The sequence below is a fragment of the Phalacrocorax carbo genome, chromosome 1 (genome assembly GCF_963921805.1).
Source record: "Phalacrocorax carbo chromosome 1, bPhaCar2.1, whole genome shotgun sequence".
Lineage (NCBI taxonomy): Eukaryota > Metazoa > Chordata > Aves > Suliformes > Phalacrocoracidae > Phalacrocorax > Phalacrocorax carbo.
This window is the reverse complement of record NC_087513.1, coordinates 211,562,420-211,633,675: the sequence shown is the minus strand read 5'-3', so window position 1 is coordinate 211,633,675 and position 71,256 is coordinate 211,562,420. Positions and strand designations below refer to the sequence as shown.

The 71,256-nt window shown below is 43.4% G+C and overlaps 2 protein-coding genes across 4 annotated transcripts; one reads left to right on the top strand and one right to left on the bottom strand.

Moving 5' to 3' along the window:
* Nucleotides 1-28,086: 28,086 nt before the first annotated feature.
* Nucleotides 28,087-39,883, top strand: HIKESHI (heat shock protein nuclear import factor hikeshi). Its single transcript, XM_064441473.1, has 5 exons — nt 28,087-28,244; nt 29,036-29,273; nt 35,377-35,528; nt 38,031-38,149; nt 39,446-39,883. Exons 1-5 carry the CDS (start codon nt 28,215-28,217, stop codon nt 39,498-39,500), a joined length of 594 nt encoding a protein of 197 aa, XP_064297543.1. The 5' UTR covers nt 28,087-28,214; the 3' UTR covers nt 39,501-39,883.
* Nucleotides 39,884-52,895: 13,012 nt separating this feature from the next.
* On the bottom strand, nt 52,896-70,209 carry EED (embryonic ectoderm development). Of its 3 annotated transcripts, XM_064441469.1 has the most exons (13): nt 70,074-70,209; nt 67,139-67,291; nt 61,710-61,802; nt 60,738-60,803; nt 59,844-59,969; nt 59,647-59,728; nt 57,984-58,075; nt 56,922-57,055; nt 55,691-55,796; nt 54,759-54,917; nt 54,264-54,337; nt 53,305-53,454; nt 52,896-53,225 (listed from the first exon to the last, which is right to left on the bottom strand). In XM_064441469.1, exons 1-13 carry the CDS (start codon nt 70,200-70,202, stop codon nt 53,099-53,101), a joined length of 1,491 nt encoding a protein of 496 aa, XP_064297539.1. In that variant the 5' UTR covers nt 70,203-70,209; the 3' UTR covers nt 52,896-53,098. The 3 variants fall into 3 exon arrangements, with proteins under 3 accessions (XP_064297539.1, XP_064297540.1, XP_064297541.1); XM_064441470.1 differs by lacking the exon at nt 53,305-53,454; XM_064441471.1 differs by lacking the exon at nt 54,759-54,917.
* Between the last annotated feature and the right edge of the window lie 1,047 nt (nt 70,210-71,256).

Sequence of the window (71,256 nt, the reverse complement as noted above, 5' to 3'; positions counted from 1 at the left end):
AAGAGGCCAAAGTTAGCTCTCCTGAAGTCCATGGTTGTAATCTTACTTGTCTCCCTGCTTCTACCATGCAGTATCCTGAACTTGACCATCTCATGGTCACTGTAGCCAAGGCTACACCCAACCCTCATATCCTCAACCAGCCCTTCCTTGCTCATTAGTATAAGGTCCAGAACCACATCTCACCTTGTTGGCTCCTCCACCATCTGTGTCAAAAAGTTATCCTTGATGCTCTGCAGGAACCTCCTGGATTGTGTGCACCTCACTGCGTTGCTTTTCCAGCAAATATCAGGGTGGTTGAAGTCCCCCATGAGGACCAGGGCTTGCGATTGTGAAGCTACTTGCAGCTGCTTGTAGAAGGCCTCGTTGACTTCCTTTTCCTGATAAGGTGACCTGTAGCAAACATCCACAACAGTGTCACCCATATTTGTCTGCCCCTTTATTTTTACACATAAGCTCTTGACTTGTTCTTCCTCCACCCCTCAGCAGAGCTCAATGCATTCCAGTTTCTCCCTCACATAAAAGGCAACTCCCCCACCTCACCTTGTTAGCCTGTCCTTCCTAAAAAGTATGTAGGAATCTATGACAGCATTCCAGTCATGTGAGCTATCCCACCACGTCTCTGTGATTGCAATCAGATCATGGCCCTGTGACTGCATACAGATCTCTAGTTCCTTCTGTTTATTCCCCATGCTGAGTGTGTTGGTGTGCAGGCATTTCAGAGAGGTAATTGAGCATGTAGATTTCCCTGGAGGGGTCCACGAGGACCATACACACCCTTGAGGTATTGGTCTCCTTATTGTCATCTCCTGAGGCAGCTAAGGCACCTTTGTCGCTGCTCTGGTTGGCCTGGCTTATTCCCTGTTGGTGCAGTGGCATTAGCTTTGCCACCTTGGACCCATCACCCAATTCCTTCAGTTTAAAGCCCACCTCACCAAGTTGGCCATCTTGCTGCCAAAGGTTCCCTTACCCCTTCCAGACACGGATTCCATCCCTCCCCAACAGGCTACAGTTCCTGGGGAATGTCCCATTTTCATAAAAGCCAAAACCCTCACAACAGCATCAGCCCTGTAGCCAAGAGCTGATTTGCATTATCCGTCCATTATTGGCTGCTCATTTTTCTCGAACTGGTAAAACAGAGGACAAGATAACTGGGGCACCAATATTTTTCACTTGCTCCCCCAGGGCTTTATAGTCTTCCTTGGTTCTGCCCAGGCTCTGGCTTATAATGTCATTTGTGCCCACATGGAAGAATAACAGATAGTTCACAGATCTGGGGGTCAGATAATAGCAGATATAACAGAATAACAGGTACTTGCTTTCACACTTTTCTCCAAACAGAGTATTTTACCCACGAGCTGGCAAAACACTTAATTGAATACTACCATCTTGTTTTTATTCTGAAGCTTGAAGGTGAGGAAACGTCTTCTTTGTAGTCAAAATTAATTCCCTTCCAGATAGCTACATTTTCAGAAGATCATGAATATTGACAGAATGTGAATAAATCCCAGTGTAACACAAAAATTAATCACTTCGTGCAGATTGCCATGTCCTAAGGACCCGGTCTGTCATGAGCTTACATCTGTGCACCAGGAATTGGGGTCAATAGGACTGCACACACCAGATGAGATATAAAGTGGAGACAAGCCAGGCCTCAGGGCAGTGATTTACTATGTGTCTAGGCAACATGTAAAACCAACCCTTCTGTTTAGGAAACATGAATTGTGAGATCCATTGAGTTTTCTGTCTATTGAAAAGCTGCACAAGTGGACAAGAAGGAACACTCTTTCCCACTGTTCCCATTCCCTTTCTCATGACAACACACACGCCCTCCTCTAGTATATCTGTGAAAACCAAAGAAAGCTCTATATGCCTTGAAGAACACACACGCAAACACACACAAAAGGTCAGTACAAAACATTTTGCTTTCAAGCTTCGCTGAGAAATAGCAAATCAACCATTTGGGGCAAGGGCAGATGCACCTTCACCCAATATTGCAAAAGCCCTTTCCAGGCTCTTCCATTATGGACAATGCCTTCTACCAAAGCTGACTCACTGCCTAACACTGATATTTCCATAAGACTCCATTTTCACAATAATTGAGAAACCTACCATGCATTTATTCTCACAGCTCCTTGCTGAGGTACAGAAATAGCATTACTCCCAACTTCACAGAGAGAGAAAGGTAGAATGAGGCTAAATAATCTGATCTAAGTCCTAAAGGAAATTAATGAAATGGGATTGTGACAGAACTGGGTTTGTTCAGTCTTGGGAAGGAGATGTTATTGCTGTCCACATCTACCTAATGGAAAAGTGTAGCGATGTTAGAGCCAGACGTTGCTTGCAGGTGCATAGTGATAAGACAAGAGCCAATGGACCCAAGTAGAAACATGAAAAATTCAGATTAGATACAAAGAAAAACATTTCACCAGGCAGTGGTCAAGCACTGGAATAGGGGTTAGAGAAGTTGCTGAATCTCCATCCTCCATTTTGAGATTCAAGTCTCAAAATGGATAAAGCCCTGAGCAATCTGACATGACTGAGAAGGACTTTGGACCAGGTCACCACCAGAGGTTCCCTCCAACCTATTTGATTCTGTGAGCATCAGGGCAAGGATGGGGACCCAGCAATCCTGTGTTATGGTGTCTGCAACCCATCAGGCATCACTTCCCTGTGCAGAGGGACCAGGAGGCTTCCTGAAAGAGCACTAGTTGTTATTATTTCTAAGGGTCTTACACTAACTCAGTTCTTAATGGATCAGTGCAATGTTTGAGATCTTCCTAGAGTTAAATCCAACTGTAAATGTACCACCAAACCCCCCAAAATCATGCAGGTCTAGAACAGCATAATGTAAGAAAGAAGAGATACACCGAACTAATAGGAAATCACTATTTAGCACTTTAAAGAAATGAGTACAGAAATACTACCTCACATGGTTTTAGGAAATTCTTGCAATTCATCATAATTTGGATGTCAAAATTCTTAGGATAAATGGTTGTCTTATGTGAGAGGTGTATTTACCTACACAGTCAACTTGTGGAATCTACCGTACTCTTCACCTTGTATTGCTGAACTTTCACACACAGATCTGTAGTTCCCTTACCTACAATCATGGTTTATAAGCTCAGGTTTAGACCAGCTTTTCAAGACCTACAAGGAACTTCACCTTAGAAGCAATTCTGCTATGCTCGGTAGAAACATTCTCAGTTGTCTCCTCTGTGGTTTTGGGGCTCAATTTAGATAGGCTTGTATGTAATCCCTACAAGTCTCTGAAACCTCATACAGTATAAATATGAGAAATGATATTTTTCCTGGTAATTTTCATTGGAAAATAGACAATTTTTAAAAAACAGCACTTTATGCAAGTTGCTAGTCCCCAGGCAAATTGCAATCGTTGCCCACATCTATAAAAAAGCAAACATTAGAAGCACCCGGCATCAGAGAAGTCTTGCATGACTGAAACCATGTAACTCTCTTGACTCCAACTGACCCATGCCACTTCATATCAGGATGGATCTACCTCCAAATATCTCTGTGTGTTGTTGGTCAGGCCACTCTCTAACATTCTTACAAATGATTGATTGAACTTCAGAGTGAGAAATAGAAGAAAAACTATAGGCTGAAATCAAATGTGGGCTCAGAAACTTCCAAAGAGGATTTCCAGTAATGTAGCTGAAGCATCTGTAAGGTTATTTGACTAATGGTTAGCTACATTAAGAAAAGACCCAAGGAGGACCATAGGAACAGCTAGAGATAGAGGAGCCCCAGCTCTGAAGCTGAAGGCCTGAATCACCTGCTCCTAAGCCTTCCAGAGAAGAAGGATTAGACCTGGTGTGAAGCCCTCCGAGATGAGTCAACCAAAGAAAACTCTCTCCCTGGAAAGCTGAGCAAACTGAAAGGGATTGTTGCCTAAAGTAGGGTAGGACTTATTACGGGAGTCATAGGGACAGAGCACAGAAAACCTGAGGACTGTGTGTGCTCCCTGTTCCCTGCTTGTGCATGAATGTGCATGATCCACCAGCAAAAGTTCGCTGGTCCTAGCTGATGTCTGCCAGCCACAAGCTTGGGGGGTTTTTAGCTCTGGGTGCCAGGAATTGGAGGAGGCAAGGGTCTGAGGGACAGCTACCAGACAGTCTGCATGTCTGTATTGTGAGTGTGTGTTTGTGTGTGTGTGCATGCACCAACTGGGCACTCAGACTCACTGCTAGCTGGACCTGAGGACCCAGCCTGTCTCTAGCAGACCAGGAAGGCAACTCCCATCTATCCCAACATCTACAGGATCTCTGACAGCATCATTTCTATACTAGCTCCTCCTTCAACTTACATCACCCTTACATCCTTTTTTGCACTCTTCACATACCCTGCAGAAGAGTCCCTAGATGTAAAAGACCCTTTGCAGCTGCAGTGGATTGGCATCCAAGGGCTTCAGAAATGCACTGGCTGTGCAGCCTGCAGCCATTGGGAGCCCAGAGAGTGGGGAGACTCCCTGGTGCACATGCCTGCGCTCTATGGAACTGAGCTGCTATCCTGTTTGTGGGTGTTACTACAGCTAGGGATACAAGCAATAGTGCACCAGCTGAAGAGAATTCATGTCTCGATATTTTAGCCCTGATGAGCCTTACAGAGCTCTGTATTGGTCCAGTCTAAAATGTCAGTGGACACTGGTGATCTAACTGTAGTGTGCACTGATGACCTAAACCAGAAAGCAAGGGCTACACAAGGTTGAGTGCAGTCTGCCATCCTAATTCATCCTCATGACCTGTGTTACCTTCTGTACACTCAAGGAGATATAGATGTTCTGGATTCTTTCCCCAGTTGTGCCAGAAACTTTGTGACATCTTGACTGAAACCTTGCAGCCTGGTACAAAGCTCACTGCAGCCAATGGAAAGCCTTTTGTGTCTCACGTTTCCCTTTGTAAAATTAAGATAATAGCTCAGATTTATCTCATCAATAGTCTTACCTGTGTAAGCTTGTCAAAGATCATGAGGAGATAAGAACCATGGAGCTACCAATTCACAAATAAAATTAGTTATAGAGACCTGCATATTCATACTATCCTATAGAACTAATAAATCCAAAGCTGGGTAGAAGGGGAAGAGCTTTCTAAGAAAAAAGGTAAAAATAAAAAACATTTCTGCTCAGGAAACAAATCAGAGTAACCTTTCACACAAAAAAAGTCACAGGACATCTTTCCACCAAAGCCCTTCTCAAAATAATGGGGAACTATCTACCCAAGTTTTCTATTGCAAAAAAAAGCACCTAGCACAGCAGATCCACAAGGACACTGGAGCTAAGCACTGAAGTTAAAATGAATAACTTAATTACCTGCCATAATTTATTGGACATAGACAACTGATTCCATGGATCTCCAAAATTAATTCATGATGACCTTGAAATGAAGAAACAGTGTGAAAGACTGTCAGACTTTTTTTTTTTTTTCCCATAGATAAATTTCCAAAAGTTTCAGGATTTGTTAAACATCTTTTTCATGATAGAAGAGGAGATAATCCTTCCCAGAGCCTCCAGATGTCCTGATCTGAAGCCCACCTGTTTAGGAGAGCGCATGATCCATGTTCACACCCTTTTATCCCCCCTTGAGGATCACAATTAGAAGTTCACTATATAAAAGGTATTAAAAGACACTAGGGTTTCAGCCTAGTTCACTTAACTGTAGATGTCTGTTGTTTAGATCTCTATACCTGAGATAGTCATCCTGGGTTAGCTTTGTAATAGGTGGAAAGAAAGGGGCACTTTATCTTTATGGGGTGTCACATCCTATAGCAAATATCTAGAATAGCTCAGATGAAAGCACAGATTTCCTTCCATTAGCTGTAAAGGCAGTCCAGCCTGCTGAGTCCAGTGACTCAGTAGATGTCTACATTTGGCAGTCGTGATGGATCCTATGCAGTTGCCCAGGATTCACAGATGTCTCTGACTGACCTGGTAACAAACTGTCACCTCCCAGGAGCCACTTGTGTAATGTTATCTCATTCCTAACTTCAGAAAAGAAAACAGCACTGACTCCTGTGACATTTCAAGATACCATGCTTCCCTGCCGAAGCGAAGTCACTTCCCTTTTGAGATAGCAGGGGAATGTGACAGGCACAAAAATCCACAGAAGAAACACCATGACAGAGAGAAATCTTTTGGGAAGACATTAAAGATATATCCATCTGCAAAATGGGTTCTAGAGGAGACCTAGTCCTTCAAAAACTTTTTTCTTTTTCCTCCAGTTTGTTGTCTGAGGGGAATTTTAACTAGGGTCTCCCCATTTCAAAGCTTGGCAGCATGAGAAAATTGTCCAGGAAAGCTATGCTGGAGCACAGGGCCAGGGCAGCCACATCATTAAGGAGGCGGAAAGAAGCAGTGCCACTACTGCATTTTGTTGCAGAGTTTTCTGGCCCTCTGTAAATACCAGCCAGTCAAAATACACAGGTGGATAATTGCTCTTCTACAGTATCTTCCCTTGTGGACTCTTTACTCCAAAATAAAAGTTTCTATTCCTGAAAATTGATTCTGTTCTGGGAGCAAGCTAAGCATCTGCAATGAAATAACTTTCACTCTGAAACAGGAGTATCCCCACAGTGACCTACTCCAGGATTACTCCAGTGGATGAACTGTTCTGCCCATGTTCCCCATTCAGCCATTTTCCACTGCATCTGTGCTGAAAAACTTCCCCCCCCCTTCAAATGAAAGCTGAGCCTGGGATTCTCTGATTGCTGCCTAAATCTTGCTCTTTCCGCAGTGATTCTGCCAGCAAGGAAAACAGATAAATGGTCTGTGATTACATTAGTCACAGATTTTCATAATTTTTTGTACCTGTCCTCTTTATTTTTGGAGAAAAATGGTTCATATGCAGCCTTATCAGAGTTGCAGCATCCTTCTCATCTGCTAATTTTCCCTTGATGTCAATGTAGCATTAGTGATTTGCATCACTTCTGCATCTGCCTATTTGTATTTTGCATGGGTTAAAATAGTGAGAGAATAAGCCTGAAATGAGTCAATATTTTCCCTATGCTCAAGCGAGATAGTCTGAAAACTCCCCTGGCTGTGGGTTCAGTGAGACCTAAGCAGTTCTTCTTGCAATGGATAAACACTCTTTCAAGGGAATCGTCTCTCTGAGGGGATCCTTCCTTAAATTATTTCTGCCCATTCTTAATAGCTCAGCCACATCACAGCATTTGCATAATAAGCCTTCTCTGTTTTGTGTGTCACGCCCATGCAGGGATCAGCATGCTTGTCCAGCGTGGGCTCCTGCATAATGATCATCTGCTGAAGAAGTTTCTTTAGTAAGTCCAGTATTCATGGCTGAGCTGCAGCACTGCCTGCAGAGAAGTATAAAATCTTGCTGTAAAGATTTCCATACAAATGATCTAACACAGCCCTTAGTAAGGCATTCCAGTAGCTAAGCATTAAAAACACGTGCCCTATTTCTCCAAAGTGCTTCTTATGTAATGTTTGACTGCATTGGGTAGACACCATGACCAAGGCACAAACAAATGAGTTTTACACCACTACCTGGTGTTCTGACTTCCCCTACAGAAGTTTCCTCTTACAAATATCAATTTTTCACTGAATCTCCTGTATCAGCATTCTTAGAATTGGCTTAGCTTTACATTTCTCTCCCAACCCCTTGCTATAAATAGCTGAGTCTCATATATCATTTAAGGAGAATAAAACATTACTCCTTGCATTCATTTATTTGATTTTACAGCCTTGCTTGTATGTTAATCAAACGCATAAAGTGCTGAGGTGCATAGGTGCCAAGTAAAAGTCAATATTTTACCGTGAACCTCATTTATCTACATTAGCCTGAAACAAGGCAGATCTGTAAATTTGGACATTATTGAATTTAATGACAAAGATCAATTACAACATCTTTGACATGGCAGGGATTTGTCAGATGAGGGGGAAAAAGCATTACTTCTTCCTGAGGGAGTTTATAAATGCTGGCTGCTTGGGACTGTCCATCTCTTCCAGTGGATTGATTCATGCAAATGCTTAAATAATATTAGTTGCATTTGAAATACAGACCCACCGTTTAAAAGGAGTTTAAAACGGAGCTAAGTTATAGTGAGCTCTCTGAGGAATTACTCAGCAGGATTGGCTGAAGTATAAGAAAAAAGAACTAGAAAGTGTCTTCATGGGCTGCAAAGCTGAAAGCAATTCTGAACTCAGACTGTCTCTTTCTGTGTCCAGTACACAAATACCAACCAAACTGTTTTATGAGCACTGTGGTAGTTCAGACTTAACTACAAAGCTCCCTAGAAGCACAAGCACTGCTTTCTGAAGGAAGCTTGGGAAAATATGGACAATAAACTCCCCTGATGGAAACTGCCACATTTCACTGAAGTCAACATCTAGAGACATGTAACGCTTCCTACCCATCCTTCAGCTCTGTGCACTTTCTCCAGCACTGGCTAGGATCGATTAGTCTGCCCAAGCTGATAAACCATCCACCTGGTAAGATGGTGTTTGGCAGTAGCCACTTACAGCTTGGCCTGACTGGAATCAAAGGAAAAAGGATTTTTTTTCCTCACTGATTTTCCAGACTTCCATCCAAAGGTTGCTGGGTACCATCACAGCCTTTGAACTTACCAGGAATTAAAGAAGTTCAACATCTCTCAGGTTTGGCCATGTATCTCAATATGTTTTTCCAAACCCTGGAAGTCAAGGCAAACTGAACTCTTAATGCATATTTTTAGTTAGCAGATAGGCAGAGACTAGTTATTATGGATCAAGTTTTAAACATGCAAATCCTGCAACCCTGGTGGAACTTCATTAGACTACTTACCCAACGAAGGGCTACAAGGTTGTATTCTGTGTTCTCACTGGAAAGTCCTAAGTAACTACACTCTAAAAAAGCAAGGTCTCGTGTTAATAAAAGCTCTTTCAGGTTGAATAAAACACCTTTTTAGATGTTTGAAAGGTTTTCAAATGAACCCCCACAACGCCAATCACTTTGCCTTCCTTTACATTTATCTTACTAAATAGCCCAAACCACGCAACATCCAACCCAGCTTGAGATGGCCTGGAATATGCAGCTCTGATGCTGATTCTCCTACATAGAGGAACCCCACTCAAAGTTTTTAAATTTACTGCTGTTTCTTACCAACTGCTCATACACAAAGGCCTTAGATTCAGCCCGTCATCCAAAATTTCTGCTTGCAAAGATAGCTGTACATGTATCATGTAACGTTGATTTATTAGCATGATGATGAGAGTAAGTGCTTCTTTTAGCTGCACCTGCTCTTCACAGAGCTATTCCAGCACACAGGAACAGCAAGTTCAGATCCTAAATGCGGGCGCATCTTGGCTCAAGCTGACACTGATCTCACTTCTATTGTATCCAGTGAGGAAAACTGAACAAAAAGCAGTTGGTCAGCTTTGAAATGCCACATGAGCTTCGGGACATCCAGGTTAGCCCCATCAAGACAGTAGTTATTTGCAGTCATGAGTGAAGACAGAAGAACCAGTAAGCATGAGGGATGGCAGCAAAGCTGAGGATTCAAACCACGATCAAAAGACCATGTAGAGAGATTCTTCATTCTGCCAGGGGAAGCAAAACATAGTCACAGAATCACAGAATTGCAGAAAGGCAGGGGTTGGAAGGGACCTCTGGAGATCATCCTGTCCCACCCCCTGCTTGAGCAGGCACACCCAGAGCAGGGGGCGCAGGACCACGTCCAGGCAGGGTTTGAATGTCTCCAGGGAAGGGACTCCACAGCCTCCCTGGGCAGCCTGTGCCACTGCTCTGGCACCCGCACAGTGAAGGAGTTTTTTCTCATATTGAGGTGGAACTTCCTGTTGCCCCTTGTCCTGTTGTTGGGCACTATTGAAAAGAGTCCAGTCCCATCTTCTTGACACCCACCCTGCAGATATTTATAAGCATTGACAAGGTCCTCCCTCAGTCTTCTCCAGGCTGAATAAACCCAGGTCTCTCAGGTTTTCCTCAGAAGAGAGACGCTCCAGCCCCCTGATCATCTTGGTAGGTCTCCACTGGACTTGCTCAAGCAGTTCCCTGTCTTTCTTAAACAGGGGAGCCCAGAACTGGATGCAGCACTCCAAATGTGGCCTCACTAGGGTGGAGTGAGGGGGAGGATAACCTCTCTCGACCTGCTGGCCACACTCCTTTTAATGCAGCCCAGGACACCATTGGCCGCCTTGGCCACACGGGCCCAGTGCTGGCTCATGGTCACCTTGTTGTCCACCAGCACTCCCAGGTCCTTCTTAGCACAGCTGCTTTCCAGCATGTCAGCCCCCTGCACTGGTGCGGGGGGTTGTTCCTCCCCACGGGCAGGACCTTGCACTTGCTTTGTTGAATTTAATGAGGTTCCCCTCAGCCCAGATCTCCAGCCTGTCCAGGTCTCATTGGATGGCAGCACAGCCTTCTGGTGTATTCAGGTATGATGAAGAGTTACTACAGTTTCTAACAGCAGGAATTAACAAACCATGCAGTTTACTAACTACACATTGACAAGGCTTAGTCCATTCCACATGCAGTGAGCCAGCAAGCTGGCATGTGTCAGCTGAGACCTGTAGCTGTCATAGTCTACCTGACTGCATGCTGTAAAGTGAAACTCAGGGAGGTTACCTCCTCATTTGGGACAGAATGAGTTCAGAAATTATGTCTCAATGTCAAGGACAGGCAAAGTCAACCACCTGCAAGCCTGCAAACAAACCCTCAAGATCAGTTCACACCTCACTTTCAAGTAGTTGCACATTCCTCCCACCTTCTCCCAAAACAGTCACCCTGGTGTAGAATTTCTTCTTTTTTTTTTTTTTGGGGGGGGTCAGATCAGTGGGCAAAACAAGGCAATTCTGCCCACAGAATAGCAACACCCACAGCACACAAGGTAGAAGAATCATCCTGCTCCTAGAGAAGAAGGTTTTTTCACTGAGAAAGAGCCATCCTGTGCCCATATTTTATGTGTCTGAGGTTCTCAGGTATCTAAGATCTGCTGGCTCTTGTGAATACTCCTGTTGGGGGAGCATCACGGCCTTGTCTTGATCAAGAGTAACAGCATATAATGAGCTGTAGATGACAGGACAGTGCAAACAAGAATTAAGGGTGAGAAGCCCTGGTATGCATTGTGGATTAACAAGTGACAGAATAACAACACCTGAAACTGCAGTGTCACATTGTCCATGTTCGTTTTACCTACCGACATGTTTCAGTCACAATGTGCCCAGTTAGCAGAGATCTAATATTTGATCTGTTTAAACTAATCCAGTTTATTTTGACCAAAACATCTTCAGGAATGCTTAACAGTCAACCTGAAGAAAAACTTCACTGGGTAAAAAACTGGCCCAAAGAGTTGTGGTGAATGGAGTTAAATCTAGTTGGCCGGTCACAAGTGTTCTCCCCCAGGGCTCAGTACTGCAGCCAGTTCTGTTCGATATCTATCAGTGATCAGAATGAGGGGATCGAGTGCAGCCTCAGTAAGTTTGCAGATGATGCCAAATTAGATGGGAGTGTTGATCTGCTCGAGGGTAGGAAGGCTCTGCAGAGGTATCTGGACAGGCTGGATCAATGGGCTGAGGCCAATTGTATGAGGTTTAACAAGGCCAAGTACTGGGTCCTGCACTTGGGTCACAACAACTCCATGCAACGCTACAGACTTGGGGCAGAGTGTCTGGAAAGCTGTGCGGTGGAGAAGGACCTGGAGGTGTTGGTCAACAGCCGGCTGAGCATGAGCCAGCAGTGTGCCCAGGTGGCCAAAAAGGCCAACAGCTCCCAGGCTTGTGTCAGCAATGGTGTGGCCAGCAGGAGCAGGGCAGGGATGGTGCCCCTGTGCTCGGCACTGGTGAGGCCACACCTCGAGTACTGTGTTTAGTTTTGGGTCCCTCAGTATAAAGACATTGAGGTTCTGGAGCATGTCCAGAGAAGGGCAATGGAGCTGGGGAAGGGTCTGGAGAACAAGTGTGCTGGGGAGCGGCTGAGGGAACTGGGGTTGTTCAGTCTGTAGAAGAGGAGGCTGAGGGGAGACCTTATCGCTCTCTACAACTGCCTGAAAGGAGGTTGTAGCAAGGTGGGGATTGGTCTCTTCTCCCAAGTAACAAGAGATAGGACGAGAGGAAATAGCCTCAAGTTGTTTCAGGGGAGGCTTAGTTTGGATATTAGGCAAAATTTCTTCACCGAAAGCATTATCAAGCATTGGAAGAGGAAGTGGTTGAGTCACCATCCCTGGAGGCATTTAACAGACATTTGGGCGTGGTGCTTAGGGACATGTTTTAATGGTGGACTTGGCAGTGCTAGGTTAATGGTCGGACTAGATGATTTTAAAGGTCTTTTCCAACCTAAACAATTATATGAGTCTATGGTTCTATGAAAAAGCTTTAACAGGAGGAGTGATGAACATCTACGGTTGGGCAGAGGACACAGACCTGTGGAGCCAGCACAGCTGGACCTAGAAAACTATGGACAATACATTTGGTTGTCACCTGTCAAAACAGACAATGGGTGTCCTCCTGCCCTGGTTTCAGCTAGGACAGAGTTAATTTTCTTCCTAATAGCCTGTATAGTGCTGTGTTTTGGATTTAGTATGAGAATACTGTTGATAACACACTGATGTTTTAGTCGCTGCTAAGTAGTGCTTATACTAAGTCAAGAGCCAGATGCCAGGTGCACAAGAAGCTGGGAGGGGGCACAGCTGGGAGAGCTGACCCCAACTGGCCAAAGGGATATCCCATACCATATGATGTCACGCTCAGTATATAAACTGGGGGGAGTTGGCCGGGGGAGGCAGCAATCACTGCTTGGGGCGAGCTCGGCATTGGTTGGCAGGTGGTGACAATTGCACTGTGCATCACTTATTTTGTATATTCTTTTATCATTATTATTATTATTATTATCTATTTCTTTGCTGTCCTATAAAACTGTCTTTATCTCAGCTCATGGGTCTTAGGCTTTTTTTCCGATTCTCTCCCCGATCCCACCAGGGAAGGGGAGTGTGAGTGAGCAGCTGTGTGGTACTTAGTTGCCAACCGAGGTTAAACCACAACGCTCACTTATGCTATAAATCAATCAATCTTTTTCCCTAAGCAGTTATATGCTAGTTTTTATTTCTGTATACAGGAAGGAGACAGAGCAACTTCAGATGAAATAGAATTAAACTGATGTTAATAACTTTGAGGAAGCCAGACTTGGTTGTTTGAAGTGTTTAAGAAAAGCCATGCTTGGAGAGACACTCAGACAGTGTAGGTCTCAAATGGGGCTGTGTAACTTAGAGGATTTTGCATAATCAAATGGAGATGTCTTTTTAAAAAAAAAATCCTCATGCAGTGTTCTACAAAGAAGAATTTTGCTGCGAAGTTGATTTTAAATTCTAAATGCAGGTGGAAAGTTAAGCATTGACAGTACATCAAGAAAAGGTTGGTTTGCTTGTAACCCAGACCTTGGAGGGGAGGGGGTACGTGTATCTCTGTGTGTGGCAAGAGGGGGACTCAAACTCCTTGGGATAAGTTGTAGAAAGGTGTCTGGAGGTTTAGTAACATCCTGTAAAGGTTCGAGAACTATGGTTTATCTGTTGTATCACCAGTTTTGACCCTGAATGTATACTTCACTGGATGCCAGTTAACTACATGTCATTAATATATTTATAAACCATTTCATCTCGATTATGGTTTAAACTGAATTGAGCAGGTCTTTCCCCTGAGAAACAACCAGAGCCAGTCTCAACCTTTGACATGAACAGTTGGTTTTTAATAGGCCAAACCCTGGTATTTTATCACCATCTGCTGGAGATAAAGTGTCATTCACTTTAAAAATTTAAATTCAGCCTCAGCCCTAAAACATTTGACTTCACAGACAAAATAATCCTCTCCATAAAGATTCAAAAATCTTAAAGGCAGCAAGGACTAGTAAGAGCTCCATGGAACTTGGGTCCCAAAAATTCATCTGAGGAACACACAGAAATTACATGATCTCTTATACTCTCCTATAATTAATCAGTTCTGTCACTGCTAAATGTTTCACTGAACCATAGTCAGGTCCTGTCAGGTACCCCTGTCCTGACAAAGGCTTCAAGGTTGTTGGTAAGGGAAATAAGATTCACATCACACTACAGACACCAATTTCCTCTCTACCACTGGAAAATAAATGATCATGCAAGGTCAGTAAGCCAGGCACTTTCTTGCCACCAGACCAGTGATCATCTCTTTCAGTTTCCCAGAGGGTCTTAAAACTGCTTCTCAAACCTCAGAAGAGCAGTGCTACTAAAAAGTAAACTACATTCTCACTCCTTCCTGCCCCTTGCTGCAACTTAACGTCCTTATGTCTTCCCCCAGTCTCACTATCCCTTCTCTCCCCTCTTGTACCTCCCATCACACCTAAACACCAGCACTGAGAGCTGGAGAAATGACTGGCTTCATCCCACTTAAATTCTAATGTAACTGGGGCTTCTCAGTTAGAAGGCTGTACGGCCAAGATGTCTTCTGTAGTTACTGGCAAAGATGCTCTTCCAGAGGACAATTTCTGTCTTAGAGAAGCCACTATCTAGAAAGAACAGAAGGAAATAATGATTTTAATTTAGGTAGTTCCTTCAGGTTGTTAAGCTAGGTGAGAAGGCTTCAGTACTCTTGGCTTGGTGCTCAATGTAGAGGCAGCTACAGAGGAATTTCTGCAGCCCCAGTGAGACCTGTTCGGCATGGGTAGAATCTGTGGTGCTATCTAAATTTCTCCTGAGCATGCACAAACTGTGATTCTTCAAATATTTCATATCTAGATACAGGTGAGCTTATTTTCATGGCATCATTTCTGACTCAAGACTACCTGCCAGCAAATTGCAAATCCCTCCTTTACAGCATGAAGAAATTTGGGTTTCTGAAATAACAGATCGTCCAATCTTTTTTTTTTAGCTTGAGCAAAACAATGCATTTTTTCGACCCGTGTTTTGGAAACAACTGAAATATTCTGGCTGAAACTTTCACATATATTAAAAAAAAATAACCTAAGGCAGGCACTTCATGAAATTAACTTTAGTCATAACAGTTAAAGTTTGGAAAAGTTGAGAAGCTGCCAAGGAAAGGTTATGATAATGGAAAATTATAATGCAAATTAAAATCTTTTAATATAAAACAGTGCCACCAATTGCACCTGTGTTCACTGCCTCTGTATTTTGATTGCTTTACACAGTTATTTGAACAGATCCAAAAGAACATAGCCAGTATGCAGCTAAGTAAGATACTTTGGCTCTTTTTCCCAGTCTCCAAGTAAATATTCAACCTCTGCAGATTTATCTGGTAGTTTTTCCTGATCACTATTTCTTTAAACAAAATGTTCACTGGCTCCTAAAGGGTCAAGATTAATACCACTTGGTTTACAGCATCGAGGAATGCAGCAACACAACAAATGCGGGCCACTGCCCAGCAGAAAGGTGCTTAAAATCTCTTTCTGAAATGACCTTAGAGTCACTGACCCTGAACCACTCAACATTGTGTTCCTGCCTGCTCCATTTAGCCTTGTTCCTCCTCTATCCCATGAGGCAGGTCCTCCTTCACCATTACATAACTGTATCCTTCCTACCATGTATTTCCATTACCCCAAATGCCCTCAGCCCTATTACTTTCTGGCACCCAAGTGTTTCTATGCAGCCTCATCCAAGCTCTCAAGAAGTACAGCTCTGAGATACCTCAGCTAAACAGAGGAATCAATTTTGAAATATCCCAGGCCTGTTAAGTCAGGGGAACAGGTCAAGAGTCCATTCTTCAATATCATCTGATCTCATGTGGCCAACAAAGAGAGCTCTACCACCTTCCTGAAATGGGAGAGACACCCACCTGTGGGCAGATCTGGCTAGTGCCTATCTGACTGCTGACAGCTAGAACTGGCTGATTCCCCTGCAGTGACTCTGGGGGAAATGGACCACAGGCAGCTTGCTCAGCCTAGATCTTGCACATACATAGTCAGGCAGTTGCAGCTGCCTGAAACGCTCTAAACATCAAGAAGAAATTCTCTCCAGTTCCTTCCTCTCTTGTACAGCAGCAGAGGGGAAAAAAAGTCTCTGTCCCTGGAAAAGCAGGTGCAAATCCCCAAATTCCTTGTGACTAAGAAATTACAAGAACAATCAAAAATATGGAAAAACTTCTGCACAATAAATGACTACATGGGCTAGGCCTCCTCCGGCTGGAAAAGATGCAAGCAAATTGGGATGTGACATAGGCTCATGAACTCATTAATGGCCTGGAGACTAGACAGAAGACATTAAAACACACCATCAAACCAAGAGAAAAAGGCATTCAGAGAAGGAGGAAAAGAGAACAACAAAAAAACCTACACCACCAGTCTTTTACAAGCTATTGCTGCTTTTGTTAACTCTGACTAATTTGAACACCAAGCTCATAGTACAAGAAAATTACTCTTTATTCAGGAAAAAAGTTACTGGTCACAGTTTTGCTCATCCAGCATCCACACCTCACTGCACGCACGTTCAGATACCTGTACATGCTGCTGGTCTGTGTGTTCAGGTTGGATCCCCGTACATACTCTGGCACACCACCCACCATTGTATGAGGGAAGTTTTGTGTCAGTCTGGACTCTACTTGCCTGGGGTTTCTTCCTCTTATTCATGCCTTTGCCTCACCCAGCAATAGCTGCCTTCTCAGAGGTTCTCTACATGTTTCCTGTGTTGTGCCACTATCTGTTAATATTGAATGGGAAATATTTTCACATTTTGTACACAGGGAACATGGCTGCTCCGTATGACCTTCTTTTACCTAAATGGCACTAAGCCACAGATCTCACTAGGGTTTTGAGTGCAGATCAAAGTGTCACAAGTATGTTCCAGGGCAACACCACAGCCAGGCTGAGATTAGCTTTTAGCAGGGGGAACAGCAGTACCTCTGCTGCTGTCCTTGGATGGAAAGCTCAACAAGTTTTAGGCAAATACTAAATAATTCAGTTTAAATTAAACAAAACAAAACAAAACAAAACCCTCATGCCTCACCAAGAATGCATGACAGCCCTGCTGAACCCAGGCCTGCAAGATGGGGTTGCCCTGTGCCTTTTAGACATGGTGTAATCTCAGAGGTCTGCAGCAAATTGGCAATGTGAGATGAGCTCTTGCCTAAGTAGCAGATTTCTCGTTGTGCCTCAGTGACTGCACTGCAGGTCTTGGCCACCCTCCGCTCATTTGCAACATCTCAAGCTTCAACACACTTTCTTTCCTTCCAGTTCATCAGGGCCAGCTGGAAAAGCACCTGCCAAGTGGAGAAGTCACTTGCAAAGGTTTATATCCAAAATGAGGCCTGGGACTTGGGCAGTTCTGCTCTAGTGCCTCAACGCTTCTCACACCTGGGCTTCTTGCTAAATCCAAGAGGTTAATCAGACAGAAATACTTTTTCCATTATGCCCATACAAATAACAGTGGGTTAGCACCAGGATTTTTAATAGATCTTGCTCTCATCATTCCAACACATAAACAGATTGCAAGGCACAGGTTGGTTACTCCATCTGGTAGAAGCCACCAGGGTTTTTATTTTGTCTTTTTTAAGTTTTTAGCATGTGGAAAGGCAGAGCCAGCCTTTGCTAACAACTCGACTACTGCAAAGTGGGCAACAAAAGCAGGCCTAGGAGCTTCCCCAGTGATAGGCCTTTACCATGAGCCACAGGTGCAGTGCCCTGGGCCTGGCAAGGCTGCGGTGGGATGGCCGAGGACCCTGCCCAACAGTGGAAGCTTCCCCCCAGAGCTGAGCCTGACTGCAGGAAAGACCCCAACATTTCCTACAGGGATGGGTCTAACCACAGATTTCAGAGGCCAGAGCAGCACACCAGCATAGTAAAAAGGGGGAAGTTTTGTAGACATTTGTAACAGAAATACTAAAACAGGTATGATTAAGATTGAAGCATGAATGAAAATACCTGTGTAAACACCAGAACAAACAGGAGAACAAGATTTAAAAGAATGGCTTATACAGAAAGTGCAGAGCACTGTTCCCAGTCAAATTGAGGAATGATTTGTTTCCATCTAGCCCAGACAGCCTGTGCTCTGGTTCCAAGGAGGGGATGAGCAATGAAGCATAGGAGCTTCCCTGGACCAAAAGAACATAGTTGCAGTTTAATAATTATTGCACTAACTTGGGAGACACGCGCCCCCTAAACAAAGATTGAAACTCAAACCCTGTGTCTTGAGCTGTTCTCTTCTGCCCCTCCAAAGCTTACATTCTGCACACTCAGTATTTTATTTCCTGCCAAGAAAAGGTTGATATCAATCCAAAATTGGAAATTTGTTTCATTTAAATATAATTATAATGCAAATATACACAATATATGCGTATACAAAAGTTTTATTGTCAGTCAACAGTGATAACTAGCAATAAGGCACACTACTGATCATATTATTACATCATCACAAATTCAAAGAATGAACTAATTCCTTGCAAGGGAAAATATAAGAGGTAACGTGCAGGATCTAGGGGTCTATCTAGTATCTCATATGATGATCTTCACTTCAGTTTTGTTCATATCTTGTTTCCATAACTTGCAATACCTATACCTATGCCTTTTTGCATTTGTTCTGTAGGTGGATTTTCTCCAGAATTAAAAAGAAAGTTGTTAATTTTTAGCTATTAGGAGAAAGGCAGAGAAATACCACATATTGATTTCAACCCCTACTTTCTTGGTTCTGCTTAGGATGAATTTTCAGTGGTCTGTGTAACACAATACAATGGCCACTTGTGTCCAAGCCAACAGTAAGGTAATATTTGCAGCTAAATCACCTTGGAGCTAGACAAGACAGGAGCTGATACCTTTGCCTTAGAACATAGCAAACGTGCTTTCCATGCTCTGAGGAAGGAAACACAACCTACCTGATTTGAAAAGGCAGAATGTAACACCTGATACCAACAGAGAAGCTGGAGCCATCAGCGGCCCGTAACTGCTTTGTCCTGTATTTTTCAATGCCCAAGGACCACAGGAACAGGAGGGATTCAAGGCCAGAGCCTCCAAAGCCTGCTGATGTCCCATGAAGGATGTTGCAAATGTTCTTTCACCAAGGAGCTGCTTGGAAGGAAGAAACGAAAGGTTTTGGAGGGGTGGGAGAATCTTTATCATAATTTATGGGGATTTACCAGATGAACTGCTTCTCTTCATCGCCCTGTTCATTCTCTTCCTCTGTCATCTGTTAGATTTCATTGCACATATTGCATTCACATGGATCTATCATAATGAAGCCTAGCTAAAACAGAAAGGAAAAAGACTCTCCCCTACCTTGACTGAGAACACTCCTGCTTCTGCCTGCTCACAACCCCTGGGCAGGAGGAAACATACACCTTTTAATTTGGACCTACAGTCATAAGCTCAGGATGAGTTTCCAGCATGCACTTGGGCACAGAGGTCCCTGGAGTTAGAGTCTAATTCAGGTGATTCCTGTGTCTCATGAAACCAGAAGAAGCTGTATTATTCTCCAAAGTTCAGCACTTTTCACTCCTAGCATTTCTGATGGGTTTCTGTCACCTTATTTTTCCAGTGCCAAGTGGGCCTAGTGCATGCACACTTACTCATCCAGTATCCCCTCCACCAACTTGTTCCTGTCTCATTTGTTCCTATGGAATAACAGAAAATATTCTGTTTCTTCTGTTTCATGGCAATTCTCACTTTCCCAGGCATTTCACTGACTTCATTTTCTCAATCACACACTTGTGAAATAGGAGTGCTGACTTTGCTTAATCACGTGCAATTTTCTGTACAGCAGTTCAGTCTATGGAGGAAATAGATGAAGATACTACCCTGGCTCTAACCTCTCTCAAACACTTTGAAAACACGGCAGTCAAGAAACTAGTGATGAAAAGAGCTAGCCAGCCATCCAACCCATATGGTCTAGTTTGACTTCATAAAGCCCAAACTAATAATTCCACCAGGCATGGACAATTCCATAACAGCAGGATAACCCTAATCATCTCCATACAGTCTTTGGAGCAATGTCACTGATTACACTTTCACTCCAATTTCTACTTGGCCACACCTATGTCTGTCTGGAATCACTCAGGACGTCATAAACCACATGAGGAAATTACTGTTTGCATAGAAAAACTAGAAAATTAATCCTATAGTGGGTTTTGGCAGGTCACACAAAATGAACCTAACAACTCTTAGTAGCCATGGACTTTACCTTGGTCACACTGCTAACTGGCCAATTGCTGCTTCTCCAGAAATAGCCTAGAAATTTGTCCTGTGGACAAATATGCTTTACTGAAGCAGAAGACCCATTTTCCAAGGTGTGGTGGGTTGACCCTGGCTGGATGCCAGGTGCTCACTGAAGCCACTCTATCACTCCCCTCCTCAGCTGGGCAGGGGAGAGAAATTATAACAAAAGGCTTGTGGGTCGAGATAAGAACAGGGAGAGATCACTCACTGGTCACCATCATGGGCAAAACAGACTTGACTTGGGAAATTAGTTAAATTTATTAACAATCAAATCAGAGTAGGATAATGAGAAATAAAACCAAATCTTAAAAAAAACCCCTTGCTCCCACCCCTCCCTTCTTCCCAGGCTCAGCTTCACTCCTGATTTTCTCTACCTCCTCCTCTAGAGTGGTGCCGGGGGATGGGGAATGGGGGTTGTGGTAGTTCATCACACGCTATCTCTGCTGCTCCTTCCTCCTCAGGGGGGCACTCCTCACACTCTTCCCCTGCTCCAGTGTGGGGTCCCTCCCATGGCAGACAGTCCTCCACAACCTGCTCCAGCATGGGTCCCTTCCATGGGGTGCAGTCCTTCAGGAATGGACTGCTCCAGCGTGGGTCCCCTGGAGTCACAAGTCCTCACACTCTCTAGGAGCTCTGTGATCTCTTCCTGTCCTTATCTTGACCCACAAGCCTTTTGTTACATTTTCTCTCCCCTGTAGAGCTGAGGAGGGGTAGTGATAGAGCGCCTTTGGTGGGAGCCTGCCATCCAGCCAGGGTCAGCCCACCACACACTCTCTAGAAGCACTAACAAAATAGCATCCTGAAGGCCTTACCATCAGGGGTGAGCTTCTTGAGTGCTGGAAACATGAGCCTCCTCCTATCACTGTTCCCACCTCCCATCTTAATTATACCCTTCTCTACACCTGACTGGCCACTGTCAAATGCTATCCCACTGCCTCCCTTTGCCTCTTCTTTCTTATTGTGAAGCCGCTCAAGAGAAAAGCAGCTGCGAAAGCAGCAGCCAGTGCTGGGACCTCACAGTGACTAGCAGGCAGGTGAGGTGAACAGGGCTGGGCAGCAAATGGTGCTGCTGGGCCACAGACAACTCCACTGTCACCGCTGCACATGTGGCAGAAAAGGGTCTGCAGTCTTCTGTGCCAGCATCCCTGGTCTGGAGCCCCAGTCAGGCTTTGCCTTGAATGGGCTGTTTCGAACAGCCTGAAGAAGGGCAATGTGCCAAGGAGAACCAAAACCTGCTCTCCCTCAGCTGGGGCTCAGCTCATGTGTGGGTGCAGTGCTGGCCCCTAAGACTGTCCCTTGAGCAGAGGGCTCCTCTCACCCCAAAATGCTTCCTTTCCCCACAGTCATTTTCAAAGAACTTATGGCAGACCCATCATTAACATCTCCAAATGAGGCCAAACTAGATGAAAACATTAAAAAGGGACAGAGAAACCACTTCTACACCTCCTGCCCTAGAGAACAACTGGGTGAATATGGTATTTGGTGAAGGGGAGGGTTTATTTTTTAAGTATGTGACCAAAACCTCATATAATGAAACAGAACAAAGTGTAGGAAGAGGTTAACATTATTGTTCAAGTCTGAACACTGAGTTGTATTGCAAGCCATTCTTTTTGTGAAAGCTCATGAAGCTTTCATATGAAGCTCAGCTGTGAGCCCACAGGAGTCCCAGCTCAGTGGCACTGCACAAGTCCCCTGCAGAGCAGCATCTGTTGAACGAATCCTGATGGGAATCCAGATGATGCATGCAGAAAGCACACACTATATCTGTTCTGCCAAGTTATAGCTCTCCCATGGCTATCAACCACACCTGAGCATTTCAAAAGCACAGGTCCTTCAGCCACCTGTGTATGAAACAGGACTGCAGAAAGCGTGGTCCATTTAGCCACCTACACACATCTGCAGAGTCTAGAGGCCCTAAGGAAGAAATAAGCTCTCCTCCTTGCCTCCTTTCTCACCACTTCCTTCCTGTGCTACTTGCTCCAAAATTACACAGAGGAAAACAGCATACAGGGGGTGGCACTCCTACTTCAAACATCCAACTGCACTATCTTCCTTTCAGTAGAGCTCCCAGGATGCTCAGCATAAGGAAGGCTGCTCCATTTGTGATCCTTAAGACAAAGATGGCATGTGGAAAAAACACAAAAATACATTTACTACACACTTGCTAATGAAGGAAGATGGTAACCTGTCAGGCTCAGCTTAATTTTGATTTGCTTGGAAATGCAAGCCCTGTGATTTATGAATGGGAATCATCTCTTTCTTAAGCCTCTAGCTCACCTTGGCTTTTTCTAGGCAGAAATTAGATCAAGACTCTATCATCATGCAGTAATGGAGGGTAATGACATTCGTGCTCCTCTGATCTGAACAGAGCGATTTGTACCCACAACCCACAACAGAGCAATTTGTACACACAACCTTAAGCTTTCAATGGGTTTCAGCTACGATCACCATTTGCACAAAGGTACTTAAAGAGTTAGGGTCTCATCCGAGTTATTCCCATGTGTTAAATAATCAGAATCACAGAATCATAGAATCCTTTAGAAGAATCTACAGAATCTATAGAAGAAGAGGCGTCAAGCTCCAGAGCTTGGTGATTTATGCTCTTAGCACCTTTGGTGGTTTAATGTCCTTTTTCAGGCCTTTCGAGGAGCTGGCAACCTTGGTTTTGAGACTATTGCGAAGTGCCTTATTACCCTTATTACTCCCTTATTACACAGAGGAAGACGACATCTTGCCTCTCTTTATCCACTGATTCCTTCAGTCTGTGGAAAAGCTGCTTTTTATTTCTCCTACCCCCATCAGCCTTTTCCTCCTTCTCAAACAGCTGTGAGGAGTCAGACTCAACCACTGGCACTGCCTTAGTCCTCACCTTAACCCATACTGAAACCACACGGCTTTATCCTGGTTCCAACCTCACCAGGATGCTCTGGTGCCACCCACTTGTCTCCATTTAGCTTAAAGCATAATATACATTAAACCTTCTCTTTGCATCAGTCAGCACTCTGCTCTCTGGAACCACCGCTTTTAATTTCCTGAAGGTATGTCAGAAACAATCCCGAGGAACAACAGGAGGCATTAACAATATAGGAAGCACTTTTTGCCATGGCTGTTTTTTTCAGTTTTACATACACATGGCTTTTCAGTCACACAGATGCTCTTGTGTCTGGTTGGCATAAGCTAAACTGCCCTTCTCGGTATTCAGTTTTGTACCTGCTGGCCTCAGGCAGAAATCAGCTGCTGTACCCGCTCTCCCGGCAGCAGGCTGGCATGGTTTCAAGAGAGGTGCATCTCCTGCACTGGATGCAGGGTGGAACTGGGGAGATGTTAATCCCACTGCTTTCAGGCACCAGATTTCACAGGTAGGTTGGGCACCTCATTTCTGTCAGTCATCTCAGGCATTTAAAACAAGAAGTTGCCTGCCTTCATTGAGGGCAGGAGATCCATTACAGAGAGTAGTCAGGCAAAGTCTGGCCATTTCCCCTCACTCCCAAGGCTGGTAACATTATTACTGTGTTAGTTTTTAATTTGAATTCGATAACTGATCTTTCCAGGAGTATAATGAGATCATTTCTCTGGTGAATTGCTCCATGGACATGACAGCAGTGATCAAGAAGCAGGAGGAGGACCTTGATGTGGTCCGTAATCAGGTGTGGACCCTGCTTAGTATCAGATTAAAAGAGAAATGAAAAGGTCCCCAAATCCTAACGGGTGCCTCTCTCTGCTTGAGCCTCAGCTGCCAACCTGGAGTCGGACAATTAAAACAACTTTAATATTTCTTGAGCAAAATGTCCCATGGTGGTAGTAGTTAGTAGTAGTGGTGGTGGTGCTTGTGAGTGGCCTTTTCCCAAGGTCTCTAGTGAAGACCACAATCGTCTGCCCGACCCTGATGAAAATCTCTTTTTCTCCCAAGTTTGGAGTACGGATCAGAAGCCCTGGCTCCCCTCCCAAAAGAGCGAGCTTTGAGCCAGCAGCTTTGCTGAAGCAGCGGGCTTTCCACCTCTACACTTTGTGTGAAACACCTAGATGTTCACCTTTACACTTTGAGTGTTGGTTTCCAGCTTCTGCTACAAGCACTGGATATTCTTCAAAGCTTAAAGGGCTGATGGGCTGCTTTCAGTACTAACAAGACCTGAAGGTACAAAGCATATATACCTAGGAAGAAAGCAATGGGTATCTTTTACATATGGAAAAAAATGCACTAGAGCACTAGCATTCTTTTGAAAAGTTTGTCATTCACTTAATATATGCAACAATGCTGCTCATTTGGGCTTTTAAACTTCAAAGAACAAGTTTTCTTTTTTTTAAAATGAAGGAGAAGGCAGTATGGCACCTCCTTTTTATGGAGATTAGTATCTGAGAATAGTGCCTTTGAGGTAGTCTGTGCACATTTGGTTACCTTGTTGATTAGCGGACAAAGTTTTAAAGAATTACACTGTATAAATGGATTCTTACTTTTCATTTTATTTCTTTTCTGATCTTCCTGAGTGACTGGGCAACTGCCAACCATATCCATGTGGGAGCTCTGGGCTTCTGCATCTGCTTAGAGAATCCTGTTCTGAAAAGACATTGCATAAACCTGAATTAGAGACTATATTTTCCCTTGGAGGAAGTCCTCATCAATGTCCCCCTGTTAATTCTCTCCTAAAATCTCCTTAAAAATTAATCTTTTTCTTTGTGGTACGTTGTGACCCAGCTACTACAGGAGGGATGTCAAGAATCATACAGAATTGCTTTCTGGTAGGGTGCTGCCTTGAAGAATGGGAGTAATGGGTTCAAACCACCTCAGACTCAGGAGAGCCTAGAAACCGTATCTCCTATTTCTGAACAAGTGTGCTACCCCACAAACTGCTGGACCAGCTGTCTTGGCTTCCGTCCTTCCTTCCCTTGCTCAGTCACACCACCCCTCAGTAGGATGTTCAGCCCAAGAAGTGCCTTCAGCATGTTGAATCCCAGATAAATAAAGGAATTACTACTAAATAGGGCCACTCAGACTCATCCTTGCCATACTGTTTCCTGTTCATGGGCTCAAGGCAGAGCATCAAATCCTACTGGAAGGACTGACCTTGTGCAGTCATTAAAGAGATGTGGGAATGCCAGCAGATTCATTCACTTCTCTGCGTAGCCTAAGGAGCCTGGAGATCAGCTTAGGGCTCTGGATACCTGATCTCTGCCCCTTCTGTTGATGTATTAGTACTCTGCCAAGCTCCTTCTGGAGTACAGGAACCTATCTCATATTCTTCATTCAGGAGGAAGTAATATTTCAATTTCCATTTTCATGGTGATTTTTCCACTGGTGTCAAAATGAGGTCAGGAGACATTACTTAGATATAGTAACCACAGGTGATTCCCTACTTCAGTTTAATGGTATGCTGCTTAGCTTTCAGTGCTTAGCCAGTGCATTTATTATTTGGAAGATGCACCAAGGTTGTCTTATTGCTGTCTGGATTTTCTTACTGTAAAGTCAGTGAATGACTACTTGATGTTGATGAAATTTCAACTAGTGTTCTTCCAGTAGAACATGTTAAAAATACGGTGCAGGAGGGATGCGTTTGCTATTTCTGGAATTTCCTCATTAACTCTGATAATACTGCATATTCTAAAGTGTAAAATCAAACTGAACCTAATGCTTATATGAATGTTTGCCTTTATTTTTCAAAGCTAGATGAAGGGTATGGGATGGAGGTGGGACACCTTTACCTTTTGAATGGAAGTTCATGTGAAAGATTATGAAAAATTAGTGTCAAAGCATTTAAAGCTGCTTTAGCCTCCTTCAGTTAAATCAGATTTGGTTAGGTCTAGCTTTCGAGTTTGTCTGGTAAATGGAATCAGCAGCAATGTGTGCTGAAACTGCCCTGTGGAAATCCCCTGTTTTTAGTTGCTTATTTCTTTAACGAGACATCAGCACTTTGGAGGAAAAAGACGCATTCTGGTAATCTGTTGTATTGTAGTTTTTTGTGGCATGTCTTTAAAAAATACTTAAAATTGGGTGAATGGGGAACAAAGATTGGGATTTAGGATTTAGGGAATTGCGTGAGAAATGCTGCCAGGAAAAGATACAGGTAGCAAGTAGTCAGTGGAAAAAATAAGCTTCTCAGGATGGAGACTGAAAGGGATGGCAGAAAGACAGAGGCTAAAAAGGATACAGAAAGGAATAGCCGTGAATAACTGAGAAAGTTGAAAAGCCCAGGAAGAGTCCTGGAAGCAGACTCTGGGTGGACAAAGAAACTGGGAATGGTTGTAGACAGAGGTTAACAAGACACTGCAGGGTCACAGTCTTTCCTAGGAAAATGGGGGAGGACTGGATAGACAAGCTGAAAGTGTACCGAGACTTCTCAGGACTGCAGGTAGGTCTGGAAAGGGAACTTGGGGCAGACAGAGAAGAGGGGACTGAGCCCCAGGGAAGTGAGTAGATATTTCCACTAACTATAAGATTCTTTCTTTTAATCTGGCACAGAGAACAAGCTCTGACACGTTATCCCCTCTTAGCTGCACAAATGTCTATGAAACACAAATAGAGGTTTCCAGTCCCTTTTCCAGTGCCACATGGCATTGAAGTAGAAAGTCTCCTATTGCTGTCATGACCTTTCCCTGTTTTTGCAAAAGTTTGAAGACGCTGAGAGGCATCAGAAGGAAGAAAGGGGTGATAGCATAGCAAAGACTGTCTGCCGATTTGCCCTTGGAAAACTAGAATCACAGAACCATTAATGTTGGAAAAGACCTCTAAGATCATCAAGTCCAACTGCCAAACCAACACCACCATGTCTCCTAAATCATGCCCTCAAGTACCATGTCTACACGTTTTTTGAACACCCCCAGGGATGGTGATTCTACCACCGCCCTGGGCAGCCTCTTCCAATGCCTGACCACTCTTTCAGTAAAGAAATTCAATGTAAACCTCCTATGGTGCAGCTTGAGGCCATTTCCTCCTGACTTATCACCAGTAACTTGGGAGAAGAGACCAACACCCACCTCACTACAGCCTCCTTTCAGGTAGTTGTAGAGAACAATAAGGTCTCCCCTCAGCCTCCTCTTCTCCAGGCAAAACAACCCCAGCTCCCTCAACCTCTCCTCATAAGACCTGCTCTCCAGACCCTTCACCAACTTTGTTGCCCTTCTCTGGACACGCTCCAGCATCTCAGTGTCCCTCTTGTAGTGAGGGGCCCAAAACTGAACACAGACTAGACTTGGACTAGACTTGTTTCTGTTTGTTCCCCTGCATTCATGTTATGTTAACCAGGCCATTCGACTGTCTTGCAGGCATGTGTGGAAGCTTCGATGTACATTTTGAAATCTCGCTGGTCGAAGCTACTACTGAATTCGAGGAGGGTTTTGCTCTGAGCACCGAGTGTAGTGTAATGGTAGGTACTCTGAAATGGCATTGAAGATCAGTTTACACAGTATATATACATGAAGTGGGCACTTCTTCAGTGTAAACTTCCAGAATCTGAACTGTATCTGTGAGGAGAAAGAAAGTGTCTTGGTAATGCAGCGTCATATACTGCTATAGCGTTGTGTCGGTATGCATGCGTGTGTAATCAGGTAGGTTTTTTGATTAACTTTTCCATTTTTTCTCTCTTTTATTTTTGAATGCAGATTTTATTTGTTCCTAATTGCTTTGGCCAATTTTACTTGGATTTAAATGCTTTGGATCTAGCCTTCCATTTGCATCATAGCCTTTCATGCGTCTTTACCTCCACAGCAAGATTGTCTTTAATTTCTAGGTACAGAAGATGCAAAATTTCCCCTGCTCTGGGAAACCGGCCACGTTTGAATCCAGAGACTAGAGCAATGGGCGGCAGCGCCAGCGAGACCCAGGGCCGCGGGAAGGAACGCCGCCCTCCCCCACCCAGGAGAACTACATCTCCCGTCAGCCCCCGCGCCGCGCCGCGCCGCCCGCAGTGCGGGCGCGCATTGCACCACGGGAGTTGTAGTCCGCTCTCCGCCGTGGCCGCGCTCCGGAAGGGAATCTGTCGGCTCCGAGGTGAAGCGAGGGGGCGCCTTGATTTCCGGGAGACGGCGCAGATGGAGGCCGCGGAGCCGCGGGGTGTCTGAGGGGGATCGGCGGCCGCCGCAATGTTCGGCTGCCTGGTGGCCGGCAGGCTGGTGAGCGCTGCCCGGGCGGCGAGCGGGGCCCTGAGAGCCGCGCGGGGCCCTGAGAGCCGCGCGGGGCCGGGGGAGGGCCGGCCGCTCCCCTCGCCGGGCGCTGGGCCCGGCCCGCCGCTGGCCCCGGCAGAGGGGACATTGCCCCCCTCAAGCCCGCCCGGCGCCTCGGCTGGCCCCGGCCCCGCATCCCCAGGGGCAGCGGGACCGTAGGGCCTCGCTGCCGGCAGGCGGTCACCGTCCTCTCTCCTAACGGAGCGGCTCGGGCTCCTCAGGGACAAGCCGGGAGCTTAAAACAACCTTTTTAAGGCTAGACTGTGCGTTGGCCGCAAGGATGCGGCATGTCGGGTGAAGAGGAGGGTATCTTTTGCTCTGGCATTCAGCCATCCTTCTGCTGCCTGTCTCAAGGTTTATTGTATTTCCTATGTGAACAGGTTTCCATGATCCTGGGGTTGTGCCAGCCAGGTGGTCAACAGCCACTGCTTATAGACTTGGCAACCTCTTCTGCACTCTATTTTCCTCCTACGCACATGGGGAGCGAAGGTATTCTGATCCTGTAGTCCCGGGTGGGATATACGTTCAGTGCAGGTAGAACAAGACTGTTGTGCCTTTTTAGTACGATTTTTTCCAGTTGTTCTTCTGCTGTGTTTGACTTTTATCTGGCTCTTTTTAGGTTAGTACGTTCCTTGCTTTTTGTTACATTCCACTTTAGGTGTATTTCTATAAAAGGAAATTCACAGTTAACAGTCAATGATGAAAAACAGTAATACTAATAAAGGATTTGTTCTCTTTAGGTACAAGCAGCTCCCCAGCAAGTGGCCGAAGACAAATTTGTATTTGATTTACCGGACTATGAAAACATCAACCATGTAGTGGTCTTCATGCTGGGAACAATACCGTTTCCAGAAGGAATGGGAGGATCTGTCTATTTTTGTTATCCGGACCAGAGCGGGATGGCAGTGTGGCAGCTGCTGGGGTTTGTCACTAATGAGAAGCCAAGTGCCATCTTCAAAATTTCTGGTCTGAAATCTGGTAAGACTGGTAGAACATAGCAGTTGGTGAAACAGCTGTGTTCCTGCATGCATAAGGGGATAAATGTTTGAAGTTGGTTTTGAACAAAAAGCTACTTGAAAAGACAGACCTTTGTGTGTTTTCAGGCAGTTCCTAGCGGATGTGGTACTAGAAGCAGTCTGTCAGCTTTATGTAAGTCTGTCTGTATACTAATGTTCCTAGCAAAATTTCTCTCATCTCTTGTATGTGGCATTGATCTGGAAATCTCTCTGAGCAGGCTTGGCATGTGTTCCAGTGCTTCTGCATAGAGAACCTGGGGAAGAATGATCCTGTAACTTCCATAGCGTGGTTTTTAGGCATTTGTCTAGATGTGCCTGCAGTGTTTTCTTTCAGCTTCCGCTGCTAATCAGTTGTGTTCTTTGTAGCACAGAGGCAAGTTTTGTAACCAGTGAAGTCTGACGCAGTGATTTCAGTTAACCGCTCCCTGCTCAGCAGCTATTGCGCTATATAATTGTCCAGTAGATGGTGTCATCATTGGAAAGCAGCTTTCCCAACGTTTTAGCATTTTTGATACAGATCTGAGTCTGAGAAGTCTGACTCATATAGGAGCCAGAGAATGCTGGTGCTACCTGAAGTGAGTGTGGGTGTGTTTTCCTAAATACATGGGGTTTTGCCGTGCATATTATAAAAATGATGAAGCACCCCAAAGGCACACCTTTGCCTTAATAAAGGGACAGATATGTTAGTCCAGTTGCTTAAAGTGTTATTGTGATAAAACACACATCTTTTCTAGGCTTCATTGTAGTCTACAACCTTAACTTGAATCTCTGTTTAGTTAAGCGTTGAGATTGCTGAGATAAAATGTATTAACTCATGACATGGCATGCTTTCTTTTGCATCAGTCCTGGGTGGCAGTGTGACATGAGATTAGGGCTCTCAAGGTGCAGAGCAAAATGTATACTGATCATATATGTTCCTCAAAAGGTAGGCTTTCTTCAGAAGAGAGGACAGCCACAGGAAGGGGTTGGTGGGGCATGTTTTTGAATATTCCAAAGTTGTGTGGTTAGTGAAACAGTAAAGTGTATCGGCGGTTCTTTTGCTGTACGTTTCTCATGCTTGAAAGATGTACTGTATTACATATGCATTCAGACAGCTTTGTAGGAAAACACATTATCATTTTGCATGATTAGCCATAATTTCCAAGTAAGGGCTGCTCTTGAGGAGGAACGGTGACTTGGTTGAATGCATTTGCAATGCTGTGAGGCAGTGCTGGGCTTGATCTGAACGACAGAGAGCTCTGCCGTTCCCATTGTTGGCTACAGCTTATCTCTGCCTGTATAGTCAGTATAAGCTGCATAGCCTTAGCTTCCATGACCATAAACAACTGTATGATGGAGAAGACTATGAGGCTGTAGAAAGGGGAGACCAGAGAGGGGTTACAGAGAGCTGGAATCATCGAGAGACGTTAGACTGTTGAAATCTGCAGTTTGGGTTTAATCTCTTGAGAGGAACAAATTTGTGTCCCTGTTTGTCAGCTCCCTGTGAAGCAGTAGTTGTAGCAGAGTTTCATGCTGTGTGGTGAATAGGGCCAGCATGATTCTCACATGGACATACGTGTCCAGCTGAAGTGATGTGGTGTTTTGTTACACAGACTTTGGGAAAGGTTAAAGGTATCATTTGTAAACTTAACGTAAGAGTTATGTTCAGTGTCTGAAATGCCCTGGAAATGTACAGGTTTTGTGACGTGTGTAACTTGCCCACAGTGCATGTTGTTGTAAGGGCTGGTCAGGCTGTTCAATACAGTGTCTGGGGATGTGGTGTTGGACTTCTGGACTGTGAGGGTCAAGTAAAATGGCGTTGCTCCAGGTATTTTTGTTTACTTCTCTTCTCCTTCCTGTCCCATGCTCGCTTAGGAAAGCCAATGCAGGTGAACACTGCAGTGTTTCCAAGTGGGATACCAGAAGGCTGTCTCAATAGATTAACTAAAGAGGAAATCATTTTTGTGGAATACAGCCTTCAACATCAAAGTGATTTGTGGAGTAGAGGCTAAATTAAAAACCTGGACACTTTCCTTGACTACAGGTCCTATTTAAACATGAGTAGCCCTCTTTAAGTAAGAGGTTTCCAGATTGGGCCTTGAAGGTCACAGGAATGTCATAGTACCCTCTAAAAGATTCCCGAAGAGCTCCTCTGTAATCAGGAAAAATTTGTTGAATTGTATTCCATAGTAGTCTCAGTACAAACTTAATATATCTAAAACCAGGCTTTTCTATTGTTCTTCTTGCTAACATTTAACTATTCTTAAAAGCTGTGCTGTGATGCTAGAGATACAAGTGCTTATGTGGTTTGTGGGGGGGGGGGTGGGTTTGCTGCTTTTTTGCCCCCTTGATTTAGTGAGGGAAGTCTTGCATCTGGTGATATTGATTATAAGTCTAGGAGTCAAAGGCCCAAAGTGCCTAGCACTATTACATGTTTCTTTCTGAGGATTAACTATCATGTAAGATAGTGAGTGGCTTTGCAGTAAGCATTAAATCTGCATTTTATTTTTTCTCTTCAGAAGCAATCTTCATGTTTGCTGGAAATAAGACTATTATATCAATTCTGCTCCCAAAAACTGGTAGATACTTTTCATGCTAAAAGCCAAATAATGTGTGTTTGAGGCTTTGGGTTTTTCTGGTCATTTGCCCACCCCCCAGTGGGATGACAGTCAATATGTATTCTTTCAGTTTCTTACTCCTCCCACTTCAGGATTTTTCATTACAGGTGAAACATTTAACAGCCTACATGTAGTCAAGGCAGAATAGAATATTTCTGACTTTAACAAAGCTGAGTGGCTTCTCTAGTGCCAAGAGGAATGAAGTAGCAATATACCTTGTGAAAGAGGCTAAGCTGATCTCTTGAAATTGTGCAAATTCTGCACTTGTGTAATAAGCTGCAGCTGTAACGAAATGTTGTGATAAGATCCCTTGGTGCCTGCTGGAGCTGCACTAGTAGTGCTGACTCCATTCATTCATTAAGGTCACTGGCATTCCTGATGGAATCACTCTGAGCTTTATCGCTCAATACAAGGAATTATGGTCAGGTCTCATGGTGTGACTGGAGAGTTCAAGTTTTTTGCATGGGCTCCTGATGCCCTCGCAGAGCATGACTGCTCTCGGAAGGCAAGACACAGGTTCTGCTGGTTCTTGCCACAGGTGATGTGTTCAGGTTGCTTTGGAAAATGTTGTGGATAGAATGTTTTGCTGGCCTTCCTTCGCAAAGCAGGAAGTTACGCTGCAGGGAAGCAGTTTGGGCCTAGGGAATCAAGCTGTAGAAGAGCACCAGAGCTGGCCGTTGTCACTGTTACTGGCTTGTCTGTACTTTCAGATCTGGAGAGGCATAATGGCTGGTAACACTTTCACGCATTGCACATACATGCAGTTATATATTCTTCTGTCTGTTGTTTTACTGATTGAGAGTAGATGAATTTGATGTGATTGTGCATAAAGAAGGGGCTTAGAAATACTCCTTGCCTTGGAATTGTAGGGCTTTTTTATTTTCCAGTGGTGCCCCTTTGACTGGGATTTTGCATCCGTACTGGAAGTATGTTGACAAGTTACAGGATAGCCTTTTCCATTACAGACTTTTTCTGCTGTGCAGCATGCAATGATGTCTGTGATCTTTTTTCCACTTACAAATATACAGAATCCCAGGTTGGAAGGGACCTCAGGGATCATCTAGTCCAACCTTTCTAGGAAGAGCACAGTCTAGACAAGATGGCCCAGCACCCTGTCCAGACGACTCTTGAAGGTGTCCAACGTGGCCGAGTCAACCACTTCCCTGGGGAGATTATTCCAATGGGTGACTGTCCTCAGTGTGAAAAATTTCCCTCTGGTGTCCAGTCGGAATCTCCCCAAGAGCAACTTGTATCCATTCCCCCTTGTCGTCTCCATGTGACCCCTTGTAAAAAGGGAGTCTCCATCTTGTTTGTAACTACCCCTTAAGTACTGGTACACGGTGATGAGATCCCCTCTGAGCCTCCTTTTCTCAAGGCTGAACAAACCCAGTTCTCCCAGCCTGTCCTCATATACCCTCTGATATAACATCTGCATTTGAGGCCTACACATGGGCAAGATTTTTGGCACGGTTGGACTGAAAGGCAGTGAGAGCTCACTGTCTTGTGTCAGGGGTTCAGTGAAGGGAAAGAAAGGGAAGGAAAATACTTTTCTGATTGTAGTTGCTCTGCTATGATGTAGTATGTTGGAGATTGTAGGGTCTGAATGTAAAAACCTGAGCTTGTATTTCAGTACTGATTAACATACTGTGTTCTCTGTATTTGTAAGGTTTAGAATGTTGATTGCAAGAGCCCAGCATTGAAAATGTGGCGTATGTTTCAGCTGGTGTAAGGGTGGCAGGGGATGCATCTTTCCAAGAGAGTGGTTTCATGGGAGTGCATGCAAAGTGACAGAATGGATGTATTTTATTATTTGGATCATGATTGTCGTCTTAAAGTAATGATGTATTCTGATGGAACCTGTTGCTTGAGGGTATTATATTTTTATGGTAAAAGTCAGCTTCTCAGGTGAAGATGTTACAAGATGTAAAACTTCTACCGGGTCTATTGCTATTGGGATTTTTAGTAATGAACTTGGATGATATTCGGTTTCTGATAGCTTTTCTCTTTCTTTCTGTAATACATTTTTACCTTTATCAAGCAAGAATTTATCTACAGTAAAGGTTGAGCTCATACAGCAATGGCATATCTCAAAAACGCTTCTAAAGAGCACTTCAGCAGATGAACTCCCTTCTTATTGGCCTTGTGTTAAAGGAACATTTCAGTGGAGAGTGCTTTACTCGTAAATGTAACACTATGTAGGAGCTGTCGGATCTGGAGTGAGGGCTGACACTTGGCATCAGTTGAGAAGGGTACTGGGATTTTGGATGAGCTTTCCATGGGGGTTGGAGGTTGGCGTCTTTGTGGTAATGCCTTGCATCTCTGCGGGAGAATGGGCAAGTTTCTGAGATCGTCAGTCTTCGAGCCTCAGTTCGGCTTCTCGAACTCGTGCTGGTTTTGCTGGCTGAGTTTTTGACCATGGAACAAAGTCAAATGGTGCTTTAGATTTCAGTTAGCTTTTCTTGCAGCTCAAGATAGTGTTGACTGGTCTGTAGGACAGCTCTTAATTAGCTTTCCTTTCTCCTGATAGTAAAAGGCTAGAAAGTGCTACTGAAACATCACTTCTGCGTGAAGAGGATACTTGTCTATTATGTTGACTCAAACATTTATTGTTTTTTTACTAATACTATTGTGGTCCCCCAGACCTTTCTCCTGTATCTTCCTTTGCAGATGCTTACAGAGAGGAGTGCATGATTTAAGTGACTCTAGAGGCCTGTCATTGTTTGCAGAGCCCCTAGCTGAAGCTAGGACTGAAAGTACTGGTTAATACTCAGTTGAGAAAGGTCAGAAGTGATGTCAGGGGACTGGGATGATGCCTGTATGAGTGGTATGCAATTTGGGGATGTTTTTCTGCCCAATTAATTGTTTCTTTTGTGGCTTTGCAAAGTCAGAGGCCTTTCTGTTCAGTGTCTGTTCCTTTGACCTTTGCTGCAGTTGGTGGTTTTGAGCAGTTCAGATGAGACCTGGGGCTGCCCGGCCCTCCACAGGGATAGCTCCTTGGAGTAATGTTCTCTATTTTTCAGTATACAAACAGGTTCACAAGCATCTGGTTTGAATGAGTGACTCAAACAACTGTGCAGCAATGCTGCATGTTTCCTGTTTAGCTGCATGTGAATTAAAGGGTTGGTTCCTATAGTCTGTGAGTAAAAGACAGCAGAATCTTTCTCTATATCTCCTGTTGAATCCATTTACCTCATAGGGAGCTTTAAAGTTCTAGTTTTCCTTTTTTTTTTTTTTAGAATTTCCTTAAGATCTGCTGTGATTTTTATCTGTACATAGTGCACTGTCTCAGCTGTTGTGTTTGTATATGCGTGTGCCTGTCCTTGGACTGCCTGATTCTTCTGTATTTCTGAGGTAGGGAGATCTCTGGTGGGAGCTGAGGAATACCTTCTACAGAAGAAACACAGTGATTTAAGTAACACAGTCTTCACATGTCTGCCAAGTCTAACATGTGCTGTTTGGTGCTTTCAGGGAAGGGAAGTCAACATCCCTTTGGTGCCATGAACCTCCCTCAGACGCCAACGGTGGCCCAGATTGGGATCTCAGTGGAACTGCTGGAGAACCTGGCCCAGCAGACTCCTGTTGCAAATGCTGCTGTGTCATCAGTAGATTCATTCACGGAGGTAGCTTGGTCGTTCTGTTTTCAGAAAGTCTCTGCACTACAGAAGTCTTAAGAATTAAGCCCCTGAAGAATTAATTAAAAAAAAAAAAGCTGCTGTGGGTGGCTATAGGGTTGTAACCAACCTAACGGTTGTCAAATACGTTGGTTGGATGCTTTGATATTTTGAGGTTGCTTTTTCTTACACTGGAAAACTGTCTCCCATAAAGGATTGGATTTTGCGTGCTCAGTGGCATCAGGCCAATAGACTCAATTGTGCCAATGTCACTCTACTGTAAAAATATTTATGATATTTCCTTATACAAGCAGCTACAACTAAAAGCATGTAACAGACAGTGGCTCTCTGGTGATCTGTAGGTGCTGGAACTCCAGCGTACAGACTTGCAGGGATGGTCAAAAATTACTCCAAAGTCAAGGCAGACATGGGCATGGATGCAGACAGACATCCAGGTGTACCGCTGACCCTTCAGAAATCCTTCTGATGTAGTTCTGCAGAACTACAGGATCACGCCCTCTCCCACAGAAAGATGTGGGGGTTTATTCTTTTTTTTGTTGGGTTTTTTTTTTTTTTTCCCCCCCTTTCCAGTTCGTTCCCTGTGGACCAGGCCTTGGGCTGCAACACTTGCCATTTTTTTTCCCAGCCTGTTAGTTTGAACCTCTGGAAATCCTCAGCCAGCGCTGGCAGTTAGCTGGCCATCTAACAGCAATTCAAGGCAAACTAGATCTGCATGGCAGGTCTTGATTTCCCTACCACTGGTGGTTCTGGCATTACCTTCTACCATTTCAGAAGTTGGTGAGGCTTTTCTTGAGGCTTTTTTTTTTTTGCTCGCTTTCCTTACAGACACTTGCTGAGGTAGATTGATAATTGAACAGTAATGTTGATAATGAAGCTGATGTCCTTTGGCAGTTTAGCTCCAAATAGGTAAGGTCTTTTGGAGAAAAGTATCACGACTAGGAGTTGACCAACAGCTATTTTTATATACTACGGCTAACTGAGCTTTTCTGGAGTTGTTAGGGGCAAATTGCATATAAATAGTAGTTCTGATTCCACTAATTTTTATAATAGCAGTAAAGTCATGAGGTAATAAGTTGCCACTTGAGGTCATTTGCAAGGTGGCTGGTGGATTTTTCTGGCAATAGTATTTAAAGAAAAAAAAAAATCACCTTGTGATTGCATAACATTTTTACAAATGTTATTTCCAGTTAGGTGGATTTTTCTATTAAAGAAGAGTAGCATCTTAACTGAGCCTGTATGTTGCTTTCAAGGAATGCAGTTGAGCTAAAGGTTGAAGTAATAGTTACTACCATAGAGAAAATGTATGAAGTCATAGCTGAAGGAAACCTTTGAGGGAGTAGATAGCAGAGGAAGGGGGTATGACTAATGGCTTTAATTTAATACTTGACATCACCTTCTGGAACTGCTACATTATAGCAATAAAAGTATTTTTTAAAGGCAAAATCATCTGTTGCTGCTCAAAATTAAGGGCTTGTTCTCCCACTACATTTTCAGTAAGTTTTATGAAATTTTATGATTGTATGTATGTTTTATATATATATAGTTATATTATTAAAAGTTGTATGAAATAAAGTGGGACAAAACCAGAGTTCTGCATGTGAGCGGGGTGAGACTGAGGGTAGGCTCCTGGGTTCTAGGGCATCAGTTCTTCCACTCCTTTTGTCAGAGCAGGTGGAGGGAAGCACAAGAGTGTGCATATATTGCCCCAGGCTCTGTTTTCCTCCGTCATTTCACTGTCTATGAATATAGTTTGTTCTTCCACCAAAACAGTGCTTTTTTTTTTTTTTTAATAAAATAATAGCGGAAAGGAGGAGGTACCAGACTGGCCAGGATGTCCTACAGCCTCATCCTCTGCACACAGGGCTTAGTGCTTCTTGGTTTCTCTTTCACTCTTTTACTTCCTTATTCCTACAGTTTAGGAGTTTCCTGTGCTTCTTTTTCATATTTTTCCCAGCCAGGTCTTGTGGCAGAGGATGCCAGGATAGCAGCTTTCAGTGCTGAAAGCTAAGAGAAGTTTCCCAGTCACTGGAGTCTGACAGTGAGTTGTAACATAACGAGGCAGACTGCAGGCTTTTCAGCTGGGTTACCAACTGGAGTCTTGCTGTGAGCTGGAATGGCAGCTTTGACCTGGTCTACAGTTCTTCTGATGGTAATTAAACCATGGAGGGAGGGACAGCTCTTGTCACAAGATGAAAATGTTCTTCACAAAGCTGTTTATGCAGTTGGATGAAATTGGGCAGGGAGAGAGCGAGTGAAGATTCTGAAAATGATCTCTGGATGCTGGGTGGATCTGAGGGCAAGACTGAGAGTTAGGATGTTTTGATCAGTTTAAAATGGATGTCCTTGGACCTACTACATCCGCTTTCTCATTGTGTTTTAGATGACAAAACTAATTTTACTTCATATAGGAGTTGCATATCTGTTAAACTTTTGAATAAAACTTCAAACTGAAAATAGAACATACTTAAAATGTCTTTTTTTTTATTTCAGTTCACTCAGAAGATGCTGGATAACTTCTATAACTTTGCTTCCTCATTCGCCGTTACTCAGGCACAGATGACCCCAAATCCTTCTGAAGCTTTCATTCCTGCAAATGTAGTTCTGAAATGGTAATGGCAATGATCTCTAGTAACAAGTGTTTTTTTTTCTAGCCGTTAAACCAGCTGATTTCTAAATATTGAACTACTGTCATGCTGTTCAGTGAGACAATGCAAAATGTTTAAAAGTGTTTGTTGATATTTTTCTCTAAGTAAAGAGAGGTTTTATCTGCTGTTTTTATATTTATTTGTCAGCACCTTCGTATTAATTTTTTGTTAGGACAGTGTTACACAGCCTATGAAATTTTTTTGCTTCTAGAAATGTCACCCTTTACATATCACAGGATCCCAGAATGGCAGGGGTTGGAAGGGACCTCTGGAGAACATCCCGTCCAACCCCCCTGCTTGAGCAGGCACACCCAGAGCAGGGGGCACAGGAATGCGTCCAGGCAGGGTGTGAATGTCTCCAGGGAAGGGACCCCACAGCCTCCCTGGGCAGCCTGTGCCCCTGCTCTGGCACCGCACAGGAAAGGGGTTTTTCCTCATATTGAGGTGGACCTTCCTGTGTTCCAGCTTGAGCCCATTGCCATTGGCCTGTCATTGGTGCCCCATCCCCTTGACACCCACCCTTTAGATATTTGAGTATTGACAAGGTCCTCCCTGCAGCCCCTTCTTCCTCACCTGTGAGCAGGTTAGATGTAGCTTGCTGGGAAGCAATCCTGAATTGGAGGCTGTGGTCTCCGTGCAAACCTGCTCGAGTCTGTCAGGCCTGCTAGCTTGTGTCCGCTGTCCCGTGAACTGAGAGGTGCTAAGCTGGCTCTGGGCACCCGAGGTGGAGCAGCGCTGAAGGGTTAGTACGGGGACAGCTGAACTGGATCCAGAAGCAGTGGTGTTACCTTGTCTTTCCTGGTATGCCAGTGTATCCCTAAACGGCATGAGGTTTTTTGGTTTGGTTTTGCTGGAGTTTCTTCTGTGAGATACCTGGCCTGATCACTGGGATGATGGGCAGCCTCAGACTCGCACTTCTACCTGCACAAACTTTGATTTCCCAGCGCAAAAAATGTTATGCACAGAATAGCTTCTTCTAACTCACTTAAAATTTTACTTAGCTTGAATAAGCATCCTCTGGGATACTGCTTCAACAAAATACATATTGTGGTTGAAACACACAAGTCTCACTGAATATTCTTTATATGGAATCAGAAAGCAGGATTTGGGATTTACTCACGGCCTGGTGGAGTAGATGTAATTTATCAAGTTCTCTGCATAGACTAAATTATTTGTATCATTTTTTTAAGCTATTTTATTTGCATATTTGCAGCAGCATCTGGTTTTTTTTTTTTTTGTTTATTTCTTTTTTTTTTCTAGGTATGAGAACTTCCAGAGACGCCTGACACAGAACCCTCTCTTCTGGAAAACATAAACTTAAATTGTGCCCTTTGAAGCGCTTTCTAAACAGTGTTACCTGAAAGATGCAGCAAGTAACTTCACTGGAGAGGTTTTTTTTGGGGGGGAGGGGGGAAAGAAAAACGATTAGTCTGAATAGACAAACTTGTAACTTTTGTATGACTCTTGAAAACTATTTAAAATTGAAGTCCGTGAAAACTACTTGCCTATGCGTGTTTTCTACTTGGCTGCAACAAGAAATCAGTGTTGCCTGTGCATGCGTAGGAACATTCTTCTGAAACTGCATTTAAAGTGGGAGAAATAACGAGAAGAAAAATGTCAGCACTGTTTCATGCCTGTGTGATGTTTTGAGGTGTTTAGTTGTAACAAAATAAATGTAGTTTTTCCTTCTTTACCTCATTCTGAAGGGTGATCAGGCAACTGAGGATATGCTGATGTTTTTCCCGCTGGTACTTACACTGTAAATTCTTTCACTTTGTGGACAGCCAATATTCTTGTCCTCAGCTCAGAGAGGGAAATACTATTGTACCCTTTATTTTTGGCGTGAAGACGCTGTTGAACTTGATCTCAGGGCACCTGTCTCTACCTTTTCCTGTATGCAAGTGTAATGAAGAGAAATCTTTGGGGACTCTTTCCCTGCTGCAAGTCAAATAGCTTTGAAATGGCTGTTACGGGCCAGTTCAGAGTTGTGGATTTGTACTTTGCAGCCCTGGACTGTTCAGTGAGGTGAGAGCTGCTGGATTATTGACAGTGGAGGTATTTGATGGATTTGTCTTTCTCTTCAGCTCTCTCTAGTAACAGTGTGAAGAATGATGTGGAAAAGAAAAATTAGTATAATGGTTCTTAGCATCTGGAAGATTTTTTTCTGTGAGGAAAATGGCTTATATCAAAATGTTACAGTTTTTTCCAAGGATTTGGGAGGTACAGTTTCCATTGTTTGAGAGGAAGCTATTACGTTCTTCTTTAAGGAACTCACTGCAGTGCAGTGAACTGAAGATTGTTCCAACTAACCCATGAGCCTCTCCTGTACTCCTTTGAAGGTGCCTGTGATTCTACTCGGAACTTCCAACAGAGCATCTCCATAGCCTCCATCAAAACAAGGAATGTAGCTCTAAATTCTTCTGCAGGGGTTGGGAGAAGCTGATGTCTCTTCAGTTTGGTAAGAGAAGGTATCCTTTCTTCAGTAGTTTCCACTATTTAATGCTCCAGAAGGTAGAATGTCCCTAGAAGTGCTGCAGTGAAGAAACAGCTTTGTTTCCAAGCACCCTCGTCTGTTGAAGATGCCTTGTTTGAAGTAGGTTTGCCATCCCTGCGGTCTGTTTTCCTACGTCTCACATTGGGGCAGCCATGTATGAAGGAAGCAGTGAGAGAGAAAGCAGGGGGAGACCTTATTTCTTTCCACCCCTGCCAGCTGTTGATGTGTGAGAGAGGGGGCATGGGTGTTTGCCAAAAAAAGGATGGAGAACCCGGTGCTTTTGAAATGCCTAGGTGTGACTGATGGGTAAACGAGGATAGTTATCCCTCTGAGTGGGTTCCAGCCATCCTCTTTGTGTGCATCATCCCATTCTCTGTTGCTGGCATCCGTTTCCTCGAGGAGAGAGGGCTCTAAAGCCCTCCAAGGGGAAGCGCACCGTGCTCCTGGGCTGGGGCTCACTGTCTGCAACCCAGTTACAGCCTTGCAACCGAGTTTTATGTCCTACTTGCACAAAATTCCAGCAAATGGTTTCTTGTGTGGAAATATTTTAGTACAGAGGGTGCGGAAGTTAGTTTTCTGATAAGCTGTTTTATGTTTTTCCCTCACCATTAGACCCTATGGACGTGTTCGTGATGGGTTTGCGTAATTGTGGAAATAATGATGGTGAAAGGAAGTAAATGTCTCTGTGTGGGAGGAAACCTCTCGGCTTATTTCAGGCTCTGAGGAAGGGACCATCAGAGAGCGCTCAGCTGCTCCTTCCTGACGCTGTAGAAACAACCCTCTTGTTTATTCATTCAGAGAGAGAAAACGTGCTCCTCCGGCAGGGAAGGCTACGGCCCCTCCTGTGACCCATGGGTGGTGGGGGGGCTCCTTGTGACCCAGTGGCTTCGGCTGCCCAGCCCTGTTCCCACCTGCCCGCATGTCGCTGGGAGGTGCTGGTGCTGCCTGCTGCTCTCACAGTTGCTTTTCTCTTGAGCTGCTTTGCCATGAAGGAGAAGGGAGGCAGGGAGGTAGCACTGGAGGGCTTTCTGTCAAGTGTAGAGGAGGTGTGGAGGAGGTTTGCAGTAGCACAGGTGAGAAATACCTGCCCTTTCAGGTCCAGGCACTAACCTAGAGTGTCGGTGTGACAAACCTGGACTGACTTTCTGGCCCCAGGAAGGTGACTTCAAGGCATCTGGAAGAGTCTTGGTTTCAACACTCACATCTCGCTCACACTCACGACCAAAGGTAGGAGCATCCGGAGCCATTTGATGTGTGTTCTCGTAACTACTATTAACTACAGCAACTGCTGCCTCGGCCTTGGGGTCTGCGGTGGGCAGGCTGGTGGCAGATCTGACCGTGTGTTCCAGGGGGAGCAACAGGGTAGCCGTGATGTCTGGGTCTCTTGAGGGTTGCTGAGAAAATACTTGTCCACAGGACACTCTGCGCTTATTCTTGCTTGGGCTGGAAGATGGACATCTTCACTTGAAGTAATATAGAGAAGCGATGGCTTTTTACGCTGCCAGCCTGCCACCAATGATGCAAAATCATCATTTCTTTAGACAGAATTTGTGGGGCATAGAGAAGAATGTGGGCAACAACTTCAAGTTTCACCTGCTTTTCCTCTTCCCTTCGAGTGAAGCTACAAAAAGACAGGAAAACTACAGGAAAATTTTTAAGAAATGTTCCTGTGCAGAACTTCATGCAGAATTCTACAGGACTATATGTGATAGAAGATGGGATCCATACATGTCACGTGCTTGTGAAATTCCCATGCCCTTTGTGAGGCTGAAGTGAAGAAATTGTATCTTAAGTGCCCTCTTCAGGACTACAGGAGAAGTGATTTGGCAAATGGGAAGCCTGCTTGTAGGGGGATGTGTCCTGAGCCTGATGCTGTGAAGGAGCGCCATTCATGACCCCGGAGATGGAGCTCCCTCTTCACAGCTGCTGTGATGTTAGTCTGGGAGGGTATGATTAAAATTCCAAATGCTCCTGGCATATCAGAGAGCAAAAGGTCTCCAGGTACACTTGAGGTAAGGGGTGATAGATGGCCTCCAACTGGAGCAAGGAGGATTCGCGTTAGAATCAACTTCTTCACAGCAAGGATTAGTGAGACCTTAGAAAATGAGGCCAGAGCTTCTCCAGGCACTGGCGTCCCTTCCCATGTAACTGGGTTTCTGACTAAAGCCTTCAGGGCAGCTGAAGGCAACAGACTGCAGATTACTTGTAAGAGGTCTCTGTAGCAGGATGAGGTCATGTGTGAAACCTGCAGAGGGAATGTGGCATGGTTCATGCAAACGGGTGTTGTCATCTTTTCTGCAGCCTGCAGTGCAACACTGAATGTAGTCCCTCTGTGAAAGACCCACTAAATGCCCCACAGAGAAGTGGAGAGATTATTTTAAGGAGACCATTATCAGGAAAGATAATGTGAGAGCAGACTCCTGAGAACGCTGTGTGTGTCTTTTTGTCCTTGCTAGGTGCCTATGGCAAATATTAAAAGGCCCCTGTGTGGCGTAGGGTACAGACCCATCTCTTGTGGATCTGCTCTCCCTTTCTGGTGAACCCTAAGTGCAAACTGTTCTTCCCTTTTCTAAGTTGGTTTGTGCACCAGGGAGTAAACACTTAAGAAGATCCTTCAGGATGCCGAATACCAAATTCTGCCCACGGTGGTGGTGCTTCTCTCTCTCATGGAGCCTATTTGTTTTCTTCTGAAGAGAAACATCATCAGGAGATGGTTGTAGAAAATGCTCATCACCTGTGCCAAAAAGGAACTTCACTTTTTCAACCTGGGAATTCCAGCCTTTTTTCTTCCTGATTGGTCATGAACTTCCCCAGAGGAATGTCTGTGGGTAGAATATATCAGAAGCTTGAATTTGTGCAGCCAGGGTCAGTACAGAGGTCCCAGGCTCTGTGAAATAAGATTGCTCCTCCAGGGTGACTCTGCTAGGTCTCTGGCATCTCTCAACCAACTTCTCACAACAGGGACTATTTAAAGCACGGGAAAAAATAGTGCCACAAGGAGTGATACTGATTTTTCAGGAACAAGTTGGACAAGTTCTAGTGTTCAAAAGGGCCTAAGACTAGGACAGATGGGGAATTGATAGTCTTAGTTGGTTTTGTGACCTGAGCATGTCTGCATGTCATTCGCACATGAATCCTCACCAAGATGATGTTTTAAGAGTGGTGGTGTTTCATGTTCACAGGGTTTCTTCCAGCTTGCAGTGGTCCTGTGAAAGTAAGGGCAGTTGGTATGAAGGAAAGACCAAGGGAGAAAATAAAGAGGGGAGAGTCCTCAGTCGAGCCTCCTGAGGAAATGGAGGAGGGTAACACTGTGCCTTTGTACCTCTGTGAGTGAGATGTTTCTTTTGGACATGGTGTGTGTGAACTCTGGGAATTTATGAGTATGTGTCACAAGGAATTACAGGAGGGGGTGTGTGTGTAGCAAACTTCTTTAAGACCCTTTAAGTCTGCTTCATTTTACTCTGGAGTTGCCTTCCAGTGCAAGAGCTGTTTAGTAACTGAACGGAAAGAATTGTTCCAGAAGCAGAGGATTACTTTCTTGATTTGAATGAACCTGATCATTTTGTCTTGAGAGCAATGTTCAGGGTCCAGTGTTTTGTGAGAGGGAGGAGGAGCCCAAGTGCTATCTGAATCACTTTTTGATAGTGTCTGTGTGTCTGCGCTTTGTTCAACACTTTGAACTGTTCCCAGAGGCTAGTGAAGCTCAGAGGTGAGTGACCATGAAGGAACTCTTGCTTTGAGGTGAAAGGTTGCTGCCTGACAGGGCAAAGCATAATTCAACCACCTTGTGCTCCCCAGAACCACAGCTGGCTTCATTTTCATGGGTAACTTTGGTACTGAAGGGTCCTAGATCTGGGCCTCCTGACCTCGACTTGAGAGTCTGGAACCAGAGCTGCACAGTGTATCTCAGGGTTTTGGCTCTCTGCTTTTGTTGGAGCAAAGGAGCAGAAGGCATGTAGTTCTAGAGCTCTCCCTTGTGCAGCAGAAGCAGGTCCTCTGCCGTGAGCCGTCAGCTGTGCAACTGACTTGTCCTGGCCTTGCTCAGACTCCTCCTGATGCGTATATTTAGGAGTCTGCCTGAAGTTTGGAGAAGCTCCTGGGAGGAAGCGGACAGCAAAAAGACACTTGAAGTGAAACCTGAAACTGAACCCCCCTTATTAACCACCTTTAATTGTAAGAAAATGTAGTAGGAAGATGGATGTTGATCCTTAAAAGAAGCCTTATGGGTATATTCACTGTTACTTTCAATTGTTCCTGTTGGCTCTTTCTGTAATGGGTACAAGTTACTCTCTTTTTACGTTGTGTTCTTCCAGTCCACATGCTCATGAAACACTTCAGACTGCTGTACCTGGATAACTGTGAAGCTGTTACTGGATAGAGATGCACAGGTTTTCTAGACCACTGGCTGTAGTAGGAAGCTTTTACTTTCTGCCAGCGGAGCTAAACAGTGCTGACAGAAAGGCTGTAGACAAAGGTCAGAAAGGCAGGTGAGAAATAAAACCCTTTGTCCCCCTCCAGAGACTAATCCTCTGGGCTGCTGTATTTCTGTGCTCTTCCAGGCGGTGGAGAAGCTCACTGTGGAGTGGCATTTAAGAACAGTCCTGACAGCTGCTGCCTGGTGGAAGAGGAAAGCAATAGCAGATTGAGCAGAATATGAGGCTCAGAGGGCAAAGAGTACCCATGGGACCCAGGTACTGCAAGTATTTGAAAATATTCTGAAAAATAGGGGTTTTTTCTCCCCCCAGGGGAAGCTGAGTTTTGAAGCTATTGAAGTCATCGTGTAAGACTTGGCTTAGCAGTGCCTAGGAGGTTGTCCAACATTGGAACAGGCTGCCCAGGGAGGTGGTGGAGTCTCCATCCCTGGAGGTATTTAAAAGAAGGGTAGATGTGGTGCTTGAGGGTATGGTTTAGTGGTGGACTTGGCAGTGATAGGTTAGCGGTTGGACTCGATGATCTTAAGGGTCTTTTCCAACCTTAACAATTCTATGATTCTATGATCTTGTAGAGGAGTAGCTCCAGTTGGCCCTCCTGCTCACTTAGACCTAGATTAGCTTGATCAGAAATAGTATTTTGAAGAATATATCATGGTTTTGTAAATTACTTTCTGTAACCAAGAACTAGGACTCACTCTCAAGACCACTGGCATGAAAACAGAATTTTTTTTATTGACCTCAGTGGCTGAGGAGCAGAGCCTTTAAGGATTCCTGTATCAAAGGAATGTATAAAGGATATCCTTTATTCCTTTATCCCATATCACTTTATTAAGTAAAGTCAGCCTTAGGAACATATTCCTTGGATGCCTTTGAGGCTGCCCAAGACACTTCCTGCATTCACACCTCAGCCTAAAAATGGAGCCTTTCTCTCATTGTATAATAGCAGAGGACCCCACCAGAGAGACTCACAAGAAAGGGCATGAGCTCAGCCTGGGGCCACAAGAGAGAAACAGAAGACAAATGAGATCCAGGAAAGCAGTGTAAGAACTACTTCTGGAAAGTAAAATTAATGACATGCCAGGTAACTTATGGACAAAGCTCTGAGCTGTTTCCCAGAAGCCATGAACAGGCCGAAAACCTCAGATGCTTGGTTTCCTGCTCAACCAAGGACTCAATTTCCTTAAAGACATGTTTGTAGGCTGTTTGTCGAGAAGCAACAATGAGGGCAGTTAGCAGAGGCTCAGGCTGAACTCCCTCATCAGAATGGGTCATTAGGCTCATTCTGTCACCTGTCAGATCCTGCTGTAGGATATGGCAGGCTTGTTACGAGGTGGCAGATGCCTCATGTAGCTGACGGTGTCAGAAGTGGTGTCAGAAGACAACAGAGGGACCAAATGGAAGCCAGAGTAAAAGCCTCATTTGGTTGTGGCATGGCACTGAAGGCTGCTGGTGGTCATTGCTCAGGTTCTCACACTTTGAAGGAAGCATCTGCCTGGTGTGGAAGTAAAATAATTAACACTTCTTAGGCCTTTGCAGGGTCTCCTTAGTTCAGGCCTATGTGTCAGCATGACCTAACAGCCTCACTGGGTCAGCATGATTTAATTAACACAGGAGTGAACTATTTGTAAAAACAAAGTACTGTCTAGAGCTTCCTTATCTGCCTGGAGTAGCCCTATATGAAGTAATCTATGTGTTACTGTGCTTTGCTGCAATTTTCTATAGTCCTGCTTATCTGACATAGTTTGGTGAAGAATGAGTCTATAACCCTAAGGTATGGAAACCCTGTAAGGACTGGCTTTGGGCAGAGTTCATTGCAGCAGAGGATGTCACTCCACTTCTCGTGTCTTCTCTCCTGTAGCTGTAGTAACAAACTGCTTCTGTTCTGATCTGGTCAAAACTCCATTCTGGTTACTGCATGATGCTGGTGGCATTGTTGTTGTTTGGGCTTTGGGAAGCCAGACTAGATCATGTGGGTGGGATGGCTAAGTCCCTCCAGCATGAGCTCTGAGACTGCTCTTGCCCTGCCTTGTCTTCAAGTCTGTAAATGACTATATGTAACCATATGCATTTTGAATAATTCAGCAGTATGTATCAAGAACTTCTCTCAGTGCCGTAGCCACTGTGGATTCAGCAGGCGCTGTCTCTGAGCCTGGTGACTGTGGTACATGCTTGAGACCATCACTATAAATTACCTTCCTCTTTCCAACCTTCTGTGGGCTCGCAGAACAGAAACTTGCAGAAGGCAGACTCTGTGCCCCTTCAAACTGTATCAGAGGTGTCTTTCTTCATCTATCTCATCATATCTCTACCCTATGCCATTCCAATCCTCATCACTGTTGTCTTTTTAACCCTATTAGAACAAAAAATCCTAAGCTACATGCAAGCTTGAAAAGGACCATAGCAGATGGAGTAAAATTTTTCATTAAAGAACTAATTCACCCATCTACCTCCTCCCCCTTTATCTTAACCCCCATGTTAGCCCTTCTCTTAGCCATCACAATCTGAATCCCCCTTCCCCTACACTTTCCCTCAACAACTTAAACCTAGGCCTCCTCTTCCTTCTAGCCATGTCAAGCTTAGCAGTTTAACTCGATTCTCTGATCAGGGTGGGCCTCAAATTCAAAACATGCCTTAACTGGAGCACTACGGGCAGTAGCACAAACAATCTCTTATGAAGTGACACTAGCTGTCATCCTATTGTCTGTAACTGTACTACGTGGCAGCTACACACTAAGTACTCTCTCTACCACTCAAGAACCACTATACCTTGCCTTTTCCTCCTGGCCTCTTGGAATAATATGATTCATCTCAACATTAGTTGAAACCAACCAAGCTCCATTTGACCTCACAGAAGGAGAGTCAGAGCTAGTACTTTCTTAGTTGTGAGAAAGTAAGAAAGAACTCATTCAGTTCTATGGGCTGTTTATTTGAACTTCTCAGGCATGTATTTTCTTTCTACCTCACCTAACTCTTGTTCCATGTGGTTTTGTGTCCTGTCAGGCAGAAACTCTTGTGGGTGCCTCTGAAATAAACTGGGAGTCCGGTCACGCTGCAGGAGAAAAGCTGTCAGCACAGTAACAGGCCACAACTTTCAACCCTTCAAAGAACAGATTGCTCCCAGCAACCGGGTTACTGGGCTGCGGGTGACCCATAGGCCCAGCCTAAACTGGGTTTTAAAGGAGAAGTGTTTTGTTCGCTGATCTGCAGCATTCGTGCCAAACTCTGGACGTACACATGTATGTGCTTTCAGAAGTAATGAGAATGAACAGGAGAACAGAAACTATCCCAAAAGATTGAATGTTTGGGGTTTTTAAAATTTTTTGGTGGGTAACAAAGATTCCTGGAACATAGAAATATTTCCTGTCGAGGAATGGAACAAGCCTCTTCTTACTGCTTTTTCCTTTTTCAGGATGAACAGTGGTTTAGTGTCTTTTCTCTGCATGTTTCAGGTGACAGGCAGTTCCCAGGGCAGGGATTGTACTTTGTGCTATGTCTTCATCACTGAACAGCCAAATACATACCTGTCTATATAGATATATATATCCTAACACTACTTCTTCCCTCAACACAGTGGCTTAAAATGAGATAACAGGGTTATATAGAAGTAGTTCAGGAATAAGCCTGAGAAGCAGAAAGCTACATGCACGTATCAATCTATCCTACCTTTTATGTATATATTGAGTTTGGTTTTTTTTCCACACACACAATTAAAAAATCCTTCCCTGAGGTAGTTCCAGAGGTGTCATGCCTGTAATAAGTTACCTATATGTAATACAAATTATTTTGTGAAGGTCTTCCTGCAGCTAGAGTATTTTTCCTTTGTGCTGTAACCATCAAGGTTAGGTCCCTTGAATGGAAAACCCCTTAGAACAAAAAAAAAAGACCCTCTACTCCTCATTAGGCTTTGAGGCTGAACGTGCCCTGCCCCAGCAGACTTGTAACCATGACAGCAATAGGCTTATTTCCCTCCATTTTGGAACATTTTCCCAGTCATTTTTCTTCGCAAGTCAACATGAACTGGTAGCCAGAGTTGGGGAAGTTTCTTTTCAGGAGGGCCTTACCCATTGCTGGGTCTGCCCTCACCTCGGCACCACACCCAGGGGCAAACTCAAAGTACAAGCAGCAACAAGGGCGTGTACTGCACCTGGGTTATGCTGAAACAGATGGAAAATCCATGAGAAGCTGTCACAATTCTACTCATGCAGAGAGGGGGTTTTGTAGTTTTGTTGGGTTTTAAAGCATTACAGTATTGAAATTAACCAAATATTTTTCTGGCCATGGATCCCCTCCCATGGTGGCAGCTAAGCAGCCTCAGCTGAGCCTGAAGCCTTCCCTGCAGCACTTGTAGAGGAAGTGCACTTCTTGACTTTCTGCCATGGAACCAGAGCTCCCCAACATCATCTGTGGTGAAGAAAACCCAGGAGAGCATGAAACATGCCCAAAAAAACATGCACTCTTACATACACTAGGAAGAGCAAATTCAATCCACATTTGCATGAGATTCTTTGGCTTAAAATTAAAAGCCTCAAGAACCCGATTTAAAATTACATTGTGGTAACTTTTTTTTTTTATTCAGTTGCCACCAGATGGAATAAAGCCTCAGCAAACAGGACCTTAATCTCTGAGGAGAGACCCGTACAACTGAACCACCGATTTAACAATTGGGAACTTGCTTTCTACTTCCAGCTGTGCTACAGACTTTCTTGCTGACTCTGGGGAAAGTCTCTGCCTAAAAATTAGGATTTTGGTCCAAGCCAATCATTTATTTCTAAGTCTCTGAAAGTTAGTGGAGAAAGACAAAGCCTTCCAAGTAATTCTGTCCTCCAGCTTATTTTTTTATGAAGGGATGAAAGATTAATCTCTTCAGAGAGATACTCGGCGTGTATCAGTTGAAGGAAACAGCACCTTTCCAACTTCGCTGTACCCTTCGTGCAGGGTTCACACAGACCAGGCATCTGTAACGCTTTTAGCCTCCCAAAACAGTTTCCTGGCTGTGCTGCAACCACCAATCAGGGGAATTGGAGCCAGGCGGAGCCTGACTCTACCTCTCCCTCATCTGCCCTTTGCTGAGATGGGAAACAGAAGGAGCTGATTACAGAATTTGGCAAAGACCAGACCTACAGGTGGCTTGCAGACCATGGCAAAGAACGCACGTTAATGTCTTTCAGGATCTTTTTGGTGGTTTTCTCCAATACAAGGGCAAACCCCACTTTTGATGAAGAACAGGCACTAGGGCTCTCAAGGAATGTGGGTCAGCAGTTTCAGCTTACACAAAGGTACACACTAAAAGGTTAAAGGTTTTGGAGACTATTAAATTCTTCTTTAAACTCTTTTGCAATGGTTATAACTCTACTAGTTATGTGTCTTCAAGAAGATACACAATAAAAATAATTTGTCCCTTTTTTTAAGTCTAGAACTAGGCAACTCTAGGAAGAAAACACCCTGATGAAATAAATACACAACTTTTATGTTCGCTTGAGCTTTATGTGCCTGAATGTTGAAAAGGAGTTATTTTTCCCCTTGTGGTGTATATTCAAGATATTGTTAATCCTAAAAGCAGATAGGGCTGACTTTTGTAAAGGAGAGGGTTTTTAATTCCCCATGGCTGGATCCAGCTCTTACTTCTGCAAGTTCACGCTGCCTAGCTCTTCCCTTCATCAACACCTGTAATCTGATTTCAGCTCCGTCCAGCTTCCTCAGGGCAAACCTGCCAGAACATTTGTCTGTATTGTAAGAGAACATTCTTCAGCACATTCCTAAGTTAATACAAAAGTTAACGCTGACCCTTATACTGTTAGGCCTCTCTCTAGTCAAGCCCCACCCTTCCTTTCCTTCCTCTCAGAAACAGAGCAACTCAGTTGTCAGAACATACCACTTACCCACCAGAAAAATAACAACCATGGCAGAAGTAAAATCCCTACTGCTTTTGTATTCCATTTCACTCTTAGCCATGGGAAAACACAGAAGAGCCAGTGCAATGGCATGCTCCTGTAAAGCATTTGCAAAGGTTAAATGGTACCAGCCTCCAACCCAGGGGTTCTCTATATAGCTTAGCTCATCTGATCAAAGCTCTTTCCTTGAAGGCTGGAGGAAGCCTAAGCACTCCCACTGCCTTTTTGGAGTGCTCTCCCAACCACATCCCCTCCTCCACTGGTTCTCAGACTCTGCCAACCCCACATACTTGCCACAGAATGAACTATGAGCTATACAGGCCAGAGCTGTGGCTAACAGGCCACCTCTGCTGCATAAACGCTGGTTCGTACTGTGCCAGCAGTGCTGTCATGCAGAGAACTAGAGGTTAAAACCTGCCCCCAAGCTCCAGTCTCACCTGCCTTCCTCTCCTTCTTCAGGTAATTTGTGTTCAGCTCTGCAGGTGATTCAGTCTCCTTCCTCCAGCACTCAGGCTTATACCTGCTTCTGCCTTACTCTGTGGTTTTACACTTGGCTTCCTGATCATGTCCCCACGACCGGTCAGCCAAGGGCACCCCTTCAGACAATGAGCGGGGTGGCCCCTTGGCTTGTGCGAGAAAAAGAAGGTCCAGAATCCAGCTCAACTGAACACTGGTTTTCGATGGACTTGTGTTCCAAGGTACTGCTGCACCTCCCCAGCAGTAAGGACTGGGATTTAAAAAAAGGAAAAAAAAGGGGAAAAATATATGTTACAGAGGAAGACTTATAAGCTACTCGCCAGCTCTGGATTCCAGTTTTTGCAGACTCCCAAGGACACAAATCAAAACTGGCTTAGCATATTACTTCAGACTGAACAGGTAGTTTATCTAAACAGTATTGACAAGCTTCACAAACTGTAACAGGAAAAAGCAATGTCCTGAAAGATCAAAGTCAGATATGCACTTAAGTCAGCAGCAGACAGGACTCCTTCGCTTAATCCACTGATCAAAAGAGCACTATTACGTTGCCAGTGATAGTGCACTTTTATGTGCAGAATATCCTAATACAGTCTTTTCAAGTAACGTGTTATGGTGCAGGATAAGAAGAGCACGGTAGGAAAAAGTACGTGAATGGTTCAGCTTTGGTAAATGTTATTCACCACCTTCCTCGCTCAGGTACGCGCAGCTGTCGGGCCATGTCTTGGACCACTTCCAGAACACAAACATTTCGACTACGGGCTGACAAGATACCCACAAGTGCTTCGAACACAGATCATCGCTGCCAGTGATGTCTGCCATCTTATCCATTTTCCCCCTTTCATTTTTATTAATTGTACATATTTTAAACCTCTATGAAATAGTATTGATTTTAGAATTTATTATTCCTAGGGCAAATAAAACATTGATGAGGCCATCTGGGGATACTGACAATAGAGACAATTAAAATATATTTCTAATAACTAACTTTGAATTGAGGTAATTGCAGTGACTGAACAGCTACAGTCCAAACAGTGGAGCAATACAAAGTAAAGTTTTTCCCCCCTAATCGGTAACAGAAATTGGGATGTGAAAAGCACATCCCAATTTGAGATTATTAAAACTTCATTTCAATGTGCGATGAACTTAAGGAATGAGTTCAACGTATTTTTAGCAGCGATTTAACTTTTATTTGTACTATATTCCTAAGTGTAGTATTTCCTTTGTGTGGTCCCTGGATAATATTCAATAGCTTCATTAGGTTTTCAATAAAAAAGACACATACGCAGCTGCAAGCACACATGTACCTTAATTTCTAGCAAGCTGCCGTGTATCTGCGTGATAGCTGTAGGCAAAGCAACTTCACTGGCCATAAGTGAAAACTCATTGTGGGAAATAATTAAAATGGACAATTCAGAAAACTTTACAAAAATACTTCTTTTTATTAAAAGCAGCAATTTCAAGCAGAACAATACACAGAATGTAAACATCACTAAGTTCAGCTCCAGCCTGCCGAACCTTCGAGAAAGTCTACACTAAATGCATCTACCGTACTAGCGAGTTAACAGACTATATTATAATTTGAAAATATATTTTCTACTTTTAATTAAGAAAAAGTAATTTATCGTAGTCTGTCCCAGCGCCAGATACTGGCATCATCACACACCGCTATAAGGATACTACTATCCCTGCTAAAACTGGTTTGTCGAATGGCAGCAACACATTTAGGATGAGTAAGAGTCGTACACCTATAAATAAAAGAAAATTATTCAGCTGCAACGTTAAATCTGAACTTGCTATTACATTATGGAGCACTGTTTCACCAACCTCTCACTTATGTGGCCTAGGAAGAACTGAAGGGCAACGGGATTATGCCCTTCATGGTGTATTTTGTATTCCAAATGTGGACTGGAAAGCTGTAATTTCCTGTGCACCCACTGCCATTTTTCATCCACCCAATTTTCATTGAAGCACTGACTGAAAGTTTAGTGAAACACATTATTTCGGACTTCAGCATCAGTGTTCTTTCCCAGTGGTTAGGAATAAAATATCGTAAATGGGTGATTAAAGACCACAGCATTTTTAGGAACTTTGTACATTTATGCCTCTATATATACACATACACACATATTTATATAGATTATATTTTATCTTTTTTCATATATTATATATAAAATATATATAAGTATAATTTATTATATAGTGTGTATAAAAAGAAAATATATATAAAATATATGCATTTATTTATATCTATTTGTATGTTTTTATATATATATACACACACAAATATACATATATCTCTATCTATAAAAAAAAAAACCATGCTATAAAACATCCTGTCCGCACAGGTGAGGAACTGGAAAGCCATACTGTCTTCTCCCCATTACGCTCGTAGCTAACCTTTATACTCTCATTACACTAGTCCTTTCACCTATTTCTCCTTTGTCATGTGCTACACCCACCGAGCACATATTCTCTTAATTGCTTAGTACATTTTCCACCTAATTAGTTTGTAAGCTCTTTGAGGAACAAATAGTCTTTTACTGTATCTACAGATGGTGCCCAGCACAATTGGACTGGGGCCTCTTGGCACTACCGTAATATAATAATCAGTAAAAACTAATAAATGTTAACCTTCAGGGGCTCAGAATGTTTATTTGCCTAGTAGTTAAAATGGAAAGTGACTACTACTGTTAAAGAACGTCTATAGTTATCAGTAAAAAAAAAAGGAAAGTAGCCCAACTCCCTGCCTCAACAAAAATAAAATTTAAAAAGTAAGTACTCACTTGGCTTTATGAGGATCCTCTATCTCTAAATCCCAAACATAAAGTTTGCCGACCTGATTGCCCAGAGCAAGCATCTTTAAAAGAAAGCAGAGGATAGAGAAGTTCTGAAATGCTATCTCAAAGAACAGAAGTCAGAGTTTTATAAAGGCTCTATAGCTGATAAATTGTGCGTGATTTTTTTGATCATGCATGACTTAATGAGTTTGTTGGAGGGGCTAGAAATGCTATAAAATTTGCATCCTTCCTCCAACTTTACTATCCACCTCTGGAGATGGGGGAGGAAGTGGAAAATAAATATATCTTTGGTGGAACTTTTTCCATCAGGCACAACCCAGAATGAAAAATCTGGAGCTCCTCCAGTTTCATATAAAGCCCCTTGGCATAAAACATTCTGCTTCTCAAACATCACATGACAAGACTTCGCACGTCCACAAAAATGGAATCGATGAAAAGCTACACACCTTCAAATACAGCAAAGTCAAAGCTCACACATACCTTTTGCCAGAAATCCATTGAAAACCTCATGTACCATATATCACACTGGCTGTAATCAAATCTCCCAAGTATGGTCACATTTGACTCACTGGGCTTGATTTTATCTATATCATCTTCCATTTTGCCAGGTTTCCAGCACACAATGGCATTTTCACAAGACTGGGGGCGGGGGGGGAAGTGAAAAAAAAAAAAAAATCACCTATATTTACAATTTATACTGCACTTTCAGTCTAACTATAATTATAACCAAGCATTTAATCCCATAGCTTCCCCAACTGCATCAAAAGTAGCCATAAAACTGGCTCACAGCCACATCACCAAAAGTACGTCACCACCCGTCGCCGGGAGCCTGCTGCCCCCACAGCCTTGCCAGGTAACAGGGCTGCAGGAGCCCTCCCTCACTCGAGAGGAAGCCGACCAGATGTGCTCAAACACACTCTCATGAGCAGTTTAAATTAACCTCGACTTGAGGGTTGTTCATCCAAACCCTTCAACCAACAGGACGACACGTGCAACCATTTCTGGCAAGGAGGCAGTAAGACCACCTAGTTTAGTATCTGCAGGTAGACGTTACTGGTGGACACAGCAAACACAAATCATGGTCCGTTATGGGAACCCTCATTTCTCCCTTTAGCAGCAAGGGCCCCCATCGGCATCTATATATTCTCTTTCTGCATTCTCTACCCACCTGGGTGGTTGGTATCCCTGTACTTTTAGCAGAGGTACAGCTGTAGTAATAATTTTACTTTTTAAGTACAAGCTGCTTATCCATACATCCTGAGAGCTGCCAAAATTCACAAACCACGGCGTAAAATCATTTGGCCTAGAATATTAAGTTAACCTACAACCCAAATCCTAGTAAAATTTCTATTGTTTAAGATCCTCAAAACAAGCAACTGCGAGTAATATAGCTGAAAAAGCTGCGACTTTACCTTGGAAAGAATTAGGTCTCCCAACCATCGTACACAGTCAACATAGTTTCTATGTATGTCTCTCGTAGAAAAGTCAGGAAAGTGTATTTTCTGGGAAATGAAAGGCCTATGGAGAAAATTGCCGAGTGAGGTTCAGAGAAACACAGAAACGCAGGGTCTAATTTTTAATGGCCAGTTTTAAGATATCTCAATGTTGAAAGGGCAAGCCTGCCTTTTTTTGTTGTTTTTACAGTTTTATAACAAAGTTGATTTGTGTTGGTTTGTTGTTTTTTGGTTTTGTTTTTTTAAATAGGAACAGACCCTGTTTTCATCCTCATCGCTAATGAAATAACGTTTCCCACTGCACAAGACGGTGCAGAGACAGTGCTAAACAAAACCACTCCTTCAGACGCTGAATACAGCTTCCATTGCCAAATACTACAAGAACTAATTAAAGCTCAGTTTTCCTGACACTGTTTCTGTACCATCTAAATTGTTAAGTAGAAAAGCACACTAGGAAAAAACCCTTTTTTTTTTTTTTTTTTTTTTTTTTTTTTAAAAGAGCACACTAAAAAGCATCATTTAATATTTGGTAACATTACCAAAAAAAGCGAGAGTATTTTCACAGTTAGTCTCACTGCTGAACATGTTCAGTCTGTTTTAGACTCTTCAATTCTTTCAATGGTTTAACTGGAAGTTAAGATTAAAAAGTTGATGAACTTCATGAAAGAAGATTTATCATGTATCTAATTGCTATGTTTACTTGACAATTTACTCATATCTGAGGTCAGATCAGAGAATGATGAAAAAAAACCCAGGTTATAAACAGTTTTGTCCCTGCCCCAAAGTCAGATAACAGGTACAATAATGAGTAATAACTACCCAATATAAAACTATTTGCTCTATTTAATTACACAAATTTGATTCCTTTGTAGAAATTTTGAGGTGAGAGAAAGAAAAGCCATTGATGTCTTGAAACACAGTGAAATACAAGCTTTACATTTTTTACTCAAACATATAAGAAATAATTAAGATATTTAAAAATAAAAGTGTCAGGACTTTAAATCTGAATTAAATAAAATTCGGCTGAAGCAAACATCAGTAAGACACTTCTAGGGAGATTCAGTATCCAGTACAATCCCCAGGTCACTCCCTATGCCCAAGAACTCCCAGTCTGGATAGGAATTAACCTGGGCCATTGATGAGAATATTCATGTTTTGCAAAGACAGCAAAGAAGATGAAGACACGTACCTGTTGGTTTTGTTTGGGTTATACTCATAAGACTCTTTGATGGCATTTATCATTCTCTTGGAATTAATTCTCCACAGTTTTAGAGAGTGATCCATCCCACAGGACATGATTTTTTCACCAAGAAGATCATAATCCTATGTATATGAAACAATTTTGAGGACCCCCAGCCTAAGCTGCATATCAACTGAGATTTTATTCCATCAGTTCCATCAAAACAGCATTTCTTTTGCTTAGAGAATGCAACAAAACTGTGTATTTCAAACAGGAAAATGCTAATAACTTAATCCTGCTCACTGCAAAGCAGCACAGTATCTTAGTAATTGTATTTACTCTCAAGAGAGACAAATTCAACAGCACTGACAGAGGATGAATATACTGCTACTGCTCCTCCCCCCCTCAGTAAACCCCTAGGTTTCATTTTATGGATCAACTTTGGCAGAATTCCAGGGCTATGACATGGGTGATGACTGCTTAAACCACGAGAGAATAACACCAGTGTCAGGTTTCACGTAGATGCACCCCTCACCTTTCAGGTCACACAACAGGAATGGAAACAGTTCATAAAAGCAGCATAGTAAAAGTCAACTATTCTAGTTGATTTTTCCTGGGTACCAGTGTCTGTTCACAGCCACTGAAAAGCAGCACAACTCACCTGAAATAACTTCTTTCCTTCACTACCATGACTCTCAAGGCTTATTTGTTCTTGCTGCTTTGGCTTGGTAAGACCTCAATAACTTCAAAAGTGGGACCATCATGAAAACTTTTTACTCTTTCTTGCCCCACTGAGCTCTATTTTGTTTACTTCTAGGCTGCACTGTGAGAAAACTAGCTACTGAAAGACACAAAAAGTGAACACCTGTCCTGTATATTTAGAGGTGGCCAGATCAGTCACACCACCTTAGATTTAAACTAGTCTATCCCCTTAAAACAGTATTTATGCACTTCAGGGGGGTTTTAAGTAGGTGTAATATCAAAACAGTGCACAAGAGGATAAGAAGTTGCATATTGTAGGCTTACTACCCTTTGTAAATCTAAATCACTGCCCCACAGTCTTCCACTTACTGCACTTAACACCTCATCCCTGTGCCCTTCTACTCCTCCAAATATTGCAACCAGCGTGTCTGTCTGGATGTTCCACAGTCTCAATGCATGATCTATAAAGAACAAATAAAATTACATGCTGCTTTTCATATGTACATATGAATAATATATTTCAGCTTAACTACTTTCAATAACAGGTGTTCATGTAAACATCAAAAAGGCACTTAATTCTTCACTTGCAAGAAACAACGGAAGTGCATTAACTAAAATTGCCGTTACAACTGAACTATTGTTAGAGTAATTCTGTAACTGAGAAAGTGTGCCTGCCCGCCCCCCTCCCCTAGGGACAGCTTCTTACAAAGATATACTTGGACCTTTCGATCATCTGAAAGCAGAGAGTCATCTGATCTTGGGCAAATATGCTTTTATTTAGTCTCACCTCAAAAATAATTGTATCTATCAAAAAATGCTATAATTCCTTTCAGCCATTCTTACATCAGCATTCAGAGGTTTGAATTTCCATTATTTTAATCTTTAAAATATCATTCTTTATGAACCACAGACAGTAGTGATGGGAGAAAATGTTTCTATAAACAATATGTACTCCAAAGTCAATCCAACTCACCCACTTGTTTAAAGGAAGTTTTAACAATTTCTAATTAAGAACCTCTACTGTATTTCCCTTTTGGAAATGGGAACCTCTACTGTATTTCCTCTTTGGATTCTACAAGTATGCTGCACTGAATTACAGCAACATCAACAGAAAGGCCATACAGACGCAAATATTCTCCTTTTTCTAGTCACCTCTCAGCCAAGCAGTTCTGAGACTCCAATATTCTCCTGCCTCATGCCCTCTCAGAGGTAATACCTGGTCCAAAGATTGCACATTAAAACCTGTAGTACTATGGCTAATGTAATTTAAAAAAAGAACCTAAAAAATATACAGAACTCAAGAAATTCAACATTACAGACCCACAGCACAACCTCGACAGCTGCAAGAATCAGAGAGGTTCCCAACTCCTATTCTTGTGTAGCTTCATCAGTAATAGCAAATACACTAAAGTCAAAAGTCCCCTTATGTGAACGTTTCCAACTCCAGCATCCCTGAAGGCTCGCTCTTGCGGCAGATCAAGTATTCCCTTACTTTAAAAAAAAACAGTCGAGATTAGAAAGTTGCGACTGTTCAGATCTTCTGGACAAGCCATAGGACATCATGCCAAAAACTCACTTTTCCCTTCACTAATATGCTTTTTACACAAAGTCTATTTAAAGTCAGAGCTGCTCCTGAGCAACAGAGAATCGAAGTTTTCCCCATGAACACGGTGGTGAATGCTGCCTGCGACTTTAAGAGATCCCCACTAGATGGCAACATAATTCAACAACTGAAAAAAATTAGAATTGGAAAGAGCAACCCCAATGCTCAAGTTTCTTCTTCCCTAAAAGCAGCACTATTCACAATCCCTTTGCACCACGGGTGGAGTTAGGTTTATTGTAGGCCATGGATTTAATATATGCAAGAGATATAGCCATAAAAGAGCAGCATTTGCTCTCAACTTTAAAGGTAAACTTGTTCAGTGCCATTCATAAAAACCTCCATTCATGGAGATTTGGGCTATTTTCAAGACCAAAATCCAATCCAAAGTATCCTGATTTATACAAACACAAAAGAGGGTTTTTTCCTCACCTTTGCTTACAGATAAAAGGAGATTTGGATCTCTTGGGTGGAATTTCAGTTCATTGATTGCATTTCCATGGCCCACGTAGTGCTGGGATAGAATTCAGAGACCAAGTTATTTCCCCTCATGTTCACATGTATTTAGCAGACATAAGTTTCATGCCTTACTGAAATGCAAGCTGTATCTTGAGCTTCTGAGCACTCACCTTTATGCACTGCATTGTAATAGGATTAATTATCCTAATAATACCCCTGGACCCTGCCACAGCCAGAAGAGGATGGCTTGTATTGCTATCATATGTCCACGCACATGTATAAAAATTTTCATCTGCCTACAACATCTTACGTTAAGGAATGTAGGAGAAACAGGAGGGTTGGTTTTTTTTTTAAAAGCAAAGGAAGAACTTTTTTTTTTAAACAACATGATTTTTCAAGTAAATTTGTTGCTATTTTATACAAGTGCCCAGGACTCTCTGCTGGACCCAATAAGAATAACAAGCATATTTGATTATACACCTACAAATACAATCAACATTGGCTTTTCTGCAGATGCCAGTTTCCTCACTTCTGTTCCATAACGTACAAGCAACACCTCCTCTCTCTTGGCATCACTTTTCAACCTCTTTCTCCAAATTATCCAAAGCCTGTGAATAAAATGAGGATGAATCAAGACTGAGTTCACAAGATACTGACTTGTGTACTGCAAACGATCAACACAAGTTATAACCCCTTCAGAGCACGAAACATAATCCTTAGGCTTTAAACCCAGTTCCAATTCACAGAGAAACTGAGACCACTGTAAAGCAGCAAATGTGAAACATTACACAAATATTAGTGTTAGGAAGATTAAACTGATGTAGAACCAGTTTTCAAATATTTTAACAGAGCATGTTCCGTCAGTCTACATTTCTAATATTATTTCAATAGGAGGGACTCTAGGATGTGGGAAAGAGGTAGGACTTGAACCTCAAAACAAGGAATGTGCCACATGAGCAAAGTATTAAATCGCACACAAAACCTTCATATGCTTTTTCCTACAAAGCCTCTTCATTTTTGATAAAGAGGAAGCAAGTAAACGGCTTTTTAACTTAAAAGGATACGTCAGCATCCACATATGACTGCAACAGACGGATTTCTCCTTGAGAATGACATTCATATAAAGTAACCTGGAGGAAAAAAAAAAGCGGGAGAGATTGCTGCTTACTTGTGATATTTCAAAAGGAAATCACATGCATCTGCATACTGACTTCCTAACGGGGAGAGGTAGCATGCCTTTATGGTTTAGATCTCATCTATCATCTCTCTGTTTCCAACAGGTAGAATTCATTTGATAAAAGAATACTCAGAGCAGTTTCAATAAAGCACCACTCCAGGACTTGTCAGCAGTCCTTCCCAGATATTGAAGTCTACTATATGAATTGTCTTAGTAAGATTAAGCTGTATTTGGAATTAGTTACTGCAGCCATCTCTAACATGACTTGATCTTCTATTGAGCCATTGATACCTTGTTTCATCTTAGTTTAGCACGTGTGTAACTGCCAGGTGGAACAAACCTGGAAATGAAAGACTTCTTGTTTATTCACGACACTGGCAGAGAATGCACTTCAGGAGCTCTTTTCAAGACTGAAATGACATAGATCCTTGTTCAGAAAAAGCCCACGAATTCACTCCACAGAGGCCATTAATTTAGCTGCTGAGCTGCCTGGCATCACTGCAGATGCTCCTTATCCCATTTTAGAGCATATGACCTTTTGGAAACAGTAACATCTATGAAGAGTAATTTTAGTGCAAAGATACATGTATACACCTCTCTTCCTTACCTTGTGTTTTTATTACTGCAGGATTTTTTTCTCTATTATATAGGCTAATTCCCAAATAGCCAACACATGACTTCATAAAACAATCCAGAGGATGCAACTCTCCCAGATAACAGACACTACCTTCCTCAGAAATAAAGCTTTCTGTATGAAGTGTCCTGTGTCCGTACTAAACACAGGTAAAGGGATTGGTTGAAAAAAAGAACGCAAGCAGAACCGCACGGAAGGGCTTATGCTTAGAAACAGATTACTCACTCTGTTGCTGCCTACAGTGGCAAAAACAAGAGGATCACCTTCTTTACTGTGCCAGTTAAACTGGACTCCAAACAAAGGCTGACCATGGTCCTCCTGTAGATGTAAAGTAAGATTAGAGACAAAAAAAACATAAAACCCACAGGCATATTATTTCTGTGAAATTCAGCTGCGGTGGTAAACAGTTTAATTGACATGTTTTCCTCCTCAAACTACTGGGTTCACATTCAGTATAATTTCAGATAGTGAACAGTTAAAAAGAACAGTTTTGTAACATCACATTTTAACTTGGCTGTCTTAAGGGAGGTTAAAGGAATATTCTGCCCTCCCCCTCTCCCCCACACACCCCCAGGCTTTTAAAAAGTGAAAGGAAGCAATGTTGTCTCACAGTTATGGCCAGAAGCTGGCCCAACTCCTGAGTTATATTTGCAGCTCTACTATTTTGTCTTGCAATTTTCAACCAGGCCACCTCTGCATCTAAGGCCACATCTATATGCATTTTACATTGTTACATTTACTTCCACACAACTATTTACAACTTCACAGAGAAGAATTATTAGGACGGAGAATAATTATACTGGTATAAGGGTGGAGATGGGCCACATTTAACTATTACGGAGCTACAAGACTTAACTGTGCTATCACAGACACGACAAATTCACTCCAGCATGTCACAAGGCTCCTGCAAGGTTCATGTCTACTAAGTGTTTTCAGACCGCCTACACAGCTACCAGAAAAATGCCAAGTATTATTTTTATACAGCTTACATCAGTTTAATAGAAAAAAACCAAAAACCCAAGCAGATATGTTTATGAATCGTGATGAATATGGTGGTGCTTGTTAATAATTGATAACAGTATTTTGGCCTGTCCTGACAGGATGTTTTGAGTAAGAATAATGTTCATTAAAGTGCCTCCCCACAGGGGACTGTCTGGGACAGTGCAGGCAGGAAGGAAGTGTCTCACGACGGCTGCTAAGCAGCCTTCAAATGGCAGTGCTTCAGAGACAGCACCAGAAATATTAGCCCTGGCAGCTTGGGCTTATCCAAGAACCAAAGAATAAATTTGAGGGGGGGTGTGGGTGGGGAGTCCAACACTGCTCAGAAAAAGGAAAGTAAGGAAGTCTGGAAGAATTTAAAATGGCATTATTTACTGAGAAAGGCAGTATCTGTTAGTAACAGGCATAGCTAGAAGAGAAGGGAAAAAATCTTTCGGAGATGAAGGCCCTCCTGCAACTCTAAAAGACAGGTAATAACTTCCAAACCTGAACACAGATTTAAAAGAATTGTTTAAAGTCTAACTTGAAGTGTTACCCATCATAATGTGAAAGAACAGACTAGTGGCTTTATGTGATGAGGGATATAGGGTATTAGCAAAGGGGAAAGTAGCACGGATATTAGTGACCCCACGACAGAGGAAAAAGCAGGTGTTCAGCATCTGTAAAAGATTATAGTTTAATTAGAGATGAAGAATGAGGAAAAACTGTATGCCATAAAACTGCGTACACAAGGCCATGATTTTTAGTGTCCAATACAGTTCTGAATTTTACTTTCTAGGCTTTTTTTTTTTCCCCAAGTGTTTTTAACTCTTCCTTGAAAGGAATGGCTGAGAGGTCAAACACAGAATACTTAAAAAAAAAACTTCACTAATAATTAGTTGGTTTTGAATTTCTGTATGAAAGAGTTCATGCTGGTGAATACTGAGGGCTTTTGATATACTGCACGACGATAACACAAGTAAAATGCATGGATTCTTACTGCTTTATTACAGAGATATATTAGCAGGTTTTGTGCTTGTTTTTCTGGAACAACCTTGTTCTCTGTCTCGTGCGCTGTTTCTGATAAATTTAGTGAAATGGAAAAAGTGAAGAGGAAGATGTTTTTCCCCCACAAGAGAGGATATTTTTCCAGCATAAGTTGTGATAAGTTTGTGATCTTCTAGGTAGGACGCAGACAAGGGCGATACGTACCAAGTAGAGAGATATAACAGAAGGCTTGTTTCGAAATGTCTATATTTGAGTACATAGCTGAAGTATTTAGTAAGCTTTTTCAAAGACAACCTATTTCTCTGCAAAAGTTACTCCGCGAGACAAATGTCCTCACATCCAGCGCTACAGCCTCCAAGAGCCTGACTGTACATGTCACAGTTTTTCTTTTGTTTAATGGATGAAGGTGTCAGGCAGAGGCTCTTGCAGGAAGTCACTATGGTATCCAAAGGGATTACGCTCACCTCATTTAAACTACCATCATTCCCACTGGTCAGAGAGAGCACACAGCTGTTTTGATAATCCCGGCCCTCTATACTTTTTGTCCCAAGTGCTAAATGATGCAGCAGGTTTTTAAAAACATTACACTTTTACGTGCTGCACATTATGGTTATCCCGAGATGCCAAGTACGTCATGCAAATCTGACCACTGGTTTGTACAGACAGAAGTCCAACAGTTGAATTGTGAAATGCTATCTTGACCTTGGTATGAATAAAGGGCACAAAACCTAAAGTACTCGGGTTCTTCATGCATCACAGAAAGAAGGCAGAGGAGAAAACAGACCTACAGTTGTTACAAAAGCAAATAAATAAATAATCACTGGTTAGTTCTGCCCTTACTCACTCAACACCAACCCAGGTTCAGTCAGACCTGTTTTTAGACTGAAGGCAGCGAAGTAAATAGTTTGCCAACACGAAAAATAATCACCAGCAACTACACAAACTCATTTTAATACACTGACACCCGCACTGCCAGCGAGGAACCAACTGACCGCACATTCATTCCCAGTTCCCCGTAGTGGAAGCAAGCCATTATTGGCAGCAGTTTTAGTTACCTCTCCTTTACAAGCTAGAACCTTGCGTGTGGCCAGTTACTGATTTCCAGCTCAGGGGACAGCAAGTAGAAGCTGAGAGACAACACTGGCTGTTGACAGCCACTGAGCCACACCCTACACAAGAGCAAAGGGTAAGGCAAATAAAAGCATTGTCTTAAAGGGAGCACATCAAAGCAGAATACACACAGCTCTTTGCTGGAAGATCTATAAGCAAAACATATGTGGATGTATGAGAGGATGTGCATCTGTTAGCTGTGTATGCTCATTTATAAACTACATTTCCATTCAGCCCACAGAGAGCAAAGATTGTTCAGTACACCTAACTTAATACTGCAAAAAGCAAAAAAAAAAAGGCAGTTTTTATTTCCTGTCCTTTTCCAAGTTATATTTTTGTTTTCCTGACACTTAAATTTCACCCAGAATAACTTCCACAGTGGTGTTTAAAAAGCATATTTAGCAAGCACTGAGTTTTTCAGGCTGAATCATAACCTTTTAACATTCAAAGCAGATGGCAATGGCTGTATTTCTTTGTTTCCCCACGGAAAAAAAGTAAAAAGCAAAATAAGAGGGGGGGGAAAGAAGAGCAGGAAAGTGGAAAAACACATAAGTTATAGATCCCCAAATAATATCAATTTCCATGTCTTTAAATCATGTTGACTCATCAATTTCCATACATGCACTTTACAGCCTAGTTCAAAGACGTAAACTATGGGATGTGGGATGTGATGTCCAAAGAGTCACAAGTGTCTTTCTGAACCCATGTACAACATTCAGTCATTAGAGTTTATCTCCACAGTATCTGCAAAATTAGTATGGAAGAATAGGAAAAAAAAAAAAAAAAGAGAGAGGATTCCTCAAACATGAAGTACCAAATTTCGCTGCTACCTAGTCTTTGTATTAACATGCACCTTTCTTATTATCATCATTAATTTCAGTTCAAAGATAAATGAAGGAAAAAAAAAGATCATAAAAATATCCCACTTAGCTGAAGCGCTGCATTTGCTCCCTCACAGCTTGATTCCACTTGCACAGGAATCTATTCCCAGGCCCTGATCCAAATCCACAGAAGTCAGGGATTGCTTAACTTCAGAGTCCCCCTCTAGCGGGGCCTGGGCTGCAGTCGGGGTGAGGGACTGCTGTTTTCGCAGAAGAGTACTTGAAAAGCACTAACTACTTTGGAATATGTGGTCTGCAGATAGAAAACAAATATGCTTGGCAAAACACAGAACTTTTTAAATGTTTGGGTGCTGAAAGGCCTGCGCCTGTGTTTGAAGCATGACTGGAAGCCACAGAAAGCACTACCTGTGGGGGCGACTCATGTGAATCACAGAACAGCTGCCTACCTAGGTGAAAATGAAAGAGCTTCCCTTCCTCCCACACCCTGAAAGGACTAGAGATCATTTTTGTACTTCAAAAAAACACATTAAGATCAACTTGTTTCCCAGATACTTTTGTCAGTATAAATTCATATCATAATTTCTCCAGTGGCAAAGCTGCTTTATGAGGTTTCCATGCTCCAAACCTCTCATCTACCCCCGCATTTCAGTGAGGCAGCCTGAAGCCGAAGTTCAGAAACATCTACATCAGCACAGCTCAACAGCTAAATGTGGGGGAATGACAAAAACCTCTGAAAGCAATTCCGCAGAAAATACCCACTCTGGAGCTGCGCATATGCTCCTGTTAGCTAAATATAAAGTTTAACAAAACTCCCATCTTGTTCCAGCCACGACCTTCGCTTTATTTAGAAATCTTCCAAAAACAAACTGGGTGGCATATTTACAGCTTTTGCCACATAAACATCCCACACAAGGCTGGGGAGTGAAAAAAGAACATCCTGACAGTGTTAAAAGAATCAGAGAAAATTCATTCAGTCCACCATAGTCTGTCACCGGTGCAGAAGAAAACAATCATACTCTACAACACAAGAACAGGGAGTAAAGACCATGAATCCACATCCCTTCATGCCATCAGGTATTACATGGGAAGATAAAAATGACTTAGATCAGGTGTGAACACGTAATCACAACATTCACGATAAATAAACCAAATTGCACTATACAGCACTTCGGACAATTGCAGGAGGACAGAAAATACCTGATCTGGTAAGTGTGAGGAAAAAGCGACTCCAAGACTGCAAGACTGTTGGGTTGTTTTGTGGTTTGGTTGTGGGTTTTTTTGTTTGGTTGGGGTTTTGTTTTGTTGGTTTGGTTTTGTTTGTTTTGTTTTTTAAAATACATTCCTGTCAATCTGTGTAGGTTCTGCGCTTTGCATCCACTTGTCACAGGTTTTGTTCTATTTGTGTTTGTTTATTCAGTTTTTTTTATCTTTACCTCAAGCAACTACAGCTTCAATGAAATATATAATTATAACGTATCACACAGCTTTGCAAACCTCTACAAAAATTGAGTTAATTGCAGCACTTTGTATGGTTTCCTTTTTCTTCAAAACTTCACCTATTCCAAATAAGAAAGGTACTTACTTCAGATGAGCATGGAACATAATTGTATACAGATATTTAAAAACATCTATCCTGACACTGTCTCACAGTCCACATCAACATTACTGCCAGCAAGCGGTACCCAGCAGCCCCACACCGAAGCTGCACATACCTACCTTTAGGCTATTTACACATTTGAAGGAATATTTGCACTTCTTTGACTTCCATTTTCCTTTTCCCCAGCTTTTTCTTCCCGGTGCATTAGGAGTGTTTGTTGGTGTGTCAGGGCGTTCGGTGTTAGTACCGCTTTCAATACTAACCGCATCATCCTGAAAACATTCAAATTATATAGAATGTAACAAAGGTATAATTAACTGCCGTATAAATTCAACTAATTTTGCAGCACTTGGCCTTTGCACTTTTCCTTCTCCTCCATAGGAACAGAAGATCTCCTAGGACTTGGTGTTATTTAGATTCACATATTTAAATCTATTACTAATATAATAGCATTCCTCCCTAGAAACGGAAAATGAGTCACATGAGGACTGATCCAAGAGGGAGAGACGTGAACTGTGATCTAGTGATGTTTCTTAAGAATACTGGTAGCTGCTCTTAAGAAAAATGTCTAAAGATAAAGTTGTCACTTTCCCTAGAAAACATCTTTGACATAGATGAAGTGAGTACTTCTGAAGTAATGAAGGAAGAGGTTGTCTGTGTAAAAACATTATGCTTAGCCATACCAAGAACCTAACTGTTCTGAAAGGCTTCTGTACGTGCTCAGCAGCATCAGGCACAGCACAGTTCTGCAATAAGTCAGCACTGGCACTGTAACGGAAGTCCCACCTCTCCCTCCTGCTCTTTCCTACAGATACTTGCTTCAGCTAAAAGCTAAATTAAAAAAAAGGAACAAAACCAAAAATAAAATTCGCTTGCTGTCTGATCAGCTAACTAATCCAACTGGCCCTCTAACCGTCAGCCACCAGAGCTAAGGTAGGGATGGGCAAAACAACCCACCCAGTCGCTGAGCAGTTTTAGATCAGCTTTGGACAATTAACAGAAACTACAATTTCACACTCAGTCTCACTGCGGGTCACTACTCAGAAGGGCGTTTCTATTCTCTGCACAATCCATCCCAGTACACCTCAACTTCACCTGCATCGTAACTTGCAGCCCTGTGCTTCCATAAGAGTAAGTTCAGCTTGTTAAAAATCAACGTGGGGTTTTTTTTCTGGCAAGCTCTGTTCACTTCCCATCAGAGTAGGGGGGGAAAACACTCATCTCAAGGACACGTGATTTCTAGATCTGAACTAAGGGAGACAGAGACAGACAGCCTGTCACAGGAAAAGAATAAGTGTAACATGAAGCTGCACCAGGAACTCCTCTAGGAATACAGAATAAGGTCAACTATAAACATTAATGCACCAATTCCCACCAAACATTTCTTCTTTGTCCCAGTTTCATATCTGTATCATCAGAAGCCAGCAGAGGTGTACCGGCCTTTGGTTGCCCAACATCTCTGAAAATCAGGACATCAAGAGGAGAAAAAGGAGGAAAGGCAACACACAAGCCTATAAGTGAACTGCCCAAACCTGGAGTCATACCCTTCACGTTGCACCCCTAGGAGATCCAACCCTCCCCAAATATGCATAACTGAGTTTAGCAATTTTTATGTTTTCCAGTTTCTTCTCCTTTACCCTAAGAAATTTCAGAGCTTGCCAAATGCTTGTCTCCCAAGCACACTTGCTAGCCAGGGTCGTAATGCTTCACAAGACCGAGGTTTTCTCTTGACTAGTCAGATATTGTTAGTGTAAGAACACCAGGTACCTGGTATGGTACAACTATACCGAGTACCTGCAACTACAACACAACCAACAAACTTGCACCCAGGATACCTGTGGAAAAAAAAAAATACATCCTTTCTCCAAATCAGCACTATTTTGCCAACTTTTAAACAAAATCCCTGTCTTTCAGGAGTTGTGGCTTCCAGTAACAAACTCTTGAAAAGGGAGTCCCTTCACCATTGGGATAGGTCACATTTTCAATAGCCAGGCAGCCCACGTCCGTGGTCGCTGACAGCCTACACTAGGCACCAAAGCAAACCTGAACGCCTTCGTCACCGAATTACACTTGGATTCACAAATGCTGCTGAGCAGTAAAAAAATTCAGTAGCAGTGGTGGGGAGTGCCTCGAACCTACCTGTCGCTCACTAGCAGCACTTTCACAAGTTGTGGGGGCCATCAGCCAGATCCCTCACTTTCTGGATAAGTGCTCTAACCAGGAAAAAAAACCATGCTGCATAAAGCTGACACCCAAATAACACCCCTGCTCCCAGGAACTACATAATCTAAGGTATCTAGCGGTTATTTTAAGTTTATCTTTCAAGTATAAAGCTATTCTACGTCAATCACATTACCTTTCTTCTGAACACTAGATTTCAGCCTAACTTTGAGATCACAGCCCTCATCCCTGCTGCCGCCTTCTGCTGACAGAAGCTTATGTGCACTATCCCCTATTCCTCATTCACCGAAGGGCTGCACATATAGATTTATGCTGCGTGTTACTCTGCAATGTGACAGTGAAGACACACGATGCAAAACTGCAAGAAAGAAGGAAAACGTTGCTGTTTTGCAGCAAAAAATAATAAGAAAGCCTGACATTTTGAAGTGGACTTCGAGTCGGAGAGGGCTTAAGAGTTTGGGCCTTTGATCCTCCCTCACCCACGTGGAGGAGAAGTGAGTGTCTCTGCCCCAGACCCACGCCGGTCCCTCCCTCCCTCCCCTGAGGGGCGGCCACCGAGCTGGGGCGGCCACCGAGCCGAGGCGGCGGGAGGACACCCCCTCCGCCCCCAGCCCCTCTCCCGCCCGGGATGCGCCGCGCCCCGGCGGGGTCCTGGGGCCGGGGGACCCCCGAGGGGCCGGCCCGGGACGCGAGGGAAGGGGAGGGAAGGGGAGGGAAGGGGGTGTCCCCTCACGGCGGGGCCCGACGGGCGGCGGCGGCCCCCCTCGCCTCAGCGCTCCCGCCCGCCCCCGGCGCGAGGCCCCGCGGCCGCCGCGCGCGCGCTCCCGCCCCACCGCCCCTCCCCCCCGCCGCCTCTCCCCCGCTCGCCCTCACGTTCTCGTCGCCGGACAGGTCCCCGGGGTTGCTGTTCTCATCGCTGCTTAGCTTCTGCTTCTTCGCCGGCATCTCACCCCCTGCTCCCGCCGCGGCCGCCGCTGCCGGGGCTTCTCCCCGCTCAGACATCTTCCCCGCCCCCCACCCCGCCACGCAGCCGCAAAGCGCGGACGGGGAGGTCGAAACGCCTGCCGTAAAGCAACCCCGCGCCCTGTTCCCTTGTCGGGGAGCGGCGGGCTGCCACACTGCTGAAAAAGCGCTCTTCCCGCCGCCAGCGCCTCAGGGGGCCGCTGGCTGAGGGACGGCGCGGTCCCGCCTCGCCTCGGCGGGGCCGAGCGTTACGTTAACCCGTCGTTTAACAGCGGGGAAACGTAGCGGCACTTATAGCGCCGTTGGCAGCGCGGCCGGGCCGGGGCGCGACGCGTGTGAGGTAGAAACAGGCACTCCCTGTCGCCGCGGGCGTTAACGGTCGTGCTGCCCATCGTCGCCCGGTTCTTGTGCCTAAAGGGTTTTTCTTTATTCTCCTCTTGCTCTATAGAAGTCCTTTAGCCTGGAAGTGGTGTTGCCAGAGAAGGAAGATAGGCTCTGCTCTGCTGCCTGCTCCTGTAGTCCCTGGCAAGTTCCTACCACAGCTATAAATTAAATAACTGCAGTCTCCACGTTTTTATGTATTTATTTCAAAAAACGTGGGTCCCAGAGTCATAGTAATTGTGAACGTTAAAAAAACTCCTCTACCAAAGGGGAAAAACAATTTGCCCACAGGCACGGCGTCATATCTGCTTTTCTTGTAGGGGCAGAAACAAGTCTTTCCTCCCTGAGGGAGATTCCAGTCTCAAAATGTGATTGCTTTGAGGGCAGCGATAGAGGTGAGCCATGCCCTGTATGTAAAATTTAATCTCGCATAACCTTCAGAGATGAAGAGATATGCTTACAATCATTCATGTAGCATAGTGTTTTTAGCAGTAGATAGCCTCTTTTTTTCTTCTGCAGAACTGCAGGCTCCAATGAAGCATTAGATAATATATAGCAAAAGGTTGTAGTTTACAATTAATAAAAGCTCTGCCCGGGTCTGTGCTGTAAGATCAAGGTTGTGATAAAAGTGTTTGTGGGAAAATACACAAAGAAAGAGCAGTCTTGTTTTTAAAATATGACTGGGTGTTTTCAGACTGGCATCTTGATTAAG

What these genes read in the sequence shown, in the direction of transcription:
- EED (XM_064441469.1), bottom strand. Translation starts at nt 70,202, where the DNA reads ATGTCTGAGCGGGGAGAAGCCCCGGCAGCGGCGGCCGCGGCGGGAGCA. An exon ending in CCACTGTAGGCAGCAACAGA is followed by an intron (nt 60,804 to 61,709) that starts GTGAGTAATCTG and finishes TTTTTCCTCCAG; the next exon opens with GTTACTTTATATGAATGTCA. An exon ending in CAATGGATTTCTGGCAAAAG is followed by an intron (nt 54,338 to 54,758) that starts GTATGTGTGAGC and finishes TTTCTTTTAAAG; the next exon opens with ATGCTTGCTCTGGGCAATCA.
- HIKESHI (XM_064441473.1), top strand. Translation starts at nt 28,215, where the DNA reads ATGTTCGGCTGCCTGGTGGCCGGCAGGCTG. An exon ending in GCCTGGTGGCCGGCAGGCTG is followed by an intron (nt 28,245 to 29,035) that starts GTGAGCGCTGCC and finishes TGTTCTCTTTAG; the next exon opens with GTACAAGCAGCTCCCCAGCA. An exon ending in CAGTAGATTCATTCACGGAG is followed by an intron (nt 35,529 to 38,030) that starts GTAGCTTGGTCG and finishes TTTTTATTTCAG; the next exon opens with TTCACTCAGAAGATGCTGGA.